General features: G+C 38.6%; 2 protein-coding genes across 2 annotated transcripts; one reads left to right on the forward strand and one right to left on the reverse strand.

The window, feature by feature from the left end:
• Nucleotides 1-4998: 4998 nt before the first annotated feature.
• On the forward strand, nt 4999-52007 carry cd63 (CD63 molecule). Its single transcript, XM_039747354.1, has 8 exons — nt 4999-5118; nt 23660-23747; nt 43332-43520; nt 43603-43677; nt 45211-45306; nt 46893-47027; nt 47481-47564; nt 50834-52007. Exons 2-8 carry the CDS (start codon nt 23682-23684, stop codon nt 50897-50899), a joined length of 711 nt encoding a protein of 236 aa, XP_039603288.1. The 5' UTR covers nt 4999-5118; nt 23660-23681; the 3' UTR covers nt 50900-52007.
• A 314-nt stretch (nt 52008-52321) lies between these two features.
• rdh5 (retinol dehydrogenase 5 (11-cis/9-cis)) lies at nt 52322-53995 on the reverse strand. Its single transcript, XM_039749656.1, has 4 exons — nt 53680-53995; nt 53080-53338; nt 52815-52978; nt 52322-52545 (listed from the first exon to the last, which is right to left on the reverse strand). The coding sequence occupies exons 1-4, from the start codon at nt 53993-53995 to the stop codon at nt 52322-52324; spliced, it is 963 nt and encodes a 320-aa protein (XP_039605590.1).
• Between the last annotated feature and the right edge of the window lie 18094 nt (nt 53996-72089).

A 72089-nucleotide genomic window follows, 5' to 3' on the forward strand; every position in this document is an offset into this window, starting at 1 on the left:
GCTCCATACATTATTGCTGGTCTTACCACTGTCTTAAAAACCTTACCTTTAACCTTCACCTTAATTCTTCAATCACACAATACTCCTGATACATTCTTCCAGTTGATCCATTCACATTGCACTCTGTGGGTTATCTCTGTTTCTGATTTTCCAACTGATCCTAGATATTTAAATTTATCCACTTTTTAATAGCTCTCCCTGCATGCTAACTTCTGAATCCAGATCATCATTAAACCAATTCATCAAATCATTCCCAGATTCATTAATTTTATGAAATTGCTTATTCCAATTCAAATGGCCAAATCCCATTTCGACACCATCCAATGTTGGGTAAGAATTGACAGCAGATGGGCTGTCAGCCCATTGTAGGGCACACTCCCTCACTCACTCAGTCACACAGGGCCAATTTAGAGTGCTCGTAACACGTATGTCTTTGGGCTATCTTGGGAAAAGCCCACACAAACACAGAAAGAACAAGAAAACTCTGTACAGGCAAAAAAATGGAAAAATGAAAAAATTCAACCTCAGCATTCCTAAGTTTACATGTAGCAGTGTGCTACCCTGCTTATTTTTTCCTTTTTTTGAATTACCATTAATTCATGCCATATACCACCTTTATGTTTTCTTGCAAAAGAGTATAGAAAATGTGTGATAAAGAGGGGCAGGAACCTTGTAGTAAATAAATAAACATCTAACATAAGTTCACAGATTAATACAAAAGTGAGTAGGCAAATTTCCATGTGACATATTTGAAAATGGTTGAACAGATAGAAGGTAGATTTTCAAATGGAAAACCATGAAGCACTTCTTCAAACAAAAGACAGTATAGCGAGAATGTATAACTTCTTTGTGAGTCATGTGATTGAAATGGATACCCTGATGGCATTTTAAAACCGGTTGGGTGAGATTTTGGGCCAGTATAGCTGTTAGCTAACATAGCAACCATGAATACTGAATGACCTTCTCTTGTGTTTAAATTTCTAATTTTTGTATTGTGATTCGTACAAGAATAATGCAGTCCTACAAGTAGTAGAGGATCGATGATTCAGTATCAGGAGAATAATAACAAGACAGGAATGTGGAAATACAGTATATCAATACTTGCTTTAGTGGATTTCAAATTGTATTTATAAGGATGGAATATGGAATAGATCTTAAGGGCTACTGTAGGTTTGTATTTTATTATTATTTTGGAGAGTTTCTCTACAAGAAATAATGTATAAGATCGATGTAGTAATCAACATTACATCTCATATTTTTGTTTGAAAGAGATTGTATTGCTTAGTAAAAAGCAAAAGTATTTGTGCAAAATTTTATTTGAAGTAAAACATTACGTTTTGTTTTACCAAGAAATTTGAAAAACAAATTGTGTTTCACAACCAACTAAATTTGTGTCTTTACCACATAAATTTTCATCTCATCAGCAACCTTTTTCCCCATGTTCAACAGCTCTTGTGAAGGGCATGGAAAGTCAGGTGTGGCTACAGAGTACTCACCTGAAAGCAATTCTCCATTGCTAAAATCCGATGGCTACTGACACGTCTGGAGTGAATCAGCTGACAGAAGTGAAGAAAGTGAGCACAGATGGTTCTACCTCTCACCTGAAATAAGTGCAGCAAAAGAAATACAGGCAATGCGCGAGGTACATGCAAGTGTGTGGAGCTTCGTGGAAGGAGCTGTGGAGTTTGAGGAAGGAACTAATGCCTAAGAAGCAACATTCCTTGCTTTCCATTCCAAACAACTTTAATCTCCCAAATAACTTAACTTTAGAGAGTTTCGCATTTTGCAACTGTGAAATTGAGTGCAAAGCAAAGTGATCAATTAAGTACTGTTTTTCATTAGATAATGTACTTCATTGTCAATGGGCAGTGAATGAAACTCATAGTGATTCAATAATTTCTCAATAAATCACAAGCTAGGCTGAGTTATCAAACTTTTATAAATTACACATATGATTCAGTTCCTGTCCTTGTCCATATTGCAACATAACAGTCTCTGACAAAATACCAACATTACCACGTACACGTATTTTATATGCTTTTTTTAGTTTGTGGTGAACACACAGGTACAAAGGCAATCTAAAATATTATTTTGCTACTGACCACTGTTTTACTCTGTTTTGGCTAATACAGGTATAACTGTTTTGTACAAGAATGCAAGAATCAAAATAAGTGGGCCATAACATCTTGAATATATCATAATACGGTTAACATTACCCACCAGTGCATTACTCAGTTTGAGTAATCTCGCCCGAAAATGTCTTAGTCAGATTAGGAAGTTCGGATGGGATGTTTTCATCTGCTGGGACAAGCAAGGACTATCAAGTAACTGACAGTTATAAGTATACAGTATATAAGAAGGCCAGCCAACAAGTCCAACTTGAAGAGCTTAGATGTGTTGATGGGGGCCTGAATTTCACAGCAACTGTAACTGCAAAAAAAACTAACACACAAACACATTCGCATCCAGGGCCACTGAGAGTATTTGATTCAAGACAAGGACAATCTCTGGATGACATGCCAGACCATTCAACCTTACCTTGTCAATTTACAGTTAACCAATAATATAGTGTGCACAGTTTGTGAGATGTAGAAGTAAACCATGAAAGCTCGTGTTTAGAACAGGTTGCACATGAGAAGGAAATTACTCAGAAAAACAGAACACAAAATGATTTCTTATTCACAATTAGGCCTATATTAGGTGGTCAGTGTTTGGTGAAACTTCCATGGCTAACAATAAAAGTGCATATGGGTCATTCCATGAAGTCATACAAGTTCTGAGTGAAATCCTGAGGAACATTTACACAAGCACTGTGCCACTGCTCAACAGGAAAGCAGCAATTTATGGTTCATGAAGAGCAGACTACAGACAGATACATACTATATCAGAGACAAGGAAAGATACTGGTAGGAAGCAGGGGTGATAATGGCAATGCAGTATGTGGTGAACATATTTCTTTGGACAATGAAACCATGTAGCCTTGCTGAAAAAGAATGTATGAGTGGTATGACTCTCTTTTTAATGTATTAATAAGTGGCCATTCTTTTTGCAATAAGCAAAGACAGCCAGCTCTCTGATCTAGGGGTGTGCATTTACAAAATGTTGTGCAGTCTGCTATATTGTGCATATTATTTCTATGAAGAAACCAGTCAGTGATCAACGGCATTAGAGCAGTCATTCCACAACAATCTGCTTGGTTCCATTGGTGTGTGATGTCAAGTGGTCCATTACCAATGGATTCCCTGTTTTTTTTTCCATTTGCAAGTTATCTTCCCATGGTCTGGCCACACTATATGTGTTTAGATGGTTAGATGTGTTAATGTACATTTTGTCACATTTTGTAAATTTGCCAGTTGTCCAATGATGCTGTCCCTCTGTGACTCCCAGAAGACTTTCAACATGTGCAAGTACTTTCCTTTAATCATCATCGCATGTATTGTTTCTCTCTCACATGGGATATGGCATAGTATGCAAAATGATTATCAAATTCACCAAGACCCATCATTCAGCCCCTATCAAAATCACCTTTCTATTGATAACATGACAGACATGCTTTTATAGTATCTTTCAGGTGTTGCAGCAGTAGCACAAGCATTCTAAGATCATTTGTATCTGAAATGGTCCACTTATTCTGATCTAACCTGGTGGCACCTTTGAGAGGAATGGACATTCAAACCTATCATTTGTATACCTGGCCTTACTCATCTCCCAATCCTGGCTTTTATTCAAAGTGGGCCAACGCTTGTTATTATTTTTTTTTTATGTTTTTTGTTTTTGCTTTGTAAGATATTCACATAAGATTTTGGGATTCTGGAGCAAATGGCCTATCAGGCTGATGAATCAGACACTCTGAGATTGCCTGGATGAAAGCCAGGTAGCACACTTAGAAAAGCAAAGACATTTTAAGATGTGATCAAATGATTTTTTTGGTAAAATGTCTAATGTTCATATTTTTGTGAAATATTAACCATCAAATAAATCTGATTATATACAGTACATTACCATACTTAAAACTATCTCAATGTGCCATACAAAAATAGAATTAGCAGTGTGTTTTTTTTTTTCTTTCATTTTAATACCTGGTGCACAGCCAACTATAGCTTGCTCTGTCCAGTTTATGGGGGTGAAGACCATTCTTTCAAACATTTGGTTAATAGTCCTAATACAATCCAAAACCACACTAATAAGACACTTCTGGATCTATCCTCACTTTCATCCTCTTACTGAACCAGTTAATCCGGTTTCCTGTTATGAGGAGCTGTAGTGACTGATTGAACTGGGACAGGATTTGAACACGCCTTGGAAGCAGTCGTAAACGCCATACCACCACTCTGATCACTTCCCACTCCAGACATAAAAATGAAACTGTCCATAGTTTATCATGTTCATTTCTCCCGAGGACAACCTTTTACATTTTCAAGAGTACTTATCACATTTTACCTTTGACCTTCCCTTGTGCCAAGTGTACAAACCCTGCCATATCTTTCTGTATTATTTTCTATTTATTGCAAGCCGCGCCATATTTTGTAATTGGAGATTTTTCCTCTTAGATTCCAGACGGGATTTGATCTTCAGTTAATTAATTAAATTCATCAAGTGTTACAGAGAGTCATGCTCGAAATAAACATATGTAAAAAACAGACATTTATTTCGGTGAAAATCAAACTTACAAGGCTGTTTAATTGGAAAGAAAAAACTTCTCTGATCCATCAGTTCGGGAATATGTATAGGAAACGCCTCTCTCATACTTCTCAAATAATTACACAGTGAACCCTGCGTCTACTATTTCACAGATAAGGAAGGGCTCGGTGAGCTTATTAGCCATTCGCGGTTTATTCAGAAGATGCTGGGGATGTGGACGAATAAAAGTAGTCACTTGCCTAAACTGTACCGAAAATGTCCAGTTACACTCATCTCAAGTGTTCCGCCAGAGCAAAAACTGATTCCATTCCATGGCTATGTAGCTGGAATGGATGCGTCCATGCGAGGGGCGGGGTATTCGCATGACGCACACTCCGGGCTGGGCTATCGTGTCTGCGGACTAAAGGAGAGACAAGTAAAGCTTGCAACGTTTGGTCGTTGTCTAAAAGTTTCTTACATTTTAAAGAAGATCGTCAGGTGAGTTTTTGGGAGAGTCTGGTTTTTTGGTACTTTTTCTTTTGTCGTATTTTTCTTCGAAAAGGTTGATTTATTGTAAAATGGCTGTCTGATGTATATTATAATTAGGTGGTAGCCGAAGGTGTTAAACTTCGGACGATGTAGAATTTGCTTTGTAGCGTCGCATGCTATTCACAAAATAACTACATAAACTTTCTTTTAGCATGTGTTTTGTAGAAAAGTCATGTTATGTGTTTGCTTCATGAGATTCTAAAACAAGCGTGACCTGTTGTTTTGAAAGCGGGATCCTGAAAAAACAGGTTAAACACATTGGCGTTTTAGCTCTACTTTCGGGAAATGGCCGAGCAGCTGACGAATTACCCGTAGTGTTTTGTCAGGTCAGATTTGGGTTCTGGGTATATGACACGGTATTGCGACAACATTGCGAAGGGCAACAAAGACTTACTAAAGAAGTTAAAAAAAAAAAAAGTTCGAGTTCAAAAAAAAAGTTCGAGTTCTTCCTCCTGGGAAGTGAATAGAGGTTACAAATATAGATAGTAGTTATTTTCTTGAGAAATAGGATTACGAAACCGTTCCAGAAAGACATTTTTTAAGGGATGGGCTTTGTAACGTGATACAGTGAAGTGAGTCGCAGAACGCTGTCCGGATGATAATGTCTGTGTTCAATATCGATTATGGTTTTTGGACTGAGTATTGGACATGTTTTTTCTTTAGTACTGCTTCTTCAAAATGGCCTGACTTGCAGCTGCTTTGAATCAATTGATTTCCCGGACTCTGTAGTGAGCGGATTTAGAAAGTTGAAAGTGTGGACATACTTTTTTCCATTACTAAGGAAAACTAGCATTAATCAGAATACTGTTACCCTGCCCATCTTTGTTTGCTCTTTGAGAACTCATGATTTTAACAAAGTACAAGTCACGTGGGTTGACGCCACTACTGAAGGTGTTAAAAAAAAATGAACTGCGTGGTGTGAGTAGCGATTGTGAAAGAGGAGGGGGTGTTTTTGTTGGGGTAGACATCACGAGAACCGGGTACTTGTAAAGTGAAGAAGAGGAGTGGACTTTGGGGAGTGGTATTCTGAGGGAAACTGTGTAATGTGATTGTGGGTTCTTTATTTTGACCAGGTGCTAGAACTGGAAACGTGGCTAAGAGTTACTTGTGTGGAGCGATTGTGTGCCAGTGAGCGCGATAGTGACTGTCAAGGCTAGGTGTCTCATAGGTTGATACTTGGAAGATTGTTACATACTTTTTTTTTTTTTTTTTTTTAATAAATATATTTCACAGTAAGGCAGTTGCAGATCTTGTATTGAAATATTTGTCATTCTAGAAAATTATCTTTTAAATGCTGAAAAGTGTCAAACCTTTTGAAAAACAGCAAGCATATTTTGCAACAAAATGCTGGTTAACAATCGTTAAATAACTAATGGACCATTAAAATGTGCAAGTCAGATATTTCGGGAAGCTTGCAAAAAGTATTGTAATATTCGTGCTAGTTAAGTATTTGTTTTACTTTTATCAGAGCAGTACATTTAAAACCACTCGGCCTGCAGAAAAAGTGAACAGCAACAACCCAAGTCCGCCATCCCTGCTTTACTTAGTCTAGTAAAAATGTGCCTGATCACTTGGGCTTGTCTGTTGACATTACCTGGGAATGGCTTTACCACTTGCTTTTGTTGTTTTTGCTTTTTTTCCTGCCTTCTTTCTATCTCCACCTTTCATGTCTTTCTATAAACTTGTGCCACGATTAGCAAAACCATCTTTATACTTACTGTATAGGGTGGTCCAGATCTAATTATGCAATTTTTATTACGCTATAACTTAAGTTTATTACATAGAAAATCACCCGAAAAATCCCGAAAAGACGATGAAGAATCGTCTTCGCGCCGAACTGGAATCGACCTCGCATAGATGATCTGGATCTGCATAGATGATCTGGATCTGCATAATTGGATCTGAACCCCCTTGTATATGACCATCACTTACATCAGTTTCAAATTAGGAACCAACCCTGAATGGGGCACCAGTCTCGGTTTCAGAGACATCATTAATAAAAGTATCAACATAATGATAAGTAAAATGTTGTTTTACATCAGGTTGATTTCATTTTGTTTCAGATTCTGAATTCCCTCCTAAGTAGCAAGAATCATGGATTGCAACTGTTAAGCTTTTTTCATTGAACAAAAATTACGGTTGCATCACACTTGATGTATTTTTAGTTAATATTTGGTTTTGGCACCCTTTAGAAGCCTGTAACTGCCTGGAGATCTGTTTAATTTGTTGTGACCAATTTGTGAGATGCTTACTTCTCTTTAGTGGTAAAGCCCAAGGATGTTGCAGTGCTCTGTGAGAATGAAAATATCTGTTATGAGTGCTGATGTTTTTAGCATTTATTTTGCATTGCGCAAAATGCTGTTGCAGATCAAAAGCAAGAAAATGATGTTGGGGATGTAAATGACTTGCTGATAAAAAGCTAAATGTGAACATCTGTGTGTAGTATTAAAAAAAAAAAAAATCACATTTATGAAAAGTTGGACTGTTGAGTCTTGTGATAGTTTAACTGTAAAATAAGTTTTAATCACATTTGGCCTTTTATGTATGTTAATTTTAGCCATAACACAAACTTGAAGTTAAAGTGACGCACTGTAAATTCTTTATGGTCTCCTTACTCATGAAAGGGGAGATCTCATTAGCTGTATTTAGTAGTAGTGGGATTCCTAAGGCATGAAGTGGCATCCTGCAGACATTCCTGATAGAAACATTGTAAAAACCACCTTTGTTTTTGCAATTAAACTGCTTCCTCAAACCAAGGCCTGTTCTGTGAGTATTTAACCATATACAGAAAGAAAACAGGAACAGAAAATGATCCAAGCTTAAGGGAACAGTCCCTTTCCAATGTAACTGCACCTCTACAAACCCATCCAGTAAGAATAATAGGGTTTATTGAGGAAATCATTTTAGTCAGTTCCCTGCATTATCATTTCTTCCCAAGTCAGCTGAAAATCAATATTACCTTTTGTTCACCAGGGCTGTCAAATTAAGGTTAGATTAAAACCTTTAGGTGCTGCATGCACATTTGTATTGTATGAGTTGTTTTTCACATTTTTTTTGTTATTTTTACTTTATTTTTCTTATGTTGTGTTTGCAGAACATGAAGTGCACATGCATGGTTGCATAAAGAAGCAGACTTTAAACAAATAAGTACACATTCAATTCTCAAAGCCAGGTGTTATAGGGTAGTTCTTTTTGTAATTTATTTACTTAGATATTACTTTGAAATTTTGAGTTCAAGTTGATATGCTTTGTAGTCTCTTTTAATTTAAACAAAACTGGGAATGCAAAAACTGTCACAAAATATGTCGAGTGTCACACGGTCTTAAGCTTCTAAACCTTGTTCAGAAACTTTACATAAGAATCTTAGAAGTTGGACAAATGAGAGTAGATCCATCAAGTCCAACAAGCTTGTTTTGTTAGGTAATAGTTAACTTGTCTGAATATCTCATCATTTTAAAAGTTGTATTCTTTGTAAGTATCTTAAAAACATGTACAGGAAACTATAAATCACTTTAGTAAAGTAATGTGCAACATTGTATGTCTATATATGACAGAGGCTAAACAACTAATTCAGAAGACTGGCTGTGTGGTAGGAGAGAAACTGAACAGCAGAAACTGTGGCAGTTTGGAGAATGTTGTCTAGACTTCAGATTATTATTGAAAATGCTAATTGCCCACTGGGCGATTGTGGTTGGGCAGAGGAGTGTTTTCAGCAGTACATTGACTAGCATAAAGTGCTCCAATGAATGTCACAGGAAATCCTTCCACTCCATAGCCATCAAACTCTATAACTTCTCTTCCAGTCAATCATCGACGCTATAAGCTGTTACTTCTTTTTTTTTTTTTTTTTAATGGATATTCCAGTAAGTACATTGTTCAACTACTTAGTTGTGCAATTTATCTGTTCTTCTCTTGTGAATAACTTTATGTTCTCAGAATGTGCAATATTTCACTGCGATATTACTATGTGATATACTTCAAGCTCAGTGTGCTATTAGGATTATTGTTTTTTTTTTTTATTGTTTTTTTTTTTCTTTTCTTGCAAAATACATGGGAAACTTGATGAAACTATAAGAGGAGGTCACTGTAACAATAAAAAGAAAACACATGTAGGCATTGCTGGGCTTTTCAAACAAGCTTAAAAAAGCAAAAGCTTATTTAGATGCACATCTCCTTGGATTAGTGGAACGTTTAGTCTCCTGTTGAACAGGTATATTTGGTGTGAAAGAATGCTGCAATTCAAGAATCTGCAAAGATCAAGCTGTACTTGTTTCAGCCTAAAACTATTAACAAGACCCTTGGTGGTTGTCTTCTACTGAAGTGCAAAAGCAATGACTGAAACACATAAATTATGAACTTTGTACATGTGTAGATGTGTGTATTTTTGCTAATTGTTCATGTGTCATTCCATGAAGAGGTATGTAGTAACTAATTTCAGAAAAAAAAGCCTTGCAAATGTTTATATAAGCTTGCAAATTAATAAATCCAAATTTTCTATTCAGTGTTTGATGTTGCATGTTAATATGGAAGAAAACATTTAAGGTAGCCAATATTCAATGATATCTTACATCGTCGATTGGCTTCAGAAATTTCCTCAAAGTGTCAAACTGTAGCTGTCAGTTTTTTTTTTTTTAAATCTCACTCGTCTTACAAGAAAGTGTCACATTTGCATCAGGAAGTGCATGAGATTCTTGTGCTTAGCTACAAGTAGTTTAACAAGACTACGCTGTAGTTGAGGGAAGGCCGCCAGGTCAGTACATCACACACAAAGTTTGAATGGGAAAAGCGGAGTTATATTTGTAACGCTGCGCCACTGCAGTACTCGTGGACTCCAGGTGCCCGTGGTTTCTTGCTCTTTTAGGTAGCTCACCTAAAAGATCTCTCACTTTGGCTTCACGAGTTGAAATTCTTTTGTGGCTTTGGCAGGTCTGCCCCTTTTTGAAGACTCCCCAGAAGCTGCTCATTTGTATAATGGAATGTTGGTTCATTCTGTGGGTGACTAATCTCCAGGCTAATGCAACTTGTCAGCGATGTTACAATTCCACCTCAAACCATACCTCCTGGAATAAAATTATTATGAATTGAGCGGAGGAACAAGACAGTGCCTAAACAGAGTACCACCATTAACTTGGTTACATTTAAAGCACTGTTTGTGGCAAATACGAATGTAATTGTACTATGCATGTGAGATTAAAAAAGGATTGTACTACTGTATATGGCAAAGCATTTTTTTTATCATAAGCCATTGTCTTCCTACATGCACATCATATGTTGATAGCTCACAATACTAATCAATACTCAGCGTAATGCACTTTTTGTGGCATGTCCTTTGCACACATAAGAAAAGTCAAAATGTGTGCAATAGCCAAGTCACATTGTTTTGTAATAAAGCATACCAAGGAGCTTTTTTTGGTTCGTTCAGAAGATGATTGAAAGAGAAGAATTGAGGATGCCTTATTTGAGAGACTAGTGTAACTAGTGACTTCTAGTTTCATGTTGATGGATATTTATTTAAATCAATTTTCTGATGTTTCTGATCATCAAACACATTTAACCATTAGTCAAATATAACACAATTAAACACAAAATGCAGTTTTTAAATGATGATTTTTATTATTTAGGGAGAAAAAAAATCCAAACCTACAAGGCCCTGTGTGAAAAAGTAATTGCCCCCTTGTTACAAAATAACCTAACTGTGGTGTATCACACCTGAGTTCAATTTCCGTAGCCACCCCCAGGCCTGATTACTGCCACACCTGTTTCAATCAAGAAATCACTTAAATAGGAGCTGCCTGACACAGAGAAGTAGATCAAAAGCACCTCAAAAGCTAGACATCATGCCAAGATCCAAAGAAATTCAGGAACAAATGAGAACAGAGGTAATTGAGATCTATCATTCTGGTAAAGGTTATAAAGCCATTTCTGAAGCTTTGGGTCTCCAGCGAACCACAGTGAGAACAATTATCCACAAATGGCAAAAACATGGAACAGTGGTGAACCTTCCCAGGAGTGGCCGGCCGACCAAAATTACCCCAAGAGCGCAGAGACGACTCATCTGAGAGGTCACAAAAGACCCCAGGACAACGTCTAAAGAACTGCAGGCCTCACTTGCCTCAATTAAGGTCAGTGTTCACGACTCCACCATAAGAAGGAGACTGGGCAAAAACGGCCTGCATGGCAGATTTCCAAGACGCAAACCACTGTTAAGCAAAAAGAACATTAGGGCTTGTCTCAATTTTGCTAAGAAACATCTCAAAGATTGCCAAGACTTTTGGGAAAATACCTTGTGGATTGATGAGACAAAAGTTGAACTTTTTGGAAGGCAAATGTCCCGTTACATCTGGCGTAAAAGGAACACAGCATTTCAGAAAAAGAACATCATACCAACAGTAAAATATGGTGGTGGTAGTGTGATGGTCTGGGGTTGTTTTGCTGCTTCAGGACCTGGAAGGCTTGCTGTGATAGATGGAACCATGAATTCTACTGTCTACCAAAAATCCTGAAGGAGAATGTCCGGCCATCTGTTTGTCAACTCAAGCTGAAGCGATCTTGGGTGCTGCAACAGGACAATGACCCAAAACACAGCAGCAAATCCACCGCTGAATGGCTGAAGAAAAACAAAATGAAGACTTTGGAGTGGCCTAGTCAAAGTCCTGACCTGAATCCAATTGAGATGCTATGGCATGACCTTAAAAAGGCGGTTCATGCTAGAAAACCCTCAAATAAAGCTGAATTACAACAATTCTGCAAAGATGAGTGGACCAAAATTCCTCCAGAGCGCTGTAAAAGACTCATTGCAAGTTATCACAAACGCTTGATTGCAGTTATTGCTGCTAAGGGTGGCCCAACCAGTTATTAGGTTCAAGGGACAATTACTTTTTCACACAGGGCCATGTAGGTTTGGATTTTTTTTCTCCCTAAATAATAAAAACCATCATTTAAAAACTGCATTTTGTGTTTACTTGTGTTATATTTGACTAATGGTTAAATGTGTTTGATGATCAGAAACATTTTGTGTGACAAACATGCAAAAGAATAAGAAATCAGGAAGGGGGCAAATAGTTTTTCACACCACTGTAGATATTTATAATAATAATAACAACAGCTGCTCACTACTCACTAAGCTTATGTATCACATCAAAGGCGTGCCTTTTTGGTGACAATTCTTCCATGAAGACCTCTTCTGGCCAGAGTTCTCTGGACAGTGGATGGTAGTTTCCTGGGTGCCACAGGTTTCTGCCAGTTCTGAGCTGATTTTGGAGAGATGTTAGCATGATGTGCTTTTCATCTGCTGCACTAAGTTTCCTTGGCCAACCACAGCGTCTATGGTCCTCAGCATTGCCCATTTCTTTGCGCTTCTTCTTTGAAATCCTTTTCCTGGGAGAGACCTTGCTAGTGTGTATAACCACCTTGTGTCTTGTTCCTGTGCCCAATCTTGTCTGTGATATGAAACTGTCTTCCACAACTTCACCTTGGTAGCAGAGTTTGGCTGTTCTTCACCTAGTTTGAAGCCTACTACACAGCTGTTTCAGTTACTGACTGCGTTTCAACCTACATATGAATATGATGATCATTAGCAGCTGTTTGATATAATTGTTTAATCATTCACCTGACTATAATCCTAGACAATCCCTGAATTTGTGCAAGTGTACCTATAAGAATTGATGCTGGTTTGAAGGCACAGGATAGTCACACCAAATACTGATTGGATTTTAATGTTTCTTTTGTTGGCTCACTTTACATTTTGTAAATCGATAAAAATAAACAATTAGAATTTATATTTGTCAAAGCATTCCCACTTTATAGTATGTTTTTATAAACAACTATAACTGCAATCTGGGCTGCAGGTTGGAAGTTTAACAGAGGCAAACAAACTTGCATGTAATGTCATATTGAAGTCAGTTAAGCACCACTACAAAACGCAACCTAAATGCCTAGTTCGCTCGGAGTACCTTCATTTAAACTAGATTTGAACATCCTTGTGGACAGGGCCCAGTTGCTGGTGGATCTTTGATACTTATATTTTGTTATTATTTATGGCGGTTAGAAAATGGGGAAACAATTAAAACCTAAATGCAGCTGCCTAAACCTAAAACGGGCAATTAATTCTGAATTGTAACAAGTGAGTTAACTAAAATTAAGTCAAACATACTGCTTTATCAGCAAATAAATAGTGGAAGTGAAAACCTGCAGTTGCAGCAGCCCTCCAGGACCATGAGTGAAGATACTAATTTAAGGATTAGTGAAAGAACTAACAAGCAGTACCAAGTTTCATTATCGGCAAGGACTGCCTTCTAATTAGGAAACTGGTTGGAATGAAACCTACAGCCACTGTGGCCCTCGAAGAACATGAGTTAAGATCTTTGGTGTAGATTAAGAGTGGAGTATAAAAATTAGGGTTAAAGTTTTATCTTGGATTAATAGTGAGCATTTTGTTGGCCCAACAACACTGTTCTGTTTCAGTGATGGCATTCCAAGCCAAAGTGGCCAACTACTCAAAAACGTACATAGAGCAGGCATGGCTGTTTTTCTTTTTACTTCTGGTGGTGACCAGTTATTTTTTTTTTGATCATGTAACCATTTTGCAATATTCAGTAGACATACATTTTCCTGTTTGTGGAGGAAAACTTTGTAATTTTACAGATAATTATCCTGTATTTTATCATTAGAAGAATCCTGTGACAGACCTAATTTTAATTTTTTTAAATTCGTATTTTAATATAAACTGCTCAGAAAAATTAAAGGAACACTTTCAGGGCTCTAGACTTAACTTTTTGCACTGGTTGCACTGGTGCGCCTAACTTTTTTTCTTAGGTGCACCAGCACAAAAGTTAGGTGCACCCAAATTTTCAACTGCATCACATTTAAACCACAGTTTTACACGTTCACTTTATTTATTTATTTGATTTTTTTTTTTTTTAATCGCTGTCCATATAGGCAATATTGACTTGTAAATGATTAACTAACAATCCGGTCAATATAAAGTTCTTTATTTGAAGGCAAGCACAATTCTAAAAGAAAGGTAACTTACTGAAAAAGTGTTGGTGCTTAAAATGCTTTACTGAGCTTAAATTTAAACTTAAAAACATCTCAAGATAAATTAAGTGTTTTAAGGGCTTCAAACTGAACATCTCATGGCTCAATGTCTTATGGACTATCCTCCATTGCAGTCACATGCCCCTCGGATGGCCAACTCCTGTAGTTTGGCCTTCTTGATCTTTGGCCTTGACTAAACCAGCTGGCCACACTCTCTCTAGCATCAAAATCTTCCAGACTTGGGCATGAGCATGCTCGACCTCAATGTGTCCAATAGGTATATTCACCGGTCTTCCTCTCCGCAAGATACGACCGTACACAATGACGCATTCCTTTGTGGCGATATCTGTGTCTCCGTCGATCAGGAATGCCATGTACGCACTGTTCGCAATTTGCACAGACGTCTTTTTTTTCAATGTATCTGCGATGACTCCTATAAATTGGGCGCACGCGACATCATTGCTGTACGTCGGGTTTACGCCCTTCACTATCTCTGATTGGTTTAGACCACAATATGGGCCTAATGTGTGTCTGTTGTTGAACAACAGGGAGACTTTAAGAGTCACGGAGTTTCGTTTTTTTTCCCCCTCGAGTTTCGGCTGGTCGCACCGGTGCAGCCTTTGATTTTTAGTCGCACCATTGAGAAATTAGGTCGCACGTGCGACCAAATTGGTCGCACTCTAGAGCCCTGACTTTGAAAACACATCAGATCTCAATGGGGAAAAAGAAATCCTCCTGGATATCTATACTGATATAGACTGGGTAATGTGTTAGGAACGAAAGGATGCCACATCGTTTGATGGAAATGAAAATGATCAACCTACAGAGCCCTGAATTCAAAGACTCCCCAAAAATCAGAGTGAAAAAATTATGTGGCAGGCTAGTCCATTTTGCCAAAATTTAATTGCAGCAACTCAAAATTGTACGCAGTACTTTGTATGGCCCCTGTGTTCTTGTATACATGCCTGACAACATTGGTGCATGCTTCTAATGAGATGACAGATGGTGGTGTGGGGGATCTCCTCCCAGATCTGGACCAGGGCATCACTGAGCTCCTGGACAGTCTGAGGTGCAACCTGGTGGCATTGGATGGACCAAAACATAATGTCCCAAAGGTGTTCTATTGGATTTAGGTCAGGAAAGTGTGGTGGCCAGTCAATGGTATCAATTCCTTCATCCTCCAGGAACTGCCTGCATACTCTCACCACATGAGGCCAGGAATTGTCGTGCACCAGGAGCCACTGTACCAGCATAGGGTCTGACAATGGGTCCAAGGATTTCATCCTGATACCTAATGGCAACCAAGGTGCCTTTGTCGAGCCTGTAGCGGTCTGTGTGACCCTCCATGGATATGCCTCCCCAGACAATCATTAACCCACCACCATACTGCTCATGCTGAATGATGTTACAGGCAGCATAATGTTCTCCATGGCTTCTCCAGACCCTTTCACTTCTGTCATGTGCTCAGGGTGAACCTGCTCTCATCTGTAAAAAGCACAGGGCACCAGTGGTGCATCTGCCAATTCTGGTATTCTATGGCGAATGCCAATTGAGCTGCATGCTGCTGGGCAGTGAGCTCAGGGCCCATTAGATGACATGGGGCCCTTGGGTCACCCACATGAAGTCTTTCTGGTTGTTTGGTCAGAGACATTCACACCAGTGGCCTGCTGGAGGTCATTTTGTAGGGCTCTGGCAGTGCAGTGCTCATCCTGTTCCTCCTTGCCCAAAGGAGCAGATACTGGTCCTGCTGATGGGTTATGGACCTTCTATGGCCCTCTCCAGCTCTCCTAGAGTAACTGCTTGTCTCCTAGAATCTCCTCCATGCCCTTGAGACTGTGCAGGGAGACACAGCAAACCTTCTGGCAATGACACGTATTGATGTGCCATCTTGGAGAAGTTGGACTACCTGTGCAACCTCTGTAGGGTCCAGGTATCGCCTCATGCTACCAGTAGTGACACTGACTGTAGCCAAATGCAAAACTAGTGAAGAAACAGTCAGAAAAGATGAGGAGGGAAAAATGTCAGTGGCCTCCACCTGTTAAACCATTCCTGTTTTGGGGGTCATCTCATTGTTGCCCCTCTAGTGCAGCTGTTGTTAATTTCATTAACACCACAGCAGCTGAAACTGATTAACAACCCCCTCTGCTGCTTAACTGACCAGATTAATATCCCATAAGTTTCATTGACTTTATGCTATACTCTGATTAAAAAGTGTTCCTTTAATTCTTTTGAGCAGTATATATTTTATAATACTGGTGTCATCTGTATTTGAGAAGTAAATTATTATATTAGCTATTTATATTTTGGTTTAGCAATAATAACAACTCTTGCATGCATAGGAAAGAAACCAAAATGAACATAGTTGGAACTGCTGTTTATAAAACATTAATTTTTTTGTGGATAAAATGTTTGGCAAAAAAATGTAGATATGCATCTGCTTTATTACAAAGTTGTAGTAAATTTGAAGATATCCTAACTTATTAAAAAGAATACAAAATTCAACACTATTGGGTATCTATTACAATTGAAGTTTAGTAAAACCACAAATGACCACTAATTTAAGAAAAGGCAAGTTTGCAGAAGGATGTTTGCTGGAGATGAGTGACGTATTAGAGCTATTGAAATAGATTTTTGCATGTTGGATATACCAGTTTGTCCTTATGTTCGTCTGGTTGCCCTTTTTACTACAAAGCATAGCTGGGACATAAGGTTGGCCATTCATTGATTTTAAAATGAGAACTGACATTTAATTCATCAATGAGCTTTGTCAGCAAAATGTTTATTGAAACCATGCCCACTGCAGATCACTGTTTTTAGCACTACACATACCTGCTTTGTGACATGTAATGGTTTTGAGGTCTTGTTTATTCACTATAGCATCATGCTCTGTGGCGCAGTTGTAGTGCTGCTGCCTTGCAGTCAGGAGTTCATGGGTTCCCTTACCGTGTCCTCCCAGCGTGAATTTTGTAAAGTATTTTGAGTAGTGAGAAAAGTGCTATATGAATATAATGAATTATTATAATAAAAGATGCAGGATAAACTTAAGAAAATGTAATCCATTAAGAAATTATTTTTACATATTCTTTGTAAATTCAGGTTTAAGTATTAGGGCCGGTTTATACTTCACGCTCAGAACGCGTACGTGCCCGCATCATGGCTGCCACGTGTTCTCAGCGTTCATTTCATGCGTCCTCTGAGCAGGTCCTCAGAAATTAACGCGACGCGTGTGTGAGTTGCAGTACCAGCTAAAAGTCGGAATGTGATGTCAGTCTCTGTTTACTATCTACTTGTGACAGAAAGCCTCTATGCAGATCCTACGGGGATTGATGTGCGTGCTTCGATGTTTGATGAATGGTTTGATGTGGTGAAGCAAAATGCCGACATACAGATGCATTTGTGGTGCTTTTATATTCAAGCGTTGCATAATCCCAATCGTAATGACACGATACATTTTAAAAGTCTCACATACCATCTTTTGTGCCGTCTTTTTTTTTTTTTTTTTTGGCGACTTCACAACAGCAACATAATGTATAGCGCTGTATTTGAGCCACTGGGAAAAAAATAAAGGACACGGTGAAAACGTGTATTTTGTGATGAAAGTGGAAATTTCGGCTTTAATCTCGAAATGTCCACTTTAACCTCGTAGTTTACTTTTATCATTAAAGCAGACCATCGTAAACATCATCCCAGTTTTTAATCGCTGCGAGCTTCTTGGACCTGACAGCAGCGACAAACGGCAATATATCACCACACAGAACAAACTAAATGTATGCTATTCCAACTCTCTGCACATTTAATATCCTTAGATTTGTACTTGATACCACTTTCATAATGAAATGCATTTAAGTGTATATGTTTAAATAATGAATACTGTTAATAATTACACACATGGGGGTGACACGGTGGCGGAGCGGTAGCACTGCTGTCTCGCAGGGAGTTATGTTGCTGGTATTTCCTGCTTTTATTCCACACTGTGCTCCGGTTTACTTCCAAAGATATGCAGATTTGGGGATTTGGTGCCGCTAAAATTACGCTAGTGTATGTGTGTGCTTGTATTCACCTTGCGATGAGCTGAGGCCTCATCCAGGGATTGTTTCTCACTCGTGCCCAATGCTTGCTGGAATGGACACATCCCTGGATTGATGGATTTAATCAATAAACATCCTTTTCAGAGATCTTGCGATAAGGTGTCATCAGAATTTAAATGGGTGTTTTAGGCAATTCACAACACACAGAAGCCGAACATGTTCTCACCGTGATAATCTCTCGCACTGCCACCTTGTGGATTCCTCCAGATTTATGTAAAGTACGCGCGCAAGTATAAACACTACAACGCTTGCGTAGCAGGGGCGTCTGCTGCAGCATGCATCGCGTCGCGTGAAGTATAACGCAGGCCTTAGTCTGCCCTCAAGCTTTAAGGGCAAGGGATTTTCTTGTGGCCAAACAGATGTTTCAGCGTTGCACATCCTGCTTTTACTGTTTAGAGGTCCAATGTTAAAAGACTTGGTCCTCTTTTTGCTTTATATCATTTTTATTTTTAAGACAGTGCATTTATCCTACTGTGACAGATTGAATGTAGTGTAATTCATGGTTAGGGTTTTTGCGATTCCTGTTTTTTTTTTTTTCCTCCAATTTAAATCTGTATTTTTTAAAATATTTTACTAATAAGCAACTTGTTTTTGTCTGTCTGATGCCTTGGTGATTAAAGATAGGGTAGTTTACTATGCTGTGCATGTACCTTTAGGAACAATGTGCACAATGGCCCGTGAGATTGTGAGCTGCGTTCCCTTCTAAGAATTAATCTGTCTTTACACCCTTTGTATTCACTAGCTTTCAGCACATCTATCACAAATCCTCTTACTCTTTTGCCAATTGTCACCTATTTTGTTTACAGTGTGAGTTTATTGAGCCTTAGCTGGGAGGTGTTATAAACATACTTACTGAAAATTGTTTATTCTTTTTAGTAGAAAAGGGACTGCGCTCATTTAAATGTCTTCTGTAGTGCTTCTGATATAAGCTCCTAAAAGTTAAATTTTTTTAAGATCACAAATGCAACAGAAAAGATAATGTTTTTACCATTTGTTTTAGGTGCAGTTAATGATAGTGGACTTGAATTTGTGTACATGTACTGCATCTACATGTTAAAGGGTCCCTGCTGTACTGCACACCTACTTTAGGAACAATTTTTTTTTATGAAAATTAATATATACCAATATTAATCCCTATTTTTTGTGTTATGATTCTAAAAGATGATGTTTTGGTTATGCCACTACCGCCAAGTCCCAACCATCTTCACAGTCAGTCCAGGTTTGAGTGCACCTGTCACAGCCTGAGAAATGGAGATTGGTGCTGAATGACATGCAATACCAGCCTAAAGTCCCATTTGGATGAGATTGCTGTTACAGGAGGTGGGATTAAGGAATTATTACCAGAGACCTCTGAAATTTTTGTTCCACCCAAATCATGTGCGTCAGTAACTTTTTATGGACTGTGTGAATTGACATGTCGGTAAAACCATCATCAGAATGATTGACAGTACTAAGATTACAGAGGTCCTCTGGTAGTAATTGCTTTACCCAGTGCCTGTAGTGGAAATAAAGAACTGCACTTGTACACTTTGTTGTGGTTACTGAATAATGGGGGTTGAGTGAGGTGAGTGTGTATGGGGTGTCCCCACAGAAATCCAAGGCATACTGAAATGCACAATTATATCGAAATGCTTGAGGTTGTGGTGACCATTGGAGAAGCAATAGAAGTATCCTTGTAATAAATAAGGGCTGGTAATGTGGTCAGAACTTGCACTACACACTAGTGCATATACATTAACCACCAGTTCTCATAAGGTAGGAACACCCAGTGTAGCAGTATGTACTGGTACTCGGTACTGGAATTTCTTACTGGCACACTTCAAGCACTGACTTTACCCCACCTCCTGGTGTAAAACTAATCCCTTTCCAAATAGGGCTTAAGTAACTCTCACGGCTGATGCAGCATTGTCCTTGTGTAAACCTGCTGGAGGAGGAGCAGCAGCTAGATCCTTGGGCTGTAAGTTATATTTTTGTATTCAAGTGCTGGGGTTCATTCAGCCTCTCGCTTGCACTGTCCTAATCATCTTGACTCCAACAAAGGTCATCAAGTAGGCTGAAAGGCCCAAAAACAACTGAAAGGCTATTTCTTTTGAATATGTAAGTTGAAGTGGTAAAGCACAGGTAAACAGCTGTATGAAACAATATTTAATGAAGAAAAGTACTTTATCAGAGCCGCACATTTTCAGGTATTTCAGTGTTATTTGAACAAAAAATGGTGTTAATGTTTGACAAGGCCTTTGGAGTTTTTTTTTTTTTAATCCTTGTTTAATGCAATTTTTATATTGTGCTTGTTAAATACATCATGTCCCTCTTTATCCAATGTATGATTCCTAGGTACCAAGAGCAGTCAAGACAGAGATTAGCTTTTGATGTGGTCTTATTTGCTTTATCAGACAGGGCCAATTGAAAGTTGCTGGACATCCTAACCCATACATATTTGAGATATGTATGGAAAACTTAGAGAAATTCACACCATTTTATATACTTTGTAGCAGAGTACATAATAAAATCACAAGGTATATGTCAAGGGAAAGTTGTTATACTACAGGGTAGTGCTTTAAGGTTAGCGTGGAGTGTTGATGCACTCCGAAAAAATGCCTTTCAAAAGCAGTGTCTTTCAAAACCATATTGTTAATGTTTCAGGTTTTCCATGCTGCTGCAAAAATCGCTTTAGTAGACGAATGTTTCCAGGGCAAGATCCATCCTGCGAACACTGCAATCAAGTCCCAGCTTCACTGGGTCACATGTTTTGTGCGTGCACCAAATTAACATCTTTTGGACCAAACCTTTTAAGTTCCTTTAAGACAGCCTTGGTGTCCCAATCCCTCCTAATCCATTAACAGCAGTGTTTGGTGTTCTTCCAGATGGGTTTAAACTGGAGAAGGACAAACTGTGATTGTATTCACTACACTATTGGCATGCAGACTTACAGTGGTGTGAAAAACTATTTGCCCCCTTTCTGACTTCTTATTCTTTTGCATGTTTGTCACACAAAATGTTTTGATCATCAAACACATTTAACCATTAGTCAAATATAACACAAGTAAACACAAAATGCAGTTTTTAAATGATGGTTTTTATTATTTAGGGAGAAGAAAAATCCAAACCTACATGGCCCTGTGTGAAAAAGTAACTGCCCCCTTGTTAAAAAATAACCTAACTGTGGTATATCACACCTGAGTTCAATTTCCGTAGCCACCCCCAGGCCTGATTACTGCCACACCTGTTTCAATCAAGAAATCACTTCAATAGGAGCTGCCTGACACAGAGAAGTAGACCAAAAGCACCTCAAAAGCTAGACATCATGCCAAGATCCAAAGAAATTCGGGAACAAATGAGAACAGAGGTAATTGAGATCTATCAGTCTGGTAAAGGTTATAAAGCCATTTCTAAAGCTTTGGGACTCCAGCGAACCACAGTGAGAGCCATTATCCACAAATGGCAAAAACATGGAACAGTGGTGAACCTTCCCAGGAGTGGCTGGCCGACCAAAATTACCCCAAGAGCGCAGAGACGACTCATCTGAGAGGTCACAAAAGACCCCAGGACAATGTCTAAAGAACTGCAGGCCTCACTTGCCTCAATTAAGGTCAGTGTTCACGACTCCACCATAAGAAAGAGACTGGGCAAAAACGGCCTGCATGGCAGATTTCCAAGACGCAAACCACTGTTAAGCAAAAAGAACATTAGGGCTCGTCTCAATTTTGCTAAGAAACATCTCAATGATTGCCAAGACTTTTGGGAAAATACCTTGTGGACTGATGAGTCCAAAAAGTTGAACTTTTTGGAAGGCAAATGTCCCGTTACATCTGGCGTAAAAGGAACACAGCATTTCAGAAAAAGAACATCATACCAACAGTAAAATATGGTGGTGGTAGTGTGATGGTCTGGGGTTGTTTTGCTGCTTCAGGACCTGGAAGGCTTGCTGTGATAGATGGAACCATGAATTCTACTGTCTACCAAAAAATCCTGAAGGAGAATGTCCGGCCATCTGTTCGTCAACTCAAGCTGAAGCGATCTTGGGTGCTGCAACAGGACAATGACCCAAAACACACCAGCAAATCCACCTCTGAATGGCTGAAGAAAAACACAATGAAGACTTTGGAGTGGCCTAGTCAAAGTCCTGACCTGAATCCAATTGAGATTCAATGGCATGACCTTAAAAAGGCGGATCATGCTAGAAAACCCTCAAATAAAGCTGAATTACAACAATTCTGCAAAGATGAGTGGGCCAAAATTCCTCCAGAGCGCTGTAAAAGACTCATTGCAAGTTATCGCAAACGCTTGATTGCGGTTATTGCTGCTAAGGGTTGCCCAACCAGTTATTAGGTTCAGGGGGCAATTACTTTTTCACACAGGGCCATGTAGGTTTGGATTTTTTTTCTCCCTAAATAATAAAACCATCATTTAAAAACTGCATTTTGTGTTTACTTGTGTTATATTTGACTAATGGTTAAATGTGTTTGATGATCAGAAACATTTTGTGAGACAAACAGGCAAAAGAATAAGAAATCAGGAAGGGGGCAAATAGTTTTTCACACCACTGTATTTTGTTAAACTGGAAGAATCCTAACTCTCCTCTTTTAAGTTAGTGGGAAACCAATGTTTTATACTATTTGAAATTGGAAAAATCTAATTCTCACTTAGAGGATCTTTGCAGAACTTTTTCAAAATCTGGTAGGATCTAATCAATAATATTTTAGAATAAGCTCTTAAAGCACAGAGGAAGCAATTCTCTCTGCATTTCTCTCTTCTCCATTCATCTCTATTTCCCTATTAAACTAATCAATTTAGGTATGTTTACAAGCTTTAAGTTTTACTCCGTTTGCCATGCTGTCTTTCTCAGGGGTGGGGGATGATTTGTTTTCAATCCTATTTTTTGTAAGAATTGATCTATTTGTATGGAATGATTACAATAAAATTAATTTAAAAAAAAAGTACACGAGAGTTGCATGCCTGTCCCTTGTATTGTGTAATCTTCAAAAAGGGAAGAGAAAATTAGAGGTTTCATCTGTTCTTAGGGAAATAATCCCTCTGCTTCTAGAGAACTGCATTTTAGACGCATTTTAATTACATTTTGCTGAATACATTGGAGATGGCGCATATTGTCTCGTAAGCTCCTTTTCCACACTCTGGAGAAAAGGGCCTTGATCAAAATGCAAGTGAGGCCATGTGACGTCATAGGGCGCTGAAAAGAGAAAGTGACGGTGTGTGACATAATGTGGACATTCTCTCGATTGTTGTGTGCGGTATTCTGTGTTGCTTCCATCATAAATCTAAAGTGTGGAAAAATAAGGATGCAAGATTATTTGTGGGGTTGATAATTGATTGATCTTTTTGTTTTACTTTTTTTTTTTTTTTTTTAGATCCTGAGCAAAAGGCTTCATCATGGCTGTGGAAGGAGGAATGAAATGCGTAAAGTTTCTTCTGTTCTTTTTCAACTTCATCTTCTGGGTAAGTTTTTTTAGATTTAAATAAGAACTTCATGCAAACATGTAAGAATGCTCTTAAAGCCGGAAACAGAAGTAACCCCCATGAATATATCACAAGTCTTAGTGAAGGTGAAACTAAATGAAAGCCACAACATATGCTGGTCCATGGACACTTAATAAAATGTGTGATTTCAGGAGGAAGTTGCACAGATAAACATAAAAGTTGAGTTAGATTATGAATGTTGTTGAAGTGCAGCAAGCTTGTTTTGATACGACCAAGCTGCTTTACTGCAGCTTACAGAATGATTTATATATGACTGCCATCTGAATGTCTTTTGCCTGTTATGTCTTTTAAAGGTCTTGCAGCTTCAACTATATTTATCACCAACTTGCTTGCTTCTCTAACAATTTTAGCAGTAAGTGGTCAACAGACATCCTACTCCTTTTATCTGATTTCATATGAAGCAGCTCTAGAATTTCAGACAGTCATAGGCCCTGTTGACAAATTAATGCATGTGGAAGTTGGGTGAAGTCCAGGAAGGAAAGAGAAGGGCCATATCATTGATTCCACAAGTTTAGTTGACAAGCAGATTCCTTTAACAGCAATCCACAACAGCTTGAACTGCAATTTCTGAATATGTATATTTGTTGGCAAAGCATTTTTATTTAAAAAAAATTTTTTTTTTTTTTTTAAACTCAGTGTTTTGTTCCATCCGGGCTTTTGGAAGGAACATATCTTTTAGCCTTTTCCATTAGGTTAGTGATATATTTTTATGCTCCCCCACCCCCGTTGTTTTTGGAATACAAAGAGGACATGATTAGTGAAAAGGCAGCATTCCATAAAACTGACATTTAAATGGAACTCCTTTTGGCTTGCCAACCTATTCTTGAATGTAAAGGTTAAACTATCATGAATTGGGAGGTACAGTTCTTTGCTCACTATGGAAATGGTTTTCTAAATGGTTGCTTTTTCAGGCTTGAACTACAACAGTTGAATTAGGATATGCACCTATTTTTTTCTCATTTCCAGTTAAAGGCTAAAGTGAAAGAATAACAATGATTACATATTGAAGAGGGCTAAACAAATGTAAAATTAATCTAAAGGTGGATGTTACCCTTCTCCTGTAGAGTGATTCTTGAATTCTTTACTAAAACTGTTGTTGCTGTGTTGAATGTAGCCCCCAGCATTTAACTGTCTTGCTCTCATTCATTGAAAACAATTTGTCCCATTTGTTTTTTTTTTTTTTTAATGCTTTGCATTTTTGATGCAATTCTCATCCAAATGTCAACAGATGAATGGAATGTGAGTGTGCAAATAACATTGTCAAACTTGCCTAATACAATTTAGGGTTGTGTGAAGCCAGAGGCAATCTCAGCAGCATTGAGCGCCAGTCCATCATTGAATCGAAGCACCCTCATGCACACATCAATTTAAAATTAGTTTTTTTTCTTATTCTGTATTTAGAAAAGTATAGTAGCGTGATATCTACTTTGAGATTTAAATAAATAATGACAACATTGAGCCAAGGAGAACAACATGGAAAGGCTGCTGCAGCTTACACCTAACATCCTCTTTAGTAAATAATAAATTAAATACCCACAACACCATGAAAATGTAGAATTTAAAATCATGGTGAAGATGAAAATGATAAACTAACATTAAAAAATGAATTTCTCCATCCAACATACAAAAATTTAGCAAGCCCAGTTTTATTAGAATGTAGCAAGCATTTATGTAATTGTGAGTTGACAGCAAGAGATAAAAACTAGGAAATACCAGCTTGATTAGTGAAGCTAAGTGTCCAGTTAAAATGGTTTGGATGAAAAAACTGAACCTGCAGTGCTGAACATGAAGACCGGAGTTAGATGCTGATGCTCCAACATTGATGGACTGAAAGCCAGAAGTCTACGTGACCATCATCATCACGTCCTTCCATGAAAATCCTAAATACAAAGAGGACTGTTTGATTTATGTTAGGTAGATTGCCCAGAGGGGACTGGGCGGTCTCTTGGTCTGGAATCCCTGCAGATTTTATTTTTTTCTCCAGCCTCTGGAGTTTTTTTTTTCTGTCCACCCTGGCCATCGGACCTTTTTTATTCTATGTTAATTAATGTTGACTTATTTTTATTTTTTATTGTGTCTTCTATTTTTCTATTCATTTTGTAGAGCACTTTGAGCTACATTTTTTTGTATGAAAATGTGCTATATAAATAAATGTTGTTGTTGTTAGATGGTGAGCTGTTCATTCTGATGTTATTTGCCTATCCTTATCAGAAAGCAAGAAAGCACTTAAAACAGTCAGTGCCCCTGTTTAATACTGTAAGAGGCAATTAATGGTTACTAATCTTATCAGGTGAGTTAGCCACAGTGAAGCAGAAAAATGTCTGAGTAAAAATTGCTTCAGCAGCAATAACTGGCCTTGAATCAAGAAACTAGGTTGGAACAAAAACCTGTGGTCACTAAAGCCCATTAGTACCGAGATAACATTCCTGTTGTAGTTTTTGACACTTCCATTTTAATATGAAGAACATAGCAGTACAGATCTTATTAAAGTAATTACAGTAATGCAGAATGGTGCCATGAGTGAGCACAATTGACTGTACATAAAAAGCAGTGAAGGAGATATTTGCATGGTTTAGTTCATTAACAAAGTCCTCCCTTGTTTGTTTATTCTTTTAGCTCATTGTGAATCTTCTCCACTTGCACACACATGACAAGAATTTCAAATGGTGTGCTCCATGTTTGCAGTTGTAGATCCATTCCTCATGGACCTATTAAGTTTATTTCGGATGTCGGGTAGCCTCCTGGCTATTATATATAAATACTGTACCTGTATATAGGACTGATGTATCTGATCTTCTTGCTGTGATACCATGACTTTTAATTGACTCAAGCTCAACAAGATGTTTACTACCACTGACATACATTTCCAAGCTGGTTTCCTAGCATAAAATTTTAGGTAGCCTTAAACCAGCCTGTTTTTACTACCTAGTTTAACACATTCATAAACTTATCACTCTCTGTATGCAGATATTTAATGGTTGACTGGCACACATTTCTTTCTTCTTTTTTTCCCCCTCCCATTGATGAAATTGCCAACAGTGCGACCATTACTGCGAATGAAAGCTTAAACTCTGCAAAATTTCTATTTTTGGCCCATGTAACAGCCATGTTCAGAGATTGATATATTGACCCATATAATAGTTTTGACCATTTCGGTGTTGGTGTTTGTCTGTCTTGCTGGTAATCAGTTTTCCAGTAGCCATCTGTACAACAGACTGGTTGCTTGTATAAATAGTTTACAGATGTGAAAGTTGGAGAAGCACAACATTAGAAGGAATTTGAGTGTCAAAGCTTAATGTGACCGACAGTGATACATGTTCAATTATTGATAATATTGTGTGCAATGTTCCTGCAACTTTTATGCCCCTGCCCTTGTGCTTCTGTGACAAAATTAAGAAATTTTCAGGTGCTCTTACTCTTACCAAGCTATAGTATTTCTGGGAGTAGTTTTAATGTTGTGCCCTGTTAATAACTTTAGATTCCCATTCAAGCTTATTGTATCAAGAATATTATCTCCCGTCTCTGAGAACATGAGATTAAAAATTGATCTCAGTCATCATTACAAACAACTATAAAAATTATCATTTGGGAATAAAGAATTCTTTTAAGATGTTGGTTAGCCCACCAGACTTGAAATAGAACTTTTGAATGGATGTACTATTTCTAATAATGTCTTCTCCTTGCTGTATTCCACCAAAACCCTCAACATCTGCCTGCTAAATGGTACATTGTTGAGTGCCAGTAGGTGGTCTAGGTGATCATTTTGAGTTTTTCATTTGCTTGTAAATTCATAAAAACTTATTAGAAACTATTTTAAATAGATGTCTAACATTATAAAGACATTTTTGTGTACTTTGTGAGCTTTGTTCAATATTCCAAAATATGTACTGCAGCCAGGGCTGGTATAGGGAAGTATGCTATGAAAAAATAATGCAAATTGACTATTTTAGATTGCTAAATAGTTTCTAGCTTTGAAAAATCATTTTTATGGTAGGTTAATCCTGACCAATGCATGTACTGATTGCTCAGGTGTTTGGTTTTTTATCATATATAAGCTTTCCTCTCAAGAAAAAAAAGAAAAATGAATTGTCCACTTCTACTACAGGTAAAATTCCGTTACAACGAATATCTTTACAACAAAATTTTCATTACAATGAAGTATTTTTATGATCCCGACAGTTTCCCTATATGATACAAATCTTGTTACTACGAAGTACATTCAGCAGATACCGTCAATACAATGAAGTGCCCAAAAGATCTTGAAATGCCTGGATGAATCATCCACAGAGCAGTTAGTTCTGTGGCCGCAGCTCAGTTGTGCACAATGATCCCCAAACAGAAACATTTGTAATTTTTTTTTCTTTCTTCAAACTTTTTTTTTTTTTTTTGCCTTTTTTTGTTTCCTACGGTTTTCAGTGATACCTTTTGCTTATTGCTCGTCAACATTTGAAAAACCATCCGTTGGAATTTAACTCATTGTCACCCTCCTGTAGAAATGCCAGACGCGATAAAATGGTAACAGTTCGTATTAGGGGAAAAAAAACTTTACATTTTTGCAGCTCTTGATTGCGGCAAAAAGAAAAAAGGATGTTGCCAGTGAACTTGGAATTTCGGCATCGACGCTATCAACTTTCTTGAAAGACCGAGCAAAAAAAGAAGAAAAATCTTGAGCTGCAATCGTATGTGAACTGCTGCACTTGAAGACGTCGAAAAAGCAGTTTCTATGTTGTTCAGTGATGCTCATTAAAGAAACATTCCAATGAATGCAGCACTCGTTTCAAGAAAATGTGAGGTTTCTAAACTCTCTTAGGACCTCACCCAACTAGACAGTACGCTGAAGAGCATCCCGAAGTCCGATCTCCGATTCTATGGAAGACTGTTTATCTGTTGTCGGGGCAACAGCAGGCTCACAGCTCTGGGGCTACTCTCGGCTATGCTGCGTCTCTCCAGCAAAGAAAACAAAAGATCTTGAAGGGTGGTGCAGGATACATTGTTAAATGCAGATAACAGGATTACTTGATCACTGATCTGGCCACGGCCTTGCCTGACTGCTGTGTCTGTGTATAGCAGAGTGGCAAATCACACTACAATAAATAACTGTCCTGTTCCTGTTTCAAGCTGAATACAGCTGGTTTTGATAAAGTACTGAGACTCAGCCTCGTGTTTTGGGGTGCAAGACAGGGACTTCTAGCATGACCCCAATCTTTTATGATTTGCTTCTGTGTCATTTCATTGCAGCGCTATGAGCCTGTTTTTGCCCTGCCCAGGCAACAGACAAACGATCTTCCACCGCTTCGGGACGCACTTTGGCGTGTCGTTCCCGTCAGGTGGGGAGTGGTGTCTCAAAGTTCAGAAACCTCACAATATGTAGAAGAAAAGGATGATTCGGCTCCTGATTGATAACTGTGCTGCCCACAACATGCTTCCGCATTTAGATAATGTTCGTGTTGAATTCGTCCCACCCAATTACACAGCAGTGCTTCAGCCATTAGATTTGGGCATCATTTGCACCCTGAAAGTGTAATATCGCAAGGAAATGCTGAGAGAAATTCTCACCAGCATAACTTGTAGGCAGGAGGAGATTAAAATTAATGCAAAAGAAGCTATTGAAATGATTGCAAACGCCTGGGAGCAAGTTAAAGAAAACACTATAGTAAATACAGAATCTGATTATGACAAAATTTTCGTTACAATGAAATATTTTTTTAAGTCCCTGGGAGTTCATTGTAACAGAATTGTACCTGTATTTGTAATTATTTCTACATGTTGATTTGTTGCGCAACTTATGTAAATGTCTCTGCCAGTGGACAGTTCCTGTAAACTGCCTGCAATGAAAGTCAATGTACATTTGGTTGCATTTACTTTTGCAACAGATAATCTTCAACATTTAATTTCTTCTCTAGTTGTTACTAAAAGCATTCTTTATATTAGCATATGGGCACTGCTTCCTGCATTTTGCAGCTGCTAAAAGCTTTAAAGGCTATCAAACCTAAAACACATTATGTACATAAAGATAATGTTTAAGAAGTGAAAGAAGGCTATATCTTAGAAAGATAATGATCCTTATTTGCTGTTGTTGCCTGCCTATTTGTCTAAGAGGAGTCTAGCTGCTGATATGCTCTGGTGTATCCAATTTACAGCATGTTTATCCTCTTACTTTTTTATGGGAATTCCTTACTATTTGAATTTTCAGTTTCATACAAAAAATATGTTCTGACAGTTTGAGATTTAATGGTCTAACATCCAAAGGTTCAAGTGAGCTGAAAGGAGGACTTGCAGAAATGACAACATGTAACATCCTGGATTTTTTTTTTCTCCCTTGGATTTGATTTGAACTACAAGAAGAAACTGCTGTATGCAAAGCCTTCTGAATGAAATAGATTTTATTTTTCTGATTCATTCAAAATCTAACATGGTACAACACCCTAGTACTACTGATTCATTCATATAATCAGAAACATACTCATTGAGTACCTATTCAGTCATCGGGCAGTGTATTGTTTGTGTATTCACACTTAATTGTATAGCTTTAGAAAGGAAATGGTAGGTAATGTATAAATGTCATTACTGAATTTACAAAGTCAGTCCACATTTTTTGTGTGTGCGTATGTTTTAAGTATTACATCTGTCCATCAAAATGCTAAACTAATTATCCAGCCCAGGTTAGTAAAGAATTTCATGGCCTTAAATATTGTTGGCTTTGATAGTGTCATTGTGTACTTTTTATCAGTGTAACTTAATAATCTTTCTTAATGTGTCTTTGAAATCAACATAAATTAACAGAATTTAATTGTTTTGAGAGTGTACTGCAAATTAAATCAGCTGAAATACAGAAATGTACTATGTTTGCACTAAGATTTCAAATATAATACTGAAGTAAAAAAAGCAGTAATTTCCCTTAAATGCCTAGATTGGGCAAACAGTACAGCATAAGTCTTTGTCAGCCCTAGCAATTCACTAACCCATTTACAATATCAAGAAGAAAAACTTTAAAGACCCAGTTGTCTTTCAACACAGTTCATACAATGCCAGAGAACATCTCTTCTGAACTTGCTTGAAAGACATACAAGGAAAGCAGGCAAGACATTGCTTTGAATCAAGGAGGTGTCATGAAAAGTGGTGGTGATAGAAGGAATAGTGGACAGAGGAATAAAGTGACTGGTGGGAGTTTTGTTGTGTTATTTAAAATAATGGAGAACATTGAAAATGCAAAATTCTTTGTTTTTAAGAGATTGCTTTCAAAAATGTGAGAGGAGGAGTTAAGTAGTATCTCAAGCACCACAGAATCCTAAAATAACTATTATAAATGAGAACAATTCAGATTATCTGTAATCCTATATACATCTTTAAAGTAAGGGATCAGTGATATTAATGGATGTGTACATCTATCAGTGCATTGTCCGTGCTTCTGTAGAGTCCGTATGTTGTTATCAGGGTTGCTGGTTAACGATTTTTACCACTCACTTCTGTTGGTAAGCCTGCGCACTTTTACTTTTTTAAAGTATCTACCTTTTTATTATGTGCAAGATTAGTTTTGAGGTAGTGCTGGGCGTTATGGTCTTAAATTGATATCAAGATTATTGTGACCCCAAATGTGTTTATGGTCTATATTTCTTGATGTGTTTCAAAACATCTTACAGTGATTAAAGATCAGCCCCATAACAAACATGGGTATTCATGTTTTCTATACCAAGTTAAACAACTTTGGTCTACATGAGCTCATTTTTTATGTAGAGAAGCACGGGCTCAAGCAATAATAATTAAAGACGGAAATGTGTGGAAGTGTTATAAGTGAAATTTTTCTCAGCCATAATTGGCACCCTTTTGAACAATCTAAACCAAACTGACTGGAGGAACTTGATTCTCATTGCAGTGAAAATCCTTACCTGCAATAAATCGTCAATGTTTACATTGCAGGTATTAAGCAGAGAACAATTGCTTAATGCTTAAAAAGGTCGGCTTTCATTGCCTGTTTCTTATTGACAATGCTGAAGATGGGAGCTGCCAGAGACTAAAAGCTCTTGCCATCAAACATAAAAAAGCAAAAGTTTGCAAGATCATCTCCAGAGACATAGGCATTCTTACTTCAAGAGTTCATTATGTTATTAAAAAGTTTGCTGCTCATGAAACTCTCAAAAACCTCTTAGGATACTGTTAATCGAGGAAAACTGGGAAGAGGAAAAGAAGTAATTAACTTGATGAATTAGCACCATCTTTTGCTTTTTTCCCCTCTCCTTTTTGCTTTACTAATTTAATTATAAGTACTTACTATATATAGGGAGCATTCAGCAACAAAACAGTTTCCTGTAAGGCTGAAGCCATTTCAAAATGTTATACTAATAGTATGGAGAATGTGTAACAGACTATTCAGATTTAACGCTCCAAGTACTAGTCAGTGGAAAACAGAGCTTATCTCTTTCATAAGATCTATCACAAGATCAAAAGAGTCAGACGTTTGATTAATTTTGGTGAAGATTCTCACCAGTTGGCCATTGAAACAGTCGTGATTGTAGACTTTCTCTATTGAGAAGACACCTGCCAGACACAAACTTAAGCTGCAGGATGTGTACTGATTGTATAATTAATTAATTAATATAAATTCAAAGAATATTTACTTTTCTGCCTTAACTAGGTGTACCAGAATGTTGGGAAATGAGCACAGTTCTTCTAAAACAGTATCAAAAGATTAGGTTAGTTTAACCTGGAGTTAGCCCCAAGTATACTTACAGCTTGAGGCTACATTAGTAATGTTTGCAGAGTCTGTCTTTTATAGATTTTTATGTATTGGAAAGTACTGTTGTAACTTTTCGGGTGTATTGCTTTAAAGCAATGTAATGTCTGCATTGATCAAAGTATTTTAGAAATCCGTGCTGCACGGCAGCTAAGTTGGCACACCTTTTCATTACGTACAAGATAGGGACTGTAGGTTTGTACATAAGTTGAATTTGTAAGTCTGAACAGGAACATTATTTTAATAAATGCTATTGTTGACCGACTGAAACCAAGTGCTCTGCCAATGAATGATAGAGTTTTACCTCTCTCTGACCTTTTCATTATTTCTACTTTATTTTCAATAATGATGGTTTTTCTCTTCTTTGCTGTATCACCAGCACTTGCATCAGATTTGTGTTTCAGAGACATTCTTGAGGGGTGAAGACAAAAGGTTAAGATGAGCTCTTCTACACAGCACTGTACATGCTGTCACAGCAGGGAGGCATCCGTCGTCAATACGTCTGATGTACTGACAAGAGACAACTTCCTGCTATGTGCGTAACAGTACAAGCAGGCTTGTTATTGAGAATGAATGAGGGCGGCCAGGGGCGGTCACTACAGTATGCTGCCCGCAGCGTCCCCCGACCCACAGAGAACAAACATGGTGCGAGCAGCAAAATCGCCCCCCCTCCAGCCACCGCTTGCAGCGTCCCCAGGCCGAAGATGACAGAGCGGTAGTTACTGAGGCGCAGCTGCAGCCCTGTTCGTAAGTCGTAAGGGACCTGGGGACTACCTGTATGTGTGTCTATAAGCTAGTACCAAGTAGAACCCAGGAGATATCCTGATCTATAACGTGTGAGGAAACCTGCTCTAGATCCGTGCTATAGGGATTTTAGAATATCCTATAGAATAACTGTCTTGTCACAAAGTTCCATTTTCTGGAAGCCAAGATATGATAGAAGTATAACAAGGAAATGTCCCAAGTAGTTTAACTTGGTTACCTTGGATTTGTCAGTGTTCCTACAGGGATGATAATAACTTTAAGCAATCCATGTTCACTATTCCTCTTCATCCACTATGTTTAAAATTATTGCAGATTAAGATTTTAAGATTTATACATTAAACTACAAGTAACATAATTATCATTGCATGTTGTAGAAAACCAGGATTTTGTGGTGCAACTGTCTTGGAAATGAGAGGGTTTAATTAGTCTTGTCATTAGTAAATGGTAATCTAATTTAAGTGTAATTTTGCATACAACATACTCTAAAAGTATATGTAACTAGCCTTGTTGCAAAATTGTTGAATATTACTATAGGAAATTTGTGGGTATCTATTTGTGATAGTAGAAATTTTAGACACTGGTTTAATTAATCATATTTTAATTGGCTCCCTACAGATGTTACCAAAACATCTAATGGATCTGCAAAAGCCATAGTAGGCCAAGGTACCTTTGTATTTGCAGTTAGGGAAAACTATGCAGTTGAAGGCTATGAAAAGGTGGTGTTCCCTTTTTCCATATTTACAGTATCTTTCTTAGTAGTCAATGAAAAAGCTTTCCTTATCTCTGAGGTGCTTACTTTCTAGGTTAATGTTTTTTGTTTGTCTGTGCTAGGATTAAGTTGAGTTAGTCCCTAACCTCCTCCTTCTCCACCCCAAACCGCTCCCCTTATATTCACTCATTGAGTCAACTGCTTATTTTCTTTGTCTTGTATCAGACTTTTGTGCAAGACTGACTTATTTCACAGCTGAGCTAGGCCTGCACACAACTATTGGACTTTAAAGCATACACATTTAATATCTCTCTAGGCTACTTGTACAAGGGTGTGTTTATTAAACAATATGAAGTTTTTATGGTGATCTGTGCTTCGAGGTACCAAATTCTTACCTGTTTGTTGATTCAGTTACAGTGATTTTTTTCACTGTAAATTTCAAATTGAACTACTGTATTGCTTGTCTTTATGTTTGTTCTGGAAGTTCTTCAGATGACTATTTTTCTCTGGAAATAATTAGTGGTTAACTTTCCCTTTGCACAGACAGTTAGCAATTGCATTACTGGATTAGTGTTTCCTGTCTTTTTAGATCCCTTCTCTTGGTTCTACAGTTCATGGTTAGATTGATTGAAGTTAGAGTAATGTTTTTTAACCAAAGCTCACTATTCTTGGTCTCATTTCTCTGCCTTTTTGAAAGGAAACAGATCTGTCAGTCACAGAGGAAGATTTTAAAGTTTTCATCTCACCTTGTGATATTTTTATTTCCTTAACTCGGTATCTTATTCTTGGTGATCTTCTCCTCTGGCACACCCATTGCCCTGAAATATTCTGCATTTGGATGGCTCTCATAGAGAAACGTGGAAAAGACACTCAGAAGCAGGAGGAACTGGAAGATTAATAACTTAAATCAAAGACAGAGGGAATGACAACAAATAATAACAAGAAGGAATTTCTTATTTTAATCGTGAAGTGCAGAAAATGTTTATCTGTCAAAATTTCAATACCGGAGTCCCCAACCCTCCCTACTCCCCTTCCTCCTTGTCAAGAAAGAAGAGGCTGGAAAACACATACTGTTTGGTATAGGAATCTGCTTCGTTTTATTTATAAAAGAATTAGCAGTTTTCTTCAAGTACACTCTACAAATTTTGAATTCAGTATAATATGTTGAAATATTTTTACTAGTTAGCTTATGGACACATAAGATTCAGCTTCTTAGCAGACATTTGCATATTTTGTAAAGCATGCCATATTAGAGAAAATATTCTAAATAGCCCCAGCTTTGCTAACTAAAGTATTTGTCAACATGTAGTATTTAAGAAGTACGATAATTAAACCGTTTCTGCAGAGCTGGTAGTGAATTATTGCAACATTCAAAGCTTCTGGAATAACCTTCTACAGTCCATGTAAGAGATGGAAAGTTTGGATCGGAGATCATTTGAGGGAAGACCATTTGTTTTGGAAGACTGACTTAATGTTTTTTGTGTTTTTTCTAAAAGACTGTTTTATTTCTTGTGAAATAGGATGAGTCATGTACTTCAGAGTTGTTTTTAACTCTGTTAAGGGTGGCTGAAAATGGGGGAACCTTGTGAAGTTTGAGTGTAGTTGTCAAACTGGAGTTATTTGTCTTGCTTGTTATTTTAAATATATGACTGGTCATGCTAGGGGAGATGGCATTTGTTAATAGCCATGAATGATGCACTAGTAGAGGCTACCATTTTTTTTTTGGACACCACTATAGTTAAGGATTTCATTTCAGCTGTTGCCAGTTCCTTGCTCAGTCAGACTGCTTCCATTAATTAGAATAAATGGAGGAACTCCTTAATACTGTACAAGTTTCTGTGTTTTTGCCCCACTCTTAATTACATACATCTTTTTTTTTTCCTTTCAAATCACAGCAGCACTTGCTGTAGTTTTCCAAATGTCACCTTTTTGTCTTTCATCCATTATGCCTCACAAAAATCTCTTCACTCTCTGCATAAAGAATCCACTTTTATTAGTAGCAAATGATTTAGGTAGAATTGTATCCCAAATGTGTGAATCTGTCAGATGGATTATCATTTAATCAGTCTGAAATGGCAGTCTGATGATGTACCAAAGACAGGAAAGTGTTACTTAAAGGTATGTTGCTGCCAAAAACATTGAATTTTTATTTATTATTGTTATTATTAAGTGTAACAGAAACATGTAAATATTGATCTGGACAGTAGGAGCCTGTTTCTTTGTGCACTTATTTTTTTTTTCTGTTGCTTGTACATAAAAGGGTTGAATATCAGTGCTTCATCTGCATAACTGATGCACCCAATTCTGATTTTGCAGGCTACCACAGCTCAAGGCTAAGTGACTTTTCATATTTCCCTAGATATGAACTTAGACAGTTGCTGTGTCATGAACAGTGCTAAGAGGGCTAATGTCTTCCGTGCCCTTGCACTTGATCGTAATTATTTACCTTTTTGTCACTCGTCTTCTTTTGCACCTGGCTGAAACATAACATTTTACTTTCCTTGTCAACATTAGTTGACCAATTCACATCATTGCTCAATTTCATCTTTTCATTTGCCATTGTGTTTTTTATTGGAGGCTACACTACACTCATGAATATTGATGGGTTGCCTTAGATTTACCATACATTTACCAGGTTGGGAGCACTCGCCACACAACAAAACACCTGGATTGGGACCCTATTGCAGCTGTGCAGTAGATGACACTGCAGCACCACACTGAAACAGTGTGAGGAGTGTGTTTTTTTTTTGCCAATCCTGCCACCAATCCCCAAGTTTTCCCTTCAAGCTGGAGGACCTGCAATTACTCAAGGACCCAACGGAGTGGAGTCACTTCTGGCGTTTATGGGATTCGAACTGGCAACCTTCCGATTGCCGGTGCAGCTCCCTAGCCTCGGAGCCACCACTCCATTTTGGAAAGCATGAACATCTTTGTTTTGCCACGTTATTTTATCCACTAGATGGCAGTGGAATACTGTCCCACGTGTTGTTCAGGCTTAATATAAAGTGGATCATTTCATGTCACCCTCGGCCTGACTAGGGTTTATCTGTAATTACGTAGAGTTTCAAACCAGAGTTGCACTCGTGGTTAATGCTAAGGAGGTTAAAGCTATCCGCATTAAGAATGCCTTATAATTTGCACATGCACTGTGACAAGCTATGGCTCAATGCATGCATGTATTTTTGAAGTATTCCATCTCCATAATAGAAACAATCCTGACAGATTAACTTGCACAGCGCTGTTAAAAAGGAAGTATGACCCACGGAAAGGTATGTGTTCTTCAGCTTATGTGTACATAAAGAAATTTTATCTTCATTTCAGTATGATACATAAAGATAATCTATCAAATAACAATGAAAGTAATTCTGTGTAGTAATTTTTTTTTTAGCTCAAAAAGTCAGAAATGCAATTGTGGTTGTGGAAAAAAAAAATAGGGTATACTTATCTTTGGAATGTTCTTTTGGCCGGAATAACTTCTTGTTTCTTATAATTATCTATAAGTTTCCTGTATTAACTTTAAGAATTTTTGCCCACTCCACTGTACAGAACTTCAACTGTCTAATGTTGGATCATTTTTATATGTGCTTCACATTTTAAATGCCACCACAGCATTTTTACAGAGTTTAATATATAGACATTTACTTGGTATTTTCTAAACCCTCAATTTCTTCTTTTTGTGGATTTGCTGGAGTGTTTTACATTATTGTTTTGAAGCAAGGTCCATTTAGGGTTCACCTCCCACTTTTCCACATGGCCCTGTATTCCCCCAAGATTTTACCTGGTGTAGTGTTTGATGTATGGTTGAATCTGATGGCAAACTGGCCAGCCCCTGAGGCAAAATAACAGCTTAAACTATAATACTTCCACCACCATGTTTTACATTTGGTATAAGGTTTTTTGATCAAAGACAATTTTTGGTTTTAACTATCCTTGACACATGGCATTGTAACCACACAGCTCTACCTTTGTCTCATTTTTTTACCCCAGAGCACCTTGTTCCAGTAGTCCTGTTTTTATACTGTTGTGCCTTGTAATGAACTTATGTGACATATCTTTTTAATTCTTTTGAGAGAAAGGAAAAGTTGTGCAGTCTCTTTAAGAAAATTGGTTTGTGCACAGTCTTGTCTGTAAATCTTAGGTAATATTCTGGGGTTCTTGAAGAACTCCCACAACATGTACCAGTTAGCAGTTACACTGAAATTGGTGGGATGACCTCTCCTGGATAGATTGCCAGTTGTTTGAAACCGTGTACCACCGTGATGCACGAGCATCTGAAAAGCAAACATCCTAGAGCTGTTATGCCACCGTCTCTTGAGAATTTATGTTGGGGCAGTTAATTAATTAGGGTCAGATCAGGAGGGGAGGGAGCGCGTGAACGAGACTGAGAAAATAAAAGTGAAAACTAACTTTTACAAGTAACAAATTTACACCTGATCTGTTCATTTTCAAATAATATTGCATTAGTGAGATTGTTTTCTGATTGGTACTCTTCAGGTCATACAATTATTTCTTCAAAATGTCACATATTTGTCTCTTGTTTTTCCCTGGTGCTGCGCGCTGACACCAGAAGGCATGAGCTTATTCAGTGCTAGAGCATGCAGGTGATTCTTTCCTCTGCATGACCTGGAGTCCTGTGCAGACTGGGCAAGATCGGGGGCTTCGTGGTCACTGATTACAACCGCAAGAAGGTATATGAATGAACATGAATAATGTTGAATCCGTGCCATAATGTTTTCCGAAATGTAGTATAAGGTCATAAAATGAATAATTCCAAATATCATAAATACCTATGTCTCGGTTTTTTGTGAGTGCGTCTTTGACATCACAGGCCATAAGGCGCATACTAATTCAGCATAAGCAGGAGCACTCAATAAAATTGAATAAAAATCAAGTGACAATGAGATACGAATAAGGCAGATTCACCAGTGTTTGTGTGTCAGCTTTTATCCATCCAGATCAGAGAATTTCCAGTTCGATTGTCTCAAAACACCACTTACATTTACAGTTATTCCCAGTTTCAGATAAAAAGTAACTGCATCAGATCCCTAGGGGGCAGTAGTATGTATCGTGATCGTGACTGAGAGAATAAAAATGAACAAAACTAACTTTTACAAGTACTATACATTTACAGTGGCTGTTACAGACGATTGATTATAAGTCAGCAATTCCTACTGCTGCACCACGGAAGCTATTGCATCGTCCTTGAACCTTTTGTGAAAGTGTTTATTTGATCTTTGCACTTCAGGCTTTACACTTTATATAGTTTATGTTTACATTTTGTCATTTATTACTAAAATATTAAAAATGTTTCAGTTTTCAGTAACAAAACTTTAACGTGTACTTTAGTTTGTATTGTTTAATTTATTTTGTTTTTATTGTAATGGTCACACTAATACAAAAACTTCTGATTATTTTCAAATTAATACGTTTCACTGGTTATTTTAATTTGATTATTATTAATTTTTTGGTGAGACATGCGCTGGAGCCCAGAACAGGATGTACAACCACAGGTCGCAGGCATGAAATAAGCGTGACTAATCGAAAAATAAATTGAACGATTAGTCAACTACCAAAATAATCATTAGTTGCAGCCCTACAATGTAGTGACATCAAAAATGGAGAAATGTGCTTGGATTTTCTTTTCCTAGTTAAGATTCTAGCAGCTGCATTCTGCACACATTGCAATTGATTGATGTCTTTTTTTGGGTAGTCCTGAGAGGAGTGCGTTACAGTAATCTAGTCGGCTGAAAACAAAAGCGTGAGCTAAATTCTCAGCATCTTTCCATGATATAAGAGGTCTACTTTTGCTATATTTCTTAAGTGGAAAAAATGCTTTCCTAGTGATCCGATTAATATGTAATTTAAAATTCAGGTTACAGTCAACAATTACCCCTAAATTCTTTACATCTGTCTTGACTTTTAATCCTAATGTATCAAGTTTATTTCTAATAATCTTATTATATCCATTATTGCCAATCACTAAAATTTCAGTAGTTTGAGAAAATTACTACTCATCCATTCAGAAAAATAAATAAGACATTGTTGTCAGTGAATCAACAGAGTCAGGTAAACCATTGTGTACACTAGTATCACATGCAGATTCCACATACTTGGGAATCAAGCTACTAGCTGAGTTCAGGGTCTTTGTGTGTGTGTGTGTGTGTGTTTCGGGATTGTCTATCTGCATAACTGCTGTAGTTTGCTATCAGTCAAAGACAGGCAAACTCATGGCCTATTTACCATGTGGAAGTTTAAGAGCATCTTGCACTATTAATGATCTAAAACAATAAAAATATACAAAAGTGTTTAACAAAATTCTCAGTGCTGGAGCTTTTTTCAGGAATTAGGGACGTCTGTAGCATTCCTGCTGTAGGAACTTGGGCCATTTGTACTGTAGTTCTTGATATGTTTTTTAGTTAGCACCTACCCTAGGATACAGTATGTACTTTTCATTCAACCAGAAATGATCATAGGTGGGACCTCAGATGATGAATTGTGCTGATTAGTTTAACACAAGCCCTGCACCCATTTTACATATCTCTTAGTTTTGACATTTTGAGCATTATTGGTAAAAATGGAGTACCGCTTTTTTCACCGCTTCACTCTTCATAGCCACCTTCCTTGTGTGACGCACATCAAAGCATTAATCTCCTTGTCAACTCACAACTGCTTCAAAACAAAGTGTGGGAGGGTTGCTTGTGAATTCCCGATCTCGAAACACTTTGCACATCACTCTTCATGGCCACCTCCCTCACTTGTGTGCTGCTCCAAGCACTGCATCAAAGCAATACTCTCCCCAGTGAAGCAATAAAATGGCAGTGTCCCTTGTTGACTCGTGAACATGCCTCACTTTGCACAGCATCATTTTTCTTTACATATCACATTTTACATAAAGGTTACAGTTCTTGTATGATGGGAACAGATCACCCAAAAATGGCCAGGGAGCACAAGATGCCCAGGGCCTACATCATACAGAAACTCATTCATTCCTTAAAGCAAAGCTAATGTGGTGGGAAAATGCCTATAAACAAAGTTAACCATATGTATGGCAGTAGACAGCTTTTTGTAAATTTTGCCAAACTTCAGTCTTGGGTGCCAGATAACGGTACAATCTTGGTCCAGGAAGAGGTACTAATTTAATAATTTTTTTTTTTTATTTTTTTTTGTGTAACTTTTTCTGTGCTGTTAACAGTCACGAGTTAAAAAAAAAAAAAAGTTTAGTAAGAAAGATGTGCTGACAATCATTGCCAATCCCAACAAACTGATTAACATTCATCCCTTTACCAACAGATTTATGCCAGCGTCTCTTAATCCTCCTTTAAACCTCCACTTTGAAAGGAAGCTTTATCACACAGTCAAATGTTGCACATTTGCAGAGCCTACAAGTAAATATATGAAACATTTTCTTGCTAATCATCCTGTGGATTTACTGCTTGTTCCCCTTTTGTTTTGAGAATTTGCCAAAACATAAATTGGAAGAAACCATATAATATGAGCTCCCAGCCAGCAGTGGAAGTATCTGAACTATGACCATGCAGTGAATGTTGGTTTGGTCGTTATTGAGTATCAAATTCCCAGAACTGCTTAGTGGCTCATACTAAACCCACTGTTTTGCTGCACCTGTGCATTTACAGTGCAGCACCCAACTCCACGGTGCATTTGGTCCATATTTTATACTATCCATTAATCTTTTTTCATAAATCCACTTATATCCAATTCTCAGTCATTAGGAACCAGATTTTTCACTTATTCGTGATAATTTATATTTGCCTTTCAAAATAACAAATGCATTTTTCAGCATGAGAGAAAAATTCAAATGCTGGGAGAGAATATTTGCAGGGAAAAAATGCAATTTGTGTACTTTTAAACTGGCCAGGATACAAACCCACTCTCGTAGAAAAAATGATTGCTAAGCTCTCTTACAATGTGCAGCAACTATCTGCCTTTCCACTGTTAATCTGAGTTTGTGTTTCTGTTGGTTTTTGACTTATTTTATGCATACATTGTGCATTCCATTCCATTTTGGTCCAGGTTATTTTTAAGGTAATTTCTGAGAGTTTGCATTTAAGTGCCATATTTGAACTTGTGGGCAAAATCTGAGACTTAATATTTATATAACGGTAAATCATTTTCATATCATTACACCAGGGTTGCTACTTTAGCATGATTAAGTGTATTGCTCTATCGTAAAATAACCATAGTGGTTCTTTGTCTAAGCCATAAGATCATAGAATGGTTAGGTGGTAGCGTGTATGCTTGGGCATGAAAAATTAACCTTGCTAATTGTCCTCAGTATTTTCTTTAATAAACCTTTCCCACAAGAGGTTGTTTCACTAGAAAACAATAACCAATAAATGAGAATAAATTGTGACTTTTGATAGCATGTTAGTTAAATAAAGCAAAGTTTTGCTGTTAGTGGCAAGGGGGAGGCTCTTGAACCTGTGAACTCATTTCTTACCTCTGGTTCACAGTTTTACTTAGAAGTATCAAGGTAGATTCAAGTACAGGCAGTCCCCTGGTTAAGTACGAGATAGGGACTGTAGGTTTGTACTTAAGTTGAATTTGTATGTAAGTCAGAACAGGTAAATTATTTTTAATAAATGCTATTGTTGACCGAGTGTAACCAAGTGCTCTGCCAATGAATGATGGAGTTTCACCTCTCTCTGACCTTTTTATTATTTCTTCCTTATTTTCAATGGTGATGTTTTTTCTCTTCTTTACTATATCACCAGCATTTGAATCAGATTTGTGTTTCAGAGACATTCTTGAAGGGTAAAGACAAAAGGTTAAGATGAGCTCTTTTGCACAGCACTGTACATGCTATATCTCAGCAGGAAGGCACCCATTGTCAACACGTCTGATGTACTGGCAAGAGACAACTTTCTGCTATGTGCGTAACAGTACAAGCAGGCTTGCTATTGAGAATGAATGGGGGCGGTGAGGGGCAGTTCATCACCAGCCCACCTCACAGTCACCACCACTACAGTATGCTTCCTGCAGCGTCTGGCCAAAGGCGGGTAGTGAATTGCCCACCACCGCCCCCATTCATCAGGCAGCTATCCGAGGCACACTACAATGCTACACCCCGCGGCCCTGTTCACCCTCAGTGGCCTTCGTTCAGTCACAACCGGGTCACCGTTTGCATCATTACCAGCTGCCCACCGAGAACGAACTGGGCGGGCAGAGAAACCACTGAGAAAATCATAACTGTTATGAAAATAAGATGATATTATTGAAAACACCTGGTGTTTATTCTTACACAAAGAAAGTCTTGTGGCAGTAACCAAGGTTTCAGTCCTTGTGTCCTAATAGTTTTCTCTCTGTTTCTGCCTTCTAGATCTGTGGCCTTATATTGATAATCATAGGCATCGTGGTGCAAGTGCAGCTTAATAAGACACTGGTAATAAGCAATGCAGCATCCTCTGGTGCACCAGTTGTCCTTATTGTGATTGGTGGCGTCATCTTCTTAGTCTCTTTCTTTGGCTGCTGTGGTGCCTGGAAGGAAAACCACTGCATGATCACTATGGTAAGAGATCTGAAAGTTCTTAATATTATACCTGCATCACGTAGGTAATGGAGACGTCATTTATTGATTTTTTTTTTTTTAGTTTGCCATCTTGCTCACACTTGTGTTCATAGTGGAAATTGCAGCGGTCATTGCTGGGTATGTCTTCAAGGATAAGGTGGGTTTGAATTTTTAAGTATTCTACTAAATATTATGGTGTTTTTTGCCTTCTTTTGTATTTTATGCATTATTTTAGATAAACTTAACATTTTAAACCATGTCCTTAATTGGGCATATTGGGTGGGTTTCTGTATTCTTTTACTAGACATAACTATAAACAAAGAATGAATTTAAATCTTAAAATTAAATTAAACATACAGCTATTAAAGAATGAGTAAGGACACAGTGGATTCATAAAGTATTTAGACCTCTTCACTTTCTGTGCACTTTGTGTTTGTACATTTAATTAAAAAAATAAATAAATAGATTTGCCATTTTTGCCCATCAATCTACAAGGTGTCACAATAAAGTGTGTAGAAAGTAAAGGGGTCTGAATATCCATTGAAATTAACAGCCTGTCCTTAGAGCCACTGTGGTTATGGTAATATTTCCAGTCCGTTTATAATTACCTGTATCATTTGCAGTTAGGAGACCCAGGTTCGCTTCCTGGGTCCTCCCTGTGTGGAGTTTGCATGTTCTCCCCATGTCTGCGTGGGTTTCCTCCCACAGTCCAAAGACATGCAGGTTAGGTGCATTGGCGATTCTAAATTGTCCCTAGGGTGTGCGTGTGTGCCCTGCGGTGGGCTGGTGCCCTGCCCAGGATTTGTTTCCTGCCTTGCGCCCTGTGTTGGCTGGGTTTGGCTTCAGCAGACCCCCGTAACCCTGTAGTTAGCGGGTTGGATGATGGATGGATGAATCATTCTTGTTTTAAATTAACAGTCATATTTAAGTTACTAGACTTCATCAGCAGAAATTTAATGGAAAAAGTGTAGAATGCAGTTTTTTTAAGAAATTCATAGCTATAAAGATTTTATATTTTATAACAGGGTTAAAATACTCAACAGTCTGTTTTATTTTCCTTTTTTATGCCTCTTGTTCAAATTTGCTCCTGATTATGTAGAAACAGTGACAATTTTAAAAAAGATCAGAAATTGATGTATAAAAATAGTGAAGTGTTATTCCCTACTTGTGTCCTTATTACCAAGCAACAGCTAAAATCGAGTAGTAAAACACAATTTCACTTTTGGTTTATCACAGTGTATGAAATACACATACTTGTTTGTTGCCTGTAAAAAGTCAAAGCATTTTTTTGCAAGTTTCTGAAATGAAATTTATATGTACAAAAACTAGAAAATAACTTATTAAATAAATAATAAGCAAGTTAAAGTTACTAATTGGCTGGAATATAAATCTGTAGCCACAGCTAGTCCATTCCATAGTATTTAGGATTAGGAATATATGGAAATTGAATGAATGTGATTTTATAATTAAAAATGGTAGTAAATTTGAAAAAGATGTATTTTTATTTATCTGGCATTTTTTGCTCAGTACAAAACTCTTCATTAAATTGTTTCATCCTTCAGAGTACTCTTGGTGTTTTGTTAATTTCCACAGGAATCTTCATGTTTCGTATTTACAGTTACTGTAAAATTGTGTACTGATATATGTAAGGCAGACTTTGTATCACATTGCATGCTCTTCTTTTGGACAGGTGAAGCCTGTGTTAAACATTTCATTTCAAGAAATGATCAGAGAGTACAGCCAAAGTAAAGAAATACAGCAAAATGTTGACTTCCTGCAGAGTTCTGTAAGTTGGGGTTGAATGAGGGTGGTTGCTTTTTACCATTTATGTTGTTTCCATTTTTTTATTGTTTGGTGGGCAGTCTTAATGGCTGCTATGTAATAATGTCACAAGTGATATGCACAAATTGTCACAGTGTGTTTTTTGGGTAGGTCACATTGGCTTGGTGGCCATTTCCTCCCAAAATAAAAGCAGTACTGGTACGGTGGTATTAGTGTCATATCTTCACCTCATATCAAAGTAGCCAAGCCCAATCATGTTTAATTTTTCCCCCCATAATAGCTTTTGATGTTTTGTTACTGCTTCTGCATATTTCATTTTGTTTGGGATTGGGGCACCTTCTGGCTTTGTGCTCCAGTGAGTTTATTTTTTTCTTTTTACATTGGTAATTTTATACCTTTTTGGTTTTAGTTAAAATAGTTAAGTGGCTGTCCTGGCAGCCTGGAGCCAAGGGGGTGAGCAGTTTTAGCTTTAGTTTCAGGCTAGAGTTTGGGGCCGTTACATTTTGTGGATGTCATGAGGCCATTTATTACTGTTTTACACAATGTTTCATTTTGGTTTTATGTAAATTAACAGTTTGGCCTTCATACACTGCTGTGACAAACTGTTCACCCCCCATAAAGGGTGTTTTTTTCCTGCATTGCTTCATACTTTTCTCATTAAAGGCTATTAAAAGTTCACTTAGTATTCAAACATTAGCTTTTGGTTTAACAAATACTTCAGAACCTTTATTTATTTAGACCAAGAGACGGATTTTCATTTTGTTTGTTTTTGAGGAATCCTCTATTAAAGAGCAAAATTTTTGATATCTTTCATGATGTCAAGACTTTCAGTACCTGTCCTGAAATCATGACATTATTACAGGTATACTTGACTTATGTGCAATGCAGTGTTATGTTTTCTCCACATATACTCCACCAATAATGGCGGTAAAACTACACTGTTGACACATCCTTCCATTGAATATTATTGCTTTAGCCTTAAAGATTAATGAGGATGCTTTTTAGAGATCTTAATTCAAACACTTGTCCTTTTATTGATGTACAGTTAATATCTACTGTACTTTGGTACTTCTCCATTTTGATCCCTGGTGCATTTTTATTACTACTCTGTTAAAGACTACTGATGTACAGTAGTCTTTACTTAAAAATGAAATTCTAATTGGGACGAACAGAGGAAAAGATACTAAAGCACAGTTTTTGAATAAATGCAGGTTGTTAAGAAATACTATTGTTTGTTTTTTGGTTTAGTGATTGAGCTTATACACATGTTCTTATTATCTGTAATACACACCAATTTACTGCGGTAAAAACAAATTACAAATGCAAAGGTAAAGGTAAAATGCTTAATTGATCAAATTATTACTGCAATTATTTGTTCATTATCTACACATACTATGCTTGTTGTCAAGTACTGTGTGTGTAAGTTTATGCATGTCTTTTTTTCCCCTCATTAAACTGGGAAATTAATTTGACTTTACATTGTTCATTAAGAGACAATTGTGTGTTTATATAAAGAAAAATGGAGAAAAGCTTCAGATTTTTTATCGAATCGTTCCATTGTTTTACTGTTGTTTTTTTCTGTGTCCACAGTTCCAATGCTGTGGTGGGAATGGCTCCAGTGATTGGCGCAATGCTACATCTTCCAATATTCCAGTCTCCTGCTGCAACACGACAAGTTCCCCTAAAAACTGTAATACTGCAGACCCAGGCCAAATTTACTCCCAGGTTTGTCTGGTCTTTATATGGGGTTTGGGTATTGATCTTTGTTAGCCTGTTGTAAGAAGCATATTTATTAATACATTTACAGGTAATTGTTATTTTTAACACTACTGTGCGTGCTTACATTTTATATCTGCAGCTTGTGCCCCTGAATGTATGTGTGCATAGCCTATTTTTTTTTATTATGCACAAGGTTGAAAGTATTGGTAAAACCTCAGAACAGGGTGGATTTAATATGCTTTCTACATATTTCTCACTCTCTCTTGATTTAAAGATGAACCATCATTGTGTGGTTCTTTGGATGGATCCTATACCTCTGCTGTCATTTGTTTATATATGTTGGAGGTCATGATTATTACTTTGTGTAAGCAGCTTAATTTCTAATGTTTTCTGAATGTCTCCATTGTAACTTTTTACTCTGGCAACACTTTCTAACGACTGTGTTTGCAATTTCTACAGGGATGTGTGGATGCTATGGACAAATGGATACAAAAAAATATCCTCATTGTTATAGGAGTTGCTCTGGGAATCGCCTTCTTCCAGGTAACATTTATAGTGTATTTGATGCAAAATTGTGTATGTTCTTGTGTAACTTTTTTGTGCCAGTATCCCACTTAAAGTAGTTGATTGGGTGGCTGTTGTTTTTAGGTAAATTTGCTAAAGCAAAAGCTGTGGTTCTGAAAATTGTGTTGCAGAAATGCAGTTCCTTTCAGGTTTCTTCCCCTTCCATTTCAACAAGAAGCATGTAACTGTACACTGTGTTTGCATGAGGTGTCTAAAATGACTAACAGTTTTACCTTAGAAATAGTGAATTGCACACTTATTATATAAATTTATAGTTTTCTTTATCCATTTTAATTGCTCTTGCTTACATAGGCTTGACAGAGACCTCTTGATAAGCTACTTTTCTTCATTATGTTTAGGTGTGTCCTGTCAGCTTTGCCAACATATTAATAGTGTTATGAAAGGCGATGAGCCTTGCTTTTTCATGTGTTTTGGTCTGCATTATAATAAAAATCTATGCTGCACATGGTATAACAGTGTTAAATTACATTAGTTCTAACAGGATTTAATATAGCTCCATTTAATATAGCTAAATATAGCTTATATATGTGTGTATGTATGTATGTATGTGTATATACAGTATATGTGTATATATATATGTATGTGTATATACAGTATATGTGTATATATATGTATATATGAATATGTGTATATACTATATATATATATATATACACACATACATACAGTGGTGTGAAAAACTATTTGCCCCCTTCCTGATTTCTTATTCTTTTGCATGTTTGTCACACAAAATGTTTTTGATCATCACACACATTGAACCATTAGTCAAATATAACACAAGTAAACACAAAATGCAGTTTTTAAATGATGGTTTTTATTATTTAGGGAGAAAAAATCCAAACCTACATGGCCCTGTGTGAAAAAGTAATTGCCCCCTTGTTACAAAATAACCTAACTGTGGTGTATCACACCTGAGTTCAATTTCCGTAGCCACCCCCAGGCCTGATTACTGCCACACCTGTTTCAATCAAGAAATCACTTAAATAGGAGCTGCCTGACACAGAGAAGTAGACCAAAAGCACCTCAAAAGCTAGACATCATGCCAAGATCCAAAGAAATTCAGGAACAAATGAGAACAGAAGTAATTGAGATCTATCAGTCTGGTAAAGGTTGTAAAGCTGTTTCTAAAGCTTTGGGACTCCAGCGAACCACAGTGAGAGCCATTATCAACAAATGGCAAAAACATGGAACAGTGGTGAACCTTCCCAGGAGTGGCCGGCCGACCAAAATTACCCCAAGAGCGCAGAGACAACTCATCCGAGAGGTCACAAAACACCCAAGGACAACGTTTAAAGAACTGCAGGCCTCACTTGCCTCAATTAAGGTCAGTGTTCACGACTCCACCATAAGAAAGAGACTGGGCAAAAACGGCCTGCATGGCAGATTTCAAGACGCAAACCACTGTTAAGCAAAAAGAACATTAGGGCTCGTCTCAATTTTGCTAAGAAACATCTCAATGATTGCCAAGACTTTTGGGAAAATACCTTGTGGACTGATGAGACAAAAGTTGAACTTTTTGGAAGGCAAATGTCCTGTTACATCTAGCGTAAAAGGAACACAGCATTTCAGTAAAAGAACAACATACCAACAGTAAAATATGGTGGTGGTAGTGTGATGGTCTGGGGTTGTTTTGCTGCTTCAGGACCTGGAAGGCTTGCTGTGATAGATGGAACCATAAATTCTACTGTCTACCAAAAACTCCTGAAGGAGAATGTCCGGCCATCTGTTCGTCAACTCAAGCTGAAGTGATCTTGGGTGCTGCAACAGGACAATGACCCAAAACACAGCAGCAAATCCACCTCTGAATGGCTGAAGAAAAACAAAATGAAGACTTTGGAGTAGCCTAGTCAAAGTCCTGACCTGAATCCAACTGAGATGCTATGGCATGACCTTAAAAAGGCGGTTCATGCTAGAAAACCCTCAAATAAAGCTGAATTACAACAAATCTGCAAAGATGAGTGGGACAAAATTCCTCCAGAGCGCTGTAAAAGACTCATTGCAAGTTATCGCAAACGCTTGATTGAAGTTATTGCTGCTAAGGGTGACCCAACCAGTTATTAGGTTCAGGGGGCAATTACTTTTTCACACAGGGCCATGTAGGTTTGGATTTTTTTTTCTCCCTAAATAATAATAACCATTTAAAAACTGCATTTTGTCTATGTATGTATGTTCCAGCATCACTTCCAATCGGCTGGAGTAATTTTCATGAAACTTGGTACACATGTTTCTCCTTGGTCGACTAAAATACTGTAGGGTGAAATCAACCCTAACCCATCCCCTTCTGGGTAATGTGTTCTTGCAGTCTTGTATGCTTGTTAACATCCAGCTGACACTCGAAACGGCCACCAGAGGGTGAACTAGAGGTGACTGCAGGCATTCTTTGTTTGAGCACCACTGCGCCCCTGTTGCTTTTGAAAAAAAATGGAGTTCTATGCGTGCAAGTGTGTGTGTCTGTCTGGCCCGGAAATGAGACGTAGAGTCGGTTGAGGGCTCCAGCTCCGAGGATACGCAAGCGAGGCCAGCACACCAACAAAAAGAAACTTCCTGAGAAAGAAGAAAGACAGCCGCTGAGCTGCTAATGCACAAACGATGCAAATAACACAGTGCATGAATGAATGTAGTAAATGATGTTGCTTTAGAGAATAATAAGCGTACATTGTTTTCTGTAAAAGCTAAAAACTTTCATTGTCACGCAGTAAAAATAAAGAAAATGTTGGACTGGTGTCACCCATTACACATTCCGATGCCACTTTATATGCATCTGTCCAACTTTTTCAAGCCAATCTGTTCAGTTCCAGAATCTGGATGTCCATGAAATATTAGTCATAGGGAAAGACCAATCCATCACAGGGCATTCTAAAGCACATGCCTAGACTTACAGAATTCAGAGTTGTTGCTTAATTGACAGTTGCATGAATAACACACTTTTTCAAATTTTGTTGAAAACAAGGTTATGTAACGGAAAAACTTTACAGATAAAATCTGGCAGGAGACAAGAATGTGGGCATTTTAGGCAGGAAGCTTCATACTATTTCACTAAGGCAAAGCATTCACTGAATAACTCAGAAGTGGGATTAGAAAGGGGCAGTAGTGTTAATTTGCGTATATATGAGTTTAGAATTGTAGTTTAAATCTTACAATGTTGATATTTTATTGCTGGCCTTAATGAGAGTGCAAATTAAACATCACAGAGTAACCTGTCATTATTTTCTTCTTTTTCTCAATAGCTCCTTGGCATTATCTTTGCCTGTATGCTAATGAAGGCCATACGCAGTGGATATGAAGTCATGTGACATAATGGACAGCTCTGACTTTGGCGAGAGGAGAGAAATGAAAGACTTAAGTTTTAACACTTCTTTTCCCAGTGATGGCTATGATGACTTCTTTTTTGTCTTTTTGTTGTAGGTGTTCATTAGTTGTTTCTCTTCTAAAGAGTTTCACATTATGAGAATGTAAAAAAGCAGCTGCTTTCACAAATCTCAGTGTGTGCATGTGCAAGCAAGGAGGAGAGATCTCAAGTTGGTGTGATTCCTAAATTTTGCTTTCATCATTCTAAACCAGTCTTTTTCAGTTGCTTTGAGAAATACCGTTTGGGCTCATGTGTAAATAATATCTGAAGATATGTCCATGCTTGGGTCACCGTAGGGTTGTTCAGAAATCTCATTGTCCTGTTTGCCTATGTGTCGTTTCCTCCCCCCGAACATGTCTTCCAGACCTTTCCCTAAAATAGCAAAAGTGCCCACTCGCTAGAACTTAAGTGGAACGTATCTGAGTAAGACTGCTGTATAATGAATTGCCGTTGATTAAGATAATGTCATTTTCTTCTGCACACCAATGCTGAGATGTGTGAAATTTGCTTTCTTTTTATCTACTATAAAATGTTTTCCCTGAGGGTTTGCTGTAATTTCAATCTTGTGCCTTTTACACCAGCAAAATATTTACATTTCTTGGATATGAGTGAGATGAGCATCTCTCTTACTTTTTTTTTTTAGGATTGCCTCTCGGGTTATGACCATACATGGTCTTATCTTACAAGGGAACATTTGTTCTGTCTGCTTATTGTAGCACAGATTTCCTAAACCCTGCTAACTTCCCATTGCCTGCTGGGCCCAGATTTGGTTGTAGGAGGGCTGAATTTATCCCTCCCTTTTTTTAAATTTACTTTGAATGAGACGTTCTACAACAAAGAAGAGGATAGGATGCCTTTGCCCCTTAGAGTGCCTATTAGTGAAACTTTCCTTTGGGGAGAAAGGGATGTGGGTTCTTCATTCACACTTTATACTATATAAAAAGTTGAGGTTCTCTTGTTCTTTAGTTTTTTTATTATTATGAAGGACCAAGTAAGTGCCGTTGCATCTTTTTCTTATGCTCTGAACTGCAATAAATAATGTTTGTATCCTTTGTGTGTGGCTTACTTTTTGTCTGAAGCAAAGGATCATTACCCAGCACAACCAGATTCAGAGACATTTAAGCTGACATACACACACAATGGCTTTTATTGTATCCTTGACTTATGGCAACTTTTGAAATCTCTGAGGAAGTCTGCTCTGGCACATTCGGGCTTGATGGACCTTCAGTGGTACAACCCAATGCAAAATTGTGCTTGAACTGGTAATGAATGTGGTTCTACTTCATGTGTATTGTCCCACTCTGCTTATAAACTTGCAGGCAGTTAATGTGGCATTGAAGGGTACTTATGGAATCAGGCGTCTTGGCTAAGAGCAGCTCTGTGCTGGCCGAGGAAGGACGGCACTTAACATGCTGTCCACAATAAAGGCAGGAGCGTAGGAGAAGGGAATCCAGGCAAACTTGGCGTCCCAGCCAGCGCTGTACCGGGTCCGTGGGTATTTGGCTGACAGTGCGTGTATCATGCAGTTGGTGACTTTTGACAGGTCTGGATCACAGAACGTATTCATGATGAATCTCTGCAGCTTAATGTCTGTTTAAAAGAAAATGGAAAAAAGTCAGTCTATGTGCAATTTAATCATCTCTACTATCCTGCTGAACCTTAAGAGGACAGGCCAGTGCATCATAATGGGTTTTTGCATTTAAACTTAAAAGAAATGGGTTTAACTGACATAAATGGGGGCAGTTGCTGTGACCATTAAGGTCACTGTTGTGGCCTCCCACTAGTAGAGCTTTACGACAGCAGGCTAACTGCCTAGTGGATGTTGCCTCTAAGTCTCAAGTACCTTTTGAAGTACTTACACTTCTCAAAGTATTTTTCACCATAACTGTCACGAATCTCTGGGTCCAGCTGGTTCCAGAGGCGATGCAGCTCCTTCTCGATGGGTTCCAGGCTCGTCACTGCTGTCTTGAAAAATCCGGGTTCAATAATGCTCACTTTAATACCAAAGTAATGGATGTCCCTCCTAACAAGATGGAGGAGTTAAGGTTAGTGAGTATAATATGGCGACTATTTCTCATTTTGATTGTGAAGGTAAAAAATCGAGTTATACTATTCCATTTGTACCTTAGACAGTCAGAGAAGGACTCTACTCCAAATTTGGAGATGCAGTATCCACCACCATTGGCTGCCAGTCTCCCCAGGACAGAGGCTACGTTAACAATACGACCTCTTGCCTTTTTGATCAGTGGTAAGAATGCTAAGGTTGTCTCTATGACCCCCATCATGTTGACACGCAGAGTGCTATGGAAGTCTTCTGTACGCATCCATTCCGTGGGGCCCATGGGAACCGAGCGGCCAGCATTGTTTACAAGGCCCCAGAGTCCTGTATTCAAGAACAGTTGGTACACTGTCACATGTGGCACAGCAGATGGTTTAGCAGATCAGTTTCTCTCAGTGTAATATGGTCCTTATGGACTTAATTATAAGTAGGAACAAGAACACCTTATTAATGATGTTTAGGGATTTTTAACTTTCACTTATCCAAGTGAAGTGCTGTTTTCAGATTTTTTAGCCATAAAGCTGAACTCCTGACCAAATCACAGTAGAGGAAAATGTACCGTGCCATTTGATCCAAGACTAAAACATAACCTTTGCAGAAGCACACTTAGTACTGAAAATTAATGTTGATGTGATTTTAAAAAAATCCCTTGTCTAGATACTCACCTTTACCTCCTGTCTCTTTTTGCACCCACTGCACGGCCATCTTCACGCTAGCGGCATCTGTCACATCCACCAGGATTGTTTTCAAGTTGGGCCCTGTGCCCCTCTGCAAGTCGTCTGCTCCTTTTTGTGTGAGGCAACCAGCCAACACCTGAAATCCACGGCGCTCCAGCTTCTTGCATAGCAGGTTGCCGAATCCGGAGTCACAGCCAGTCACAAACACATATTTATTTGAGACCTTGTCAATCACCAGACTGTCCCTCCAGAGCCAGACTGCAACCCACAGAACAGCCAGGGCCAGGACCGCATAGAGCCACATAGGAGCAACACAACCTGAAAAGCACAGTGAAACATTATGGTTAATTAATTTACTGAGGTAGTGTGATGTGCTGCCATTTAAACTCTGGGCCAGTGGTGGGATTAGAATTGCAGTTAATGTGGCTTTCTGCTTGGTATTCATGAGGGAAGTGGCTAAGAAAATGTATCTATTCTCTGAGCCGGCTTGAACCAAACTCGGAAGCCTCCACTATCACCCCTGGACACAAGGCAAGAAATAGGGTGACAGTGTAGCACAGTTTAATCTTCATGCTGGGCCAGTTTTGCACCACCAGTTAATCCTGTATGCACATCATTGAGCTTTGGAAGAAATAATTAGGCAGCCACAGGAAGAATACGCTAACAACGCTGTACTTTATTGTCTTTATAGCTCTTAGACCTCATGCTGGAAGAAATACAATGTAGGGAACATGATATCCATAGCTTCAAAGCTGACCAAAGATGATTTCTTGGAATCAAATTGACCTGATTTTCAGGTAGTATGGAAGATGTTTACCAGAATGTGCAAGTTTTATCAAGCATCCTCAAAGCAGAAAATCTGTCTTGATTGGAGTGACACAAATTTGGGCCTACTTTTAAGATTAGGGCTAAAAACACTTTTAAGTTTCTAATTTATGAAACTACTTCTAACTTTCCTGGGATTTAGCAGAGCTCCTGAGCTGTGCCAACTAGAAGCTGCCAGAAGGTGGCGTTCAGGTCAGGCAGAGATTGACACACACATTTTTGAAAAGGAGGATCACTTTGAGAATGCTGGACAACAGTGAAATCGTAAAAAGATACAAATTGGACAGAGATGTAATAATAATATTTGTAACATCATGTGATAGCTCCAAGCCATGTGCTGTCAAATGAAATGAAAGCGTTGGTAATGTTGCCCTTTTTTTTTTTTTTTTGGGGTCACAGGAAGGTTTATAGTGATAGTGATGATTTGGGTATGTCAAAACCAACAGTTTCTTGAACTTTGTACCAAACTTTGATCACCCTTTACAATGCATGAGATGCAGATTTATACATTTCCCCCATCACGCTACTTTCGGTTTTGTTAACAGCAAGCTGCATTCGTGTAAATCACTAGTTTTTGTAGAGTTTTGTTGTGATTGATGGCACACACACACACACACGTAAAGGTCATTGACCCAAGTTGGATGAGCACACGTGTGAATCACAAGCAGTATCACAGTATTGACACACAGGTTGTAATGGATGTAGACTATTATTCTTAATGCAATAACCAAACCGTCTGGTTCAACACATGACTCTAGAGCAGTGGTTCTCCAAATTTTTGGCCTTGGGACCTGCTTTTATCTATTTTTGTTCAGTGATGACCCTTTATTAACAGTGATTTTAATATGAAAATACCACATTTTCCCCTGAATGGCCCATATTAACAAGCAGTGGTAAATACATATTTAAATACAGTGTACATAATAGATGAAATATACACAGTATTTAAGAATACTAGGGGGCTGTGCCCCCTGCTTGCTTCGCTTGCCAACCCCCGGGCTACATGCTAGCCTCTTTGCGGTTTTGCCTCTCGCGTATAACTTAAAACAGATTTTTATTTGCATGGGAATTGCTACATAGGCATCAATGCAACATATAACTGCCTGTGATTGAATTTTGTTTCTTTCTCTCTATTAAATAAAACAACCTTTTCGAATGTTTGGCTCTGAGATTTGTTAATTGTCTTTGCAAAAGCTATTTTAACAGGAAGCTGTTAACGTTTAAATACAAAAGGCATATCAAGATCTCCTTTGTTGTCTGTTATCCGCGGAAGATGTACAACATTACCTTTCTTGGATACCTCCTTCTTTCTACAGTAATTCATGCGGTGGAAGTATGTCGGGATAACGTAAGTTGATGTTTTCATCTTTCACACCATCACCACCAACTGTTTGAGCTAAGTCTATTGATACGCATTTAACCAATTTGCCATGTAACCGATCATTTTTGGCATTTAATTAATTTGACTTCATCGTTTCTCGCTACTAGGATTGCCCGTGTACTCATTTTTTCTGTTGATAACCCTTCGTGATGAAATTCTTCAATAAGATTTGGACATGATACATCTTCTTTAATTGGGAACTTAAAGTGAGGAAAACATTAACATTTATAAGAGCTGAGAGAGCAGGAACTGTGTCTGACAAAAGCATCCCCAACGAGTGAGAGGACTGTGGTGGTGTTTTGAAAATGTTAGAGAGGAGGGCTTGAGTTGAAAAAAATCTGACGGAGACGGGACTTGAAAAAAGCTTTTCCAAAAAGTTTCATCTCGTCAAAGGATTTTTTTTATATAATAGAGAGATTGTTAATAATTAACATGTGTGGACAGGGTGCCGCAGCGCTAGTAAGTTCACGTATTGTTCCTGCCTCGCGCTGTATATTTGCTGAGGCTGGCACGACACTAGAAGGACAGACGGATAAAATAATTAAACACGTATTATGAAGATATTTCAATGTTTCTTAAACGTTTTGAAGAATCGTCGTCGTAAGCTTACAGATGGCTTAACGTCTATTACAGAGCTGATTGCGTGGCGATTGGGTATTTGGGGAAAGAAAAGTAAGGACAGGAATTGGAGGTTAGTGCGTTTGAAAGAGACAGTACTGCTACAATAAATGATTTCATCGAATGTCGCAGCAGCATCTTGTGTTAGACATGAACAATCACTGCGCCATTGTGTTCCCATGTTTAATAAGATGCTTTCATTTCAATCATCATGAAAACGATATCACTTATACATCTCAGTATTTTAATTATTCAGAGATCTGTAATAGCACAAATGTAATGGATTCTGTGTCCTGTCGGAGAAAGAGAAAGAACGGAAGCACGTAGTGATTCACACACACAGAGCACATAGAAGATCAAATACAAAACAAAGCATTTAACGTGCTACTTTAGTTACGATGGGATTTGAGAAACTAGTAAATTAAACGATTTTAAGATGAAGTTTATGATGTTCTACTTTAATGACAAAATAAACTACGTGATTAAACTGGAAATGTCGAGACTGAAGTTGACATTTTGTGCTTTTTTCCCCACTGTGTGCCTATTTTTTTTTTTTGTCTGTACCCTAATAAGCTCAGACGGTGGGCTACAACTCGCCTTTTCACGGCGACTTTGATATGTGACTTCTTTTTTATTTCCGGCACTGTGTGATTTTGTGAACGTGAGCTTTCAAGTTTCTCCAACACGCTATGTCACTCGATCAACTTCCTTTTGTTGATTATACCACGGTTTATTTGAACAAATCGTATGTTTTTCCTTTGCATCCACTTGGTATTCGCTGAAATTCTTATATTTTCCCCCGTGCTTTTCCCATTGTCTTTTCACAGAAGGCTGCGCTTAAGGGCGATTTATATTGATTTGCATATTCAAAGAGGCGTAATTCAGGGAGGAGAGGAGGCAGGACAGAAGGCGCGTGCACGAGCGTTAGTTTTCACGCTGACCGGGATTTATGGAGCGGAAGAAGTTGGAGTACACACAGATTCCTGCATCTGGATTTTTCTGTGCATAAGCACATTTCGGCTTTTGTGCTTACGTCATGTTATAGTGCGAGTTCTGGCGTTATGCATGAGGCCCCTGGAGGGCCATAGCGGCTGCAGGTTTCATTCTAACCCTTTTCTTAATTAGTGACCTGTTTTTGCTGTTAATTAACTTCTTTTGAATTCATTTTATTTGACTTGCTTTTGAAGACTCAACCCCCTTAATTGTTTCTTTTTCCTTAATTAGCTGCCAAACAATAATAACATACAAAATGAGCCAAAACAACTGGTATCCATCATATAATTCTGAAAATAAAGAACAAGGAAGGTCAATCTGCCCAGGTCCACAAAACATTTTACCAGTGCTCTTAGAAAAGAGAAAATCAACAATTTCTATGTGTAATGTATTCCATTGCATGTTGAGAGCAGCAACAAGCCATGGAATTAAAGAACGCTTTTAATTAACAACAAGAATCCGAGCCTAATTAAGAAACTGCTTGGAGTGAAAGTGGCTGGAATTTGAGGCCCTGACTTAGTTGGTCTTCTGTTGCCTCACTCACTTCACACTTCATTTCTCTTTGGGTGCCGTTTAAGGAAAGAAATGAAGCAATTCAGGGGAACAAATCTTTAAAAACACAAGTCATCCATCCATCCATCCATTTTCTAACCCGCTGAATCCGAATAGGGTCACGGGGGTCTGCTGGAGCCAATCCCAGCCAACACAGGGCACAAGGCAGGAACCAATCCTGGGCAGGGTGCCAACCCACCGCAGGACACACACAAACACACCCACACACCAAGCACACACTAGGGCCAATGTAGAATCGCCAATCCACCTAACCTGCATGTCTTTGGATTGTGGGAGGAAACCGGAGTCAATTAAAATTAATTCAAAAGAAGTTAATTAGCAACAAAAGCCAGTCACTAATTAAGAAAAGGGTTAGAATGAAAACCTTCAGCCACTGCGGCCCTCCAGGGCCGGAGTTTGAGACCCCTGCTGTAGAGTGCCTCTTTCTCTTGCACGATTTGGTTCAGAAGCTAATCAGCACGTCGTCATCTCATAACAGGCTTAAGTTTCGAGGCTGATGTTTTTCCATCCAGCCATTTTAGCTCTCAAGAAACTGTGACACACTGTCACACACCCATCATTGAGATATCAATGTTTTCAGTATTGAGGACCCAAAAATGTCGAGATCCGTTGAAAACCACAGATTGAATATTTTGACAAATCTAAAGCTTTCATTCCTCCCCCATAGAAGGTAGGTTATGGTGAACATGGGGGACACCAGGCAAAAATGTAAGCAATAGGCTGTATGCACACTCTCTTCCTGATTCCATGTCAGCCAGCTGTTGCACTTCTGGTGCTGATACACTTGCGGTAAACGACGTAATTATTCAAACATTGTGCCGAACATTAGGAGCTAAAAAGGAGAAGGGCTTCAAACTGTATGTTTCAAGCTCCATCCACTATTATGAAGTTAAGATCTGGATGTATTAAAAACTTGTATCTACTACGAACTTACATGGGACAAAAAGGTGATTACGTTAGGCTTCGTACTTTTTTTTTTTTTTCAATAATTATTTGTCATTAAACTTTATTCAGGGACAGGTGAATATGTACATAAGCTAAATACATAAGAGCATGAGTCTTCTGCACAACATACCTTGTAAAAAACAAATGTCTTTGTCTGAGCCAGCAAAACAGTTAATGCCAAATCACTGCGTCTTTGTTAGGGTCTCAGTTTGTTTCCTCCGCTGGAGGATCTCCTCTCTGAGAGACATGCTTTCATCAAGCGCTAGGTCAACAAGCACCGGATCCAGAGCCAAAGCATAATTGCAGTCCTCAAAGATTTTATCATCCTTCTCCTCGCCCGGTGTGTCATCCTTCGTCGGTTACTTTCTCTTCTCCCAAAGCCCTGGTCTTGAAAGTGGAATGGAGAAATTGTTCCTCTCAAACAATACAAGAACCGCTCCCTTCTTCAACAGTTGGCGCCCTCGTCTCAGACCCTGACTTGCGGAAATCCCCTTTTTTTAAAAGCTACGAACTCGGGTTACGGGGATGAACCATAAAGCTCTCTGTCCAGATAGCAACAATCCATTTTAGATCGGGTTTCCACTTCGTAGGGAAATGTATAAAAACTAAGGAAGCTGACCATAATGGTACACAACAATATTCAGCTGTAGAGCTATTTGTACTCTGAAACTCAAACTTCTTTTTCTCTGAAATTCATGCCACTTAACAAAAATCGCAACTGCATTATGGACAACGGAAATGACTGAGCTGGCTGAGATTTCACCAGGAATAAGTCAGCACTGCCCTGTGTGTGTATTGCCTATTGTATCTCAACTGTTGTAAGTCCCCTTGTTTAAAGGCATTATAAAATAATAAGTACAGTGGTGCCTTAGTTTGCGAGCATAATTCGTTCTGGAAACGTGCTTGGAATCCAAAGCACTCGCATATCAAAGTGAGTTTCCCCATAAGAAATAATGGGAACTCAGCTGATTCGTTTCACAACCAAAAAATATTCATATACAAATGATTAATACAAAATATAAAGTAAAAATACATAAAACCAATTAACCTGCACTATACCTTTGAAAAGAATCGTGGCTGGTGGGAGAGAGAGGAGAGGAAGAGGAGGGTATAATTGTGAAGGACAACTTTCACTCTAATTAACGGGATTACTGCTGTCTGTCGGCTCACTGGAATCTTTTTCTTTTTTTGAGACTTTAACAAGGAAAAACCTATCCAATGACAGTTGCTTTTGCCTCCTTTTGAGGATTTCGCAGAAATGTGACATTGCATTGTTGTTAAACAGATTCATTCATCGCTCTCACACAAAATAAAATAATGCCTTACGCACACACACACACACACACACACACACACGTGGTCACAATGCTATAGTATATGCTCTGTCAGGGGGTGGTGGGGGGTACTAAACCTACCTCTGTTATCTTTACAGGCTAAAAATGGGAGAACCTGCCTGATGCAAACATAGACATACATACAGTAGCTAGACGCCGCATTCACTGTGTTGCCCAGTCGACACAATATGTCAGCGCATCCGCCATTTTGCGAGTGGCAAAAGTGCCATTTAAACTAATACAGATAGACGTGGAAACCGGGTTTTCTGATGAAAAAACAATAACGTTTAAAACAGTATCGTTTACATACAACAGATTTTGGCGAATCGTTTAAATGTAATTATTTATACCCATTTATACACTAATAATGGCTATTAAATAATATAAAATAATTATTATTATTTCATAGTTCCTCCCATATAAGTAACATTTCTCGGACTGCCTTCTTCCATCTCTGAAATATTTCTAGACTTCGTCCTGTTCTTATTCAACACAGTACTGAAGTATTGGTTAATGCCCAAGTCACCTCACATATACTGTAGATTACTGTAATGCTATTCTATCTGGCATCCCACAAAGACGTATCCATTGTTTACAACTTCTTCAAAATTCTGCTGCCAGGATAACAACCTACTGTTCTAAATCCACTGAACATATTACACCGATTCTCTCTCAACTTCACTGGCTCCCTGTTCACTACTGAATGCAATACAAAATACCGCTCTTAACATTTAAAGCTCTCCACAGTCTTGCTCCCCCTTACCTCACTGATCTCCTACAAACTTACACTCCCTCTCGCTCACTCAGATCCTGTAATTTGAAAGTATTCAGTCTGGCATTATGGTGCAGCCTTAATTTGTGGAAGACAGACACAACTAAAGACATGAGCATGAAATGATGGCTGTTAATTTCAAACTGTGTTTCCTCGATGTGCTCCTTGAGAAAAAACACATCATCTGAACCAATCTCAGCCCAAACAAACTGATTGATCAAAGATACACTGACAGCTTGCCCTAATGTCGACTGTCAGATAACACACTCAGCTACTTTGACCACCTTGACTGTACCCTTAAAAAGAATCATCAAACCCCATTTGTTTTTTAATGTGAGCAAGTGGTAGCTTTGATCATATGATACCGGAGCAGCATCTGTTACCAAACTAGCACGGCACACATCACAGGACATCTTTCTCAAAATCCTGTCTAAGGGCTACCTCCCACTGCTTCCTGGGGTGGATTTTTTTGGGAAACCAAGTTTGAGAAATGTTAACAGCTAACAACAATCTACATAGTGACTAAATACGTTTAGCCAAAACGTTGTTTGGAGGCTCACTTGAGCACATAAATGCATAGCTTTGCTATATTAGCCTGGCGTAGCTAAAGTTTAAATTATAAAACGGGATTTTCTAATGGCCAAATATAACCAAAACAATTGTTCAGCCTTACCTATGAAATGTAATCCCCCGGGATCTGATTTGGAGCGTACAGCGGTTTGTACAATCCCAAGCAGCACATGCGTGAGGCATTTTTATCCATTACTTCACTCCACAGCAGTGCCACTCGCAATATGGCGACGACGTTGACGTACGATGCTGCTGGTCATGTGGCGTCTAGTACTTCTATGTCTATGGATGCAACAACACCTTCAGTTAGTGCCACTAGACTGAAGTCACTTGCAGTTCCGGCCAGATAACCTCACATCCACCTTTTGGTTTATAAAGCCGCCATCTCACTCCACTAATCAGTTCGGTGGAGAACTCAAAATAGTACACATGAGTGTTCCATCGAAACCCTTTTGCAGCCAGAGACAATATATGGGTGGCTGCCCCAAACCTTTTTACGTGTGTCAAGGCTATTCATTTTAGAGCTCGTACGGATGTTGACTTTAGGGTGAGGCATGCCGACTGAGAACGAGCATGGGAGACGATTACCCATAATCCCGCAGCAAGAGAGCGAGAGAACCACCATCGGCTCATTTGTGATTACACGGCACATGGCAGACAAAACGTATACTTACTACTTGTATTGCAAGACCTTGCTCGTTTATCATGTTAAAACTTATTAAAAATTTTTGCTTGTCTTAAAAAACACTCGCAGACCAAGTTACTCAAGATGCAAAGTTTTAGTGTAATAGTATTGTGATGTTGTAAGTCACAATAAAGAAAGGCATTAGGCCAGTATTTATTTCTAAGATTGACAAGAATATTTTCCTGGAGGCCCAGTGCCAGACAGGTTCAGGTGTATAATTCACAGGGAACAAGATTAAGAGAGTTAATCAGGGTGGGCTATAAAAATGTGCAGAAGAAAATGCAAACAAAATTTAAACACCTATACTGTACAGTGAGTCTGCCTGAGCAGCCGACAGGATTATAGGCGGAAAAAGAGCCAGATAAGGGGTCCGTGAGCTATGAAGCAGCAGCAACATGCATAGAAATTGTGAATTGTGACACTAAATAAAGAAATAGAATAAAGCAGGAGATCGAATTTAGCAATGATTTGAGAAACAGCTTGATCTGAAAATCAGGAAACCACCTTGGTCCTCCACAACACTGCAAATCATTGCTTTTTCTTATTTGTTTTACTTTTGAGGTTTTGGGATGGTGAGATGTTTCCTATATTAACACCATCAGCTTCTCCCAGCAGGTTCTGCCAGTCCGCCTCTAGCATGAGGAAGTGTGAACAAAATGTCAGCCTTATTCCTCTTCTCACCTCAGTGGCTTGGCAACCACATTGATTCTGCATTTTCACCTGCAGTGTTCAGTCGATATGTGTCATTCTGTCCACCTCAGTGCACTTCAGACACACTTAATTGCTTTGACTTTATGAGTCCAGACCAATGTGCACATTTTACTGTTGTAGGTCAGCTGCTTTCTATTTAAAGACCTTTCATCTTAAAAGTGTTTATGCTCTCCACTCCACTCATACCACCACTCCCACTGGCTCCATTATTTCCACTGGCACTCCATGAAGATTAGCTGGGGCGGGAGGTGAGGTGAGCCCGTGTTCACCCTGGCACGATCTCACAAGATGATTGTCTTCAGTACAGAGGCAAGGGAAATAAACTAGAAGTGGGGCAAAATATTATAAAAGACAAAAAAGAGTTGAATTAGTGTAAGCCGCCCTAATTCAGGGTGTTCATGAGAAATGAAGGGCTTTACTTCATGAGGTAGAAGTACATAATGAACAAGAACAGTTACATCACATATTTAAAATATTAAAATGTGTGCTTCAGTTTAAATGTTTAAGGTCTAAATATTCTCAGTGCCATTCTTTACCTTTTGATAAAGTTAAAGATGCTAAGATTTGCATTGGGTGTGACGAGGATGGACAGGATTACAAATGAGGACATTAGAGGGTTGGATGGTTGGCAGACAAAGTCAGAGAGGCAAGATTACATTGGCTTGGACATGTGCAGAGGAGTGATGCTGGGTATATGGAGAGAAGGATGCTAAGGATAGAGCGGCCAGGAAAGAGGAAAAACAGGGAGGCCTAAGAGAAGGTTTATGGATGTGGTCAGAGAGGACATGCAGGTAATGGTGTAACAGAACAAGATGCAGAGGACAGGAAGATATGGACGAAGATGATCCGCTGTGGTGACCCCTAACGAGGGAGGAGAAGAAAAAGAAGAAGAAGATCCATAGAGGGCACACTCCCTAGGAAAGAATGAAAAGGGAACAAAATTGGTAATCATCGGCCTTGAAATAGTCTGAAACAATAACCACATGCTTATGTTTGAAATGTGCCATTTTCAGGGTAACATATTTACACAGTAAATTTGCCAGCATTAAATAAATTCCTTAAGTGTTAAACACTGCCTCAGATAACACTTGGTCCTGCACCACAGACTGTTAAAAGTTTTTTTTATTTGTATAGTGTTCAATTGTCTATTGTTATTTTTACTCCACGTTGCGTTAGACTCTTAACGCTACACTAGACCAACTGGTATAAAAGAATAAAACTAATGGTATCCAACTTCGTGAATATTAAGTAAAAATTACTCTGACACTCCTAGAACTCCCTGATGTGTCCATCCATCCATCCTCTTCCGCTTATCCGAGGTCGGGTCGTGGGGGCAGCAGCTTAAGCAGAGCAGCCCAGACTTCCCTCTCCCCTGCCACTTCTTCCAGCTCTTCCGGGAGAATCCCAATGCGTTCCCAGGCCAGCCAGGAGACATAGTCCTTCCAGCATGTCCCGGGTCTTCCCCGGGGCCTCCTCCCGGTTAGATGTGCCCGGAACACCTCACCAGGGAGGCGTCCAGGAGGCATCCTGATCAGATGCCCGTGCCACCTCATCTGACTCCTCTCGATGCGGAGGAGTAACGGCTCTGCTCTGAGCCTCTCCAGGATGACTGAGCGTCTCACCCTGTCTTTAAGGGAAAGCCCAGACACCCTGCGCAGGAAACTCATTTCCCTGATGTGTACACAGTGCAAATGTACTCTGAGATTCAAGTCTCCTCGCACTCTCTGCGGTATTATTCATTACGCTACAATGGCTCTGACGTTAATCTGCATCCGGCCCTGCATGCAGGTCCTCCAATTTACAGGGAAAACTTGGGGATTGGCGCCAAAATCGGCACTCTAGACACCGTAAAAAAAAGTCCCGCTGTTCGAGTGTGGTGCTGAGGTGTCACCAGCGGCACTCGGGTCCCAATCCGGGTACTGCGTCATGTGGTGGGTGTGGCAACGCGCAGTAATCAGCGCAGGCTCCTAACCTAATGTACAGTCAAACGTAAAGCTTACCCATTCTGTGATGTGTCAGGTACTTAAGGGATACAGTACTACACTACACAGTTAAATTGACAGTTTCTTTATTCTTTATTGTTACGCATTACCCAGCTGCTTATTCACACATAATTCATATACGTTATCGAGTGATACACATTTCTCAGCTGGGTTTTAACTTTACATAAAGTACTGTGGGGGCTTGTGATACAATCAGTCATGACAAGCACAGATTACTCACTTTAATATTTCCAACGATATGCAATGCCTCGAAAGTCGCACAGACTATGTGAAAGAAATGGCGGCCGCCGCTCAAAGCTCGTTATACGTAAATAGGTGAAGTTTAACATTGAACTTGACCCCAACAATTGAACTCCAGCATTTAAACATCAGCACTGAGAGACATTTTACTCTTTCGGATGTTGATTTTCCACAGTCAGTGTTAAAAAAAAAAATTACCACTGTGATTTTAACGTTTATTGTAAAGAGGGCTAGGGTCACCATTAAAGAATCACATATCATATCAACGTGTCCATAATCGGTAATCTCAAAGTACCATAAAACAATACTCCATGTGCCTATATTACCGAGCCACTTTTGTTTTTTTGTTGAAGTTTTGTGAAAAGGAGTAACTTTGATCCCCTCGGATCCCATTAAAGGGTAAACCCCTGAGGTCGGTTGGTTTGGAATGAGCGACTTTAAGTCCTGATCGTTTTTACTGAAGACTCTTATTGGTTTACTGTTACAATAAGTGTGTGATTACCTCCACAACACAGGGTCTAAAAATGGCCCTAAAAATAAGGGTTGTTTTCAGGGTCTGGATGGTTCAAAAATAATCTCCAAAAAGCTTGACGTCTTGCATGACATTAAGACGAGTCGAACGGTACATCGTATGTGAAGAGTTTCTCGTACAGGTGAGTAAGGAGGCACCAGATCAAAAAAAAAAAGTGATTTCAAGTAACTCTAATGAACCCAATATTCACAGACAAGATTACAGTAAGAAAATGAAATCTATGTAGTTAGCCAATAAAAGGTGGCATTTTGCTTAACTTCTCATTGCATCCATAGTGGCTAACACGGTACAACAACCTGCTACTACACACAAACAAGATTTAAAAAATATAAATATTATTACAATGAGTGGATGGATGGATGAGAACTACTTGTCTTTAAATACAGATAAAACAGAGATGTTAGTTGTTGGAGGAAATGACGCTGATCACAGCAATATTTTGTCATCATTTAACTCAGTTGGAATCACCATTAATTTCACTGAATCAGCCCGTAATCTAGGAGTTATCTTTGACTCTGGCATGTCATTTAAAGCGCATATTACAAAGTTGTCAAAATTTTTGTTTCTTCCATCTTAAAAATGTTGGGAAATTAAGGCAGTTTCTTAATAAACAGGATTCTGAGAAATTAATTCATGCATTTATCTCTAGTAGGATTGACTGCTGCAATGCGGTGTTCACTGGATGTTCAAACTGTTCTCTATACAGCCTCCAGTTAATCCAAAATGTGGCTGCAAGAATTATTACAAGAACAAGAAAATATGAACACATAACTCCAGTTCTTAAATCTTTACACTGGCTCCCAGTTAAGTTTAGGGCAGATTTCAAAATCCTCCTTTTAACATATAAAGCATTAAATGGCCAAGGTCCGGCTTACTTGTCTGAACTTATCATGACTTACAAACTATAGTGCACATTAAGATCTCAAGATGCCGGTCTGCTTATGATTCCAAGGATTAATAAAATAACAGTGGGAGGTCGAGCTTTTAGTTACAGGGCCCCTAAACTGTGGAATGGTCTGCCTGCTACTATAAGAGATGCCCCTTCGGTCTCAGCTTTCAAATCCCAGGCTGAAGACTCACTACTTCAGTTTAGCATATCCTGACTAACTGTACAGACTGCATCTCTGTTGTTAGTCATTAGCACTAAAACATAAGTAAAATGATAATTATAATTTGTTACTAAACCTCACCTATTCTGTTTCTCTTCTCGGTACTCAAATGTGGCACTTGGTGTCACAGCCCACCTGCCAAGTTGTTTTCCCTGCCTAAGGTAAAGTCATCCCTGACGGAGGATCACAGGAATTGTGGGGTAGAGGGGGTCCTTTCATCGGATTGGCTGGCCCAGCGCTGTTTCAGGCGTGGAATGACCAATGGGGGAGGCAGCTTGATGGCTGAAGTCTCCAAGACTCTAAACAAATCCAAATCATATTATGTGATATCATCTACTGTTAAATTCTGCTCCGTACTTGTAAACTTTTTATTTTAATACTGTATTGAGGATTTGTTCTGTTCTGTGTATTGTATTGTATTGTATTGACCCCCTTCTTTTTGACACCCACTGCACGCCCAACCTACCTGGAAAGGGGTCTCTCTTTGAATTGCCTTTCCCAAGGTTTCTTCCTATTTTTTTTTGGGGAGTTTTTCTTTGTCTTCTTAGAGAGTCAAGGCTGGGGGGTTGTCAAGAGGCAAAGCCGATTGCGGCACTTCTTGTGTGAATTGGGGCTATGCAAAATTAAATTGTATTGTATTGTATTGTATTGTTTACAATGGTAAATAATAGTACGGAATACATAATATTATGGTAAATAAAAGAGAGCAAAAATTGGAGCAAAGCTGCAAACAATTCAATCTGTAATACAGTACTACTAGCCACAAGTTACAGAAGTCAGGGCTTTGAGTATCAGTGTAATGCATTCATCCGTCCATTTTCTAAACTCGCAGGTTAGCCGGAGCCTTTCTCAGCAATCGCGGGGCGAGTGGCCATCGCAGCGTCAAAGTAGAACATTTACTGAATGGACTGCGGAACTGGGAGGTTTCTAGGACCCCGACCCGGGCTACTGTTAGCCAAATAGTGACAAGCCAACGTTCTGCGCAAAATGTAATTTACAGAAAGTTTACAAACTTTTGGTTGCTGTTTCGAGCGTGCCGCTTATTATACAATAATATAATAACGCTTTATTGATCGATCCAAAGACCACCTTGGAGGAATGCGGCTAAAATGATCAACTATTGCCGATTAACGTTAATCAAAAAGGGGGGTGTGAGTCTTATTCCACTCTTAAAAATAAAGGTTGCCACAACGGTTCATCAGAGTGATACTATCGGTGAACCATTTGGAACCCATCCACATTAAGGTTTAGGAAAGAACATTTTATTTATTTAGATCCGTAACAGGCGCCATACAGTAAATAAGTTTTGTAAAATACCAATAAGTCTTGATTTTAAGATGGCTCTCGACATAATAACACAAGCTAAGCCCGGTCTGTTAGTGTCCTGCTATAGGTAGCCTGACATACATTAAAGATTGGTTTAGTTCTTGGAAAGTTTTTTTCAAAGCAAAAAGAACTAAGTTCATAAGAAAAGAACCCTTCCAGAATGAAATGGTGCTTTGTCAAGCAATAGTTCTGCGAGGAACCACACGACCCAGTAAAGAACCAGAAAATGCCATTGAAGCGCCGTTATTTGGAAGAGATAGCTTCGATCCTGCATGCCTGCCACTCTTCTTTTTAATTTGGACCCTTTATCAGAGATTTACGGATCCAATAGTAGTTTAGGATGTTGCCAAACCCTTAGCGCAGTATGCACCTTACTTTCCACCCTCAGATAAGTAAAATAAATTAATAAAACTCTTGAGTGAGATTAGCGGTTGCTAAATAAGTCCATAAGTTGCTCTTTCCTGCTAGCATAGACGTTTATTAAATTCCAAATTACGATGAGCCGTTATCATTTTAGCTGTTAATCTGCAACATGATTTGTAGCCATTTTAAATACAAATCATCTTTAATCATCGTCTTGAATCATCTTTATGATATTATTTTATAGCGCCGCTTACGGAATCTCCAACCTCCCCACTGCATGTATCTTCCACAATCTACAACATAATATTACAAATTATGAGAAAATAAACTATATATTGTAATCATAAATGACATAAATAGAGCTGTGCATATGGCATCCAAAAATTAAACCATCAGGAAATTATTAAAACAGTCGCATAATCAAAAAATGTGAAATTCCATGTAAAGTCGGAGCGCTTTTTTTGTGAGACAGTCGGTGGTGCAGACAAATCTGGACAGGACACTGAGTTGGTTACCTGAGGCCACTTCAAAATTTTGCCATTTAAAATATTAACGTGTGGGAGAAGAACAAGGAAATATGCCGTCTATGCGAACTCCACAGACCCAGGACCCAGGTTTGTAATAAATAATGAGTCAGAGCGCCATCGTGTCGCTCTTCACTTGTGAAGTAGTAGACGTTAAACTCGAGCTATCTTTCCAGGTGATAAGCATAAAAACACATATATGCATATGTACGGTCACACACACACACATACATGCCTACGTACATAAATGAGTACTCAGTTGACCTGTCAGATGCTCACCCCGTCGTGCTTCCCCCTCCATGGTTGCCGCTCCTGTCAAAAGTGCGCATCCAGTTCGCGGATAACCACAGCGCATTGCACCCTGACATCTGTGTCAAATATCCTAGTGAGCACCAGAGAGGGAAAAGGTTTTTTTAAACCCACGATGGAAACAGAGGCGAATCAAACTCCTCAGCAGAGTCAAGCGCGTCTCCAAGTCGGAGCGCACAATTCCTAGATAACGGCATCCTATCTAGCGCTCGGCTAGCGGGTAAGGCGGTGGACGGTGGTCTTGAATCCACCTTTCAGATTCAAACACAGGACAGGCTGAGGCACAAAAACCTGTGCAGACCCCGCGGACCCTGGACACTTCTGGTAGTCTCACCTGAGAAACTGCAGACAATGAAACAAAGATGTTCTCCAGGACTTGTTCTGTCTTCTGCTTCTCCCTCCTGCTCCTGTGTATCTGATCTCCTCAGTAAGTGGGGAGTTTTAGTGCAGCCTTAAGACTTTTTTTATAGAGAATAAAGGGGGAGGGGGCTTTGGGTTGATCAGTAGGGGGGTGGAAGGAGAGCACCACAAAGAGAAAGGTGACAAGGAGAGAGAGAGAGAGAGAGAGAGAGAGAAAGAGAGGAGAGCATACGAGAGCAGCATGGATGGTGCTATAGAGAATTTATTACTTATTTTGAAAGTTAAGCGGCCCACCAGGAACAATTGTGTTGCTTTTAATTGACCTGAACTTTTCTCACCGTCTGTGGATGCGTCAAAAAGAGCAATTCAGTGTGAAACATAAAGAAACGAAGAGTGAAGGCGAGCAAAGAGGATGGAATGAAAATCAATTCTTATGAGTTTCACAAACCAGGGCAGCATCGGGCGCAGAGCAAGAGCCACTCCGGGACAAATCTATGAAACACTTGACGTCTCGTGCTCATCCATATTTCGAGAAACAAAAACATTAATTGCTGTAGATCAAAGTGCTTTTCAAGATTTCAAAGAGAAAGTTACAAGTGAAAAAAAAACAGGTAAGTATATTAATTAAAATACATCTATACAATCTTAAAAAACAGATAGGAGAGTACCATCCTTATATACATCATTATAAGGTAAGTCTCTAAAGAAGATGCCGGTGATAAGGTCACATGACCTGGAGGACAGAAAATAAAAACAAAATGTGCAGGGGCTCCAAGCCCAACAGAACACCCAGCTCTCACTAGGCATTTATGTGCTTAAATCATTCCTCATTATTTCCAGGCTTTGTCTGAGAAGATTCGATGAAGTCGATGACGTGGACAGCGGGGCACCCGACTTTATTCCAGCATCACAGCACAGTAAGTAGGTGTAGGGTGACACACATTCGGACAAGAACAGACAATTCAGCTCAATACGATTGTCCAAATTAACATCGAGTCGTGATCTGAAGGTCCCTGAAGTCCTTCACATTACTTGGTGATTTAATCCACTTGTCTGCCGTTCTTTGCGTGAAGAATACATTTGCGAGGCATCGGCTCTTAACACATTTCCAAAGGTGTTACATTATTCTTTCTGCAGAATTTGTTTTATTTGATCCATTGTTCTACTTACTTTCAGATTGAAGCCGAATCTATTTAAAAGAAAAGAAAAAAAGAACCTTGGGCGCTCATCACAACCCAGTGACCGTGACTTCTGTTATATTAATATTGGGGCGAGGAGCCCAGGGATGATGCGACTTCATAGCACCGGTGGTTTGAGTTTGATTCTGATCTGATCGCCGACTTTGAACAATCTAGACGATTCCGCCATCATTGTAATGGTGTGGCTATTCCTTAAGATGGGCAGTCACACCTTTTGGTTCCTGCCTCGTTTCTAACGACACATGAATGAGTAGATTGGGCAGGCAGTGTGGTGCAGTGGTTAAGGCTTTGGACTTCAACCCCTGAGCTTGTGGGTTCAAGTCTTGCCCCTGACACCTTGAGCCAGTTCTTTCACCCATCTGTGCTCTGATTGGAAAAGCAAAGATGTGCAACCACTTGTAAGTCCTTTTGGATAACGGCATCAGCCAAATAAATACATGTAAATGGGTGAGTGGCATTTCCAGGCTGGTCTAGTTTGACTGTATGCTTCTATGAATTGCTTCCCAAAAACCCGGAAAAGCTGTCTCAGAAAATGAACATATGATAATAATGACAATAACGTATCTGCTTAATCCAATTCAGTGTGGCTTTGCTTTGGGAAGGTAAGTGAGGAGGAAAATATCCTGTCAGCATCACACACAAGGTAGGAAACAGCCCTGGACAACTCATGCACACAACCACGGAGAGCCAGCAGCTAACCTAACCTGTTTGTCTTTTGAGGGCATTAGAGGAAAACCCACACAAACACAGGGAGAACGTGCAAACTCCACATGGACGATGACTGGATGTGAAAATGAAATCCCCACTTCTAAAAATAATCATTCCTTAATGGCACTTTACTAGGTTGTATGGTTCCTCATAGAACCATTACTTGACAAATAACCATTTCATTCTGTGAAGGCTTCTTTGTATGCAAATGTAATTCTTTGTTCTTTGAAAATGTCCCGAATATGTGGACAAAGCAGAAATCTTCAAGGTTTCATAACAGATCAAAACAACCTGAACTTTGGCTATGTTATTGTATGC

The sequence above is a fragment of the Polypterus senegalus genome, chromosome 3 (assembly GCF_016835505.1).
Source record: "Polypterus senegalus isolate Bchr_013 chromosome 3, ASM1683550v1, whole genome shotgun sequence".
In the NCBI taxonomy this organism is placed as follows: domain Eukaryota; kingdom Metazoa; phylum Chordata; class Cladistia; order Polypteriformes; family Polypteridae; genus Polypterus; species Polypterus senegalus.

What these genes read in the sequence shown, in the direction of transcription:
- cd63 (XM_039747354.1), top strand. Translation starts at nt 23,682, where the DNA reads ATGGCTGTGGAAGGAGGAATGAAATGCGTAAAGTTTCTTCTGTTCTTT. An exon ending in GGTATGTCTTCAAGGATAAG is followed by an intron (nt 43,678 to 45,210) that starts GTGGGTTTGAAT and finishes TCTTTTGGACAG; the next exon opens with GTGAAGCCTGTGTTAAACAT. An exon ending in CAGGCCAAATTTACTCCCAG is followed by an intron (nt 47,028 to 47,480) that starts GTTTGTCTGGTC and finishes CAATTTCTACAG; the next exon opens with GGATGTGTGGATGCTATGGA.
- rdh5 (XM_039749656.1), bottom strand. Translation starts at nt 53,995, where the DNA reads ATGTGGCTCTATGCGGTCCTGGCCCTGGCTGTTCTGTGGGTTGCAGTC. An exon ending in AAAAGAGACAGGAGGTAAAG is followed by an intron (nt 53,339 to 53,679) that starts GTGAGTATCTAG and finishes TCTTGAATACAG; the next exon opens with GACTCTGGGGCCTTGTAAAC. An exon ending in TGAAAAATACTTTGAGAAGT is followed by an intron (nt 52,546 to 52,814) that starts GTAAGTACTTCA and finishes TCTTTTAAACAG; the next exon opens with ACATTAAGCTGCAGAGATTC.